Source organism: Aythya ferina (assembly GCF_964211825.1).
Source record: "Aythya ferina genome assembly, chromosome: 4".
Classification (NCBI taxonomy): Eukaryota; Metazoa; Chordata; class Aves; order Anseriformes; family Anatidae; genus Aythya; species Aythya ferina.
Window position 1 is genome coordinate 20450977 of NC_140300.1, and position 72089 is coordinate 20523065.

The 72089-nt window shown below is 42.3% G+C and overlaps 3 protein-coding genes across 3 annotated transcripts; all 3 read right to left on the minus strand.

Moving 5' to 3' along the window:
* Window positions 1-23077: 23077 nt before the first annotated feature.
* On the minus strand, window positions 23078-29556 carry LOC311436766 (maestro heat-like repeat-containing protein family member 2B; the record flags this gene model as incomplete). Its single annotated transcript, XM_084519229.1, has 13 exons — window positions 28677-29556; window positions 28345-28483; window positions 28155-28247; window positions 27702-27806; window positions 27356-27479; window positions 26884-26996; window positions 26643-26795; window positions 26244-26398; window positions 25323-26012; window positions 24944-25081; window positions 24635-24746; window positions 23534-24441; window positions 23078-23381 (listed from the first exon to the last, which is right to left on the minus strand). Exons 1-13 carry the CDS (start codon window positions 28742-28744, stop codon window positions 23078-23080), a joined length of 3102 nt encoding a protein of 1033 aa, XP_084375355.1. The 5' UTR covers window positions 28745-29556.
* Window positions 29557-29724: 168 nt separating this feature from the next.
* Window positions 29725-30953, minus strand: LOC311436767 (uncharacterized protein; the record flags this gene model as incomplete). The annotated part of the gene is made up of 3 exons (XM_084519230.1): window positions 29725-30039; window positions 30329-30436; window positions 30573-30953. 3 exons carry the CDS (start codon window positions 30951-30953, stop codon window positions 29725-29727), a joined length of 804 nt encoding a protein of 267 aa, XP_084375356.1.
* A 44-nt stretch (window positions 30954-30997) lies between these two features.
* Window positions 30998-33784, minus strand: LOC311436768 (maestro heat-like repeat-containing protein family member 2B; the record flags this gene model as incomplete). Its single annotated transcript, XM_084519231.1, has 10 exons — window positions 30998-31153; window positions 31360-31400; window positions 31523-31685; window positions 31874-31981; window positions 32123-32242; window positions 32476-32549; window positions 32636-32749; window positions 32861-32930; window positions 33218-33310; window positions 33665-33784. Coding segments are annotated over 10 exons (1059 nt in total), but the record flags the coding sequence as incomplete, so codon positions are not given.
* Window positions 33785-72089: the final 38305 nt, after the last annotated feature.

A 72089-nucleotide genomic window follows, 5' to 3' on the forward strand; every position in this document is an offset into this window, starting at 1 on the left:
ATACATATAAATGTATATGTCATTCTAAATAGTTTGACTTTTCAGAACATGATAACTTTTTGCATATGGATTTGTAAATAGAAAACCCTGTAAAACTGCTTCAGTCATGTTATTTCATTTGCATATGTTCCACCAGATAGTGTTAATAGACTAAAATGGAAAGTTTCAGCCAGGAAGTCTGTGCCTCTTTCATTGCTGTGATTTCAGTCTTCATCTTGCATCAGACAGTAAGTTGTGTGTTAACTGCTACACATACAGAGATGATTCGAGAGGTGTCTAGTCAGCCAACAAAGAGTTGGATGGTTGCCTGGAGACTAACTTTCAGTGTTCAGAATATGCCTCTTTAAATAGGAAAGACAAAAAATAATCCCATGAAGTTCACTCTAAAGAATGTACTAAGCAGCCAGACAGGCGCTTGTCAGTTTTGGATATTTTTCTTAACATTTTCTGCATCCTGAAATTACACACAAGCATAAGCCAGAGCATAAGAGTTTTCATATGTTCATGATATCTCTTACCTTGCTAAATCAGTTAACAGATTCAGAGCTGAAGCAAGATGTTTTGATGGCTTAGGCATATCTTATTTCAACCTTTGCTTCTCCAGCATTCCACTGACACCAGAAATCTCTGCCTCATCTCCTTTCTGTATGGATCATAGGATAATTTAGACTGGAAGAAACCTCAGATAGCCATGTACTGCAACTGTCTGTCCAAAACAGTGTTACATATGAAAACAGCATCAGCTTCAGTATAGGCACTTATTCCTTTTGTTTATCACATCACACAGGAAATCATCCTTCCTATGGGTCTGAATATCTGTTTCAAACCAAAATTCACACTCATTTCATACAATTCAGCAAATTTAGATTTTAAGGACTCTATATTGAAACATAATTTCATAGAGTATATTATTTGAAAAGATGTATTTTTACAGATATACTCTAAACCTATAGACAAACCACAGGTGAATTTTTCCAAACTACTTCATTAAATTAAGTTGAATTTCATTTATTTAATTGAATTTCCATTTGTCCTAAATTTCTATTAAGTCCTAAATGACCTCTTAAAGCAGAAGACATTTTGGTTATTTACACAAATACCACAAAATTTTTGAATGTGTAATAACTTAAATGATCAGCCATAACATCAAGCCCCACAACTAAAAACAACATAATTATTTTCAGTTTGTTGTGAAATGAAAAGCATGCTATGGTCACTTTTAAATATTTGAATGCAAATATCCTGTCTCAAAAGCTCTTTGCCCTTTACTTCAAAGAGGACCAAAGTCGTGTGGAATACCCAGTTGCAATCCTGGTCTTTGCATAAACGTATCTCTGTGGCCTTAGAGTGACCTAGTGATACCTGGACCTTTATTTAGACTTATCAGGCTGTGTGGCAGTGTCTTCTCAGACAACATGATGAAGATGTTTGAAGTCACTGTACAAAGACATTTCAGAAAGTGGGGAAATCCATTAGTGTCCTGGTTAGGGATATATTTGAGAGTGTATAAATGTGCAATAAGATTTGTTTGTTTTCCAGAGAATAGACAACCATGTCACAGTGCATTTCAAACAGCATTCTATATTTTTAAATAAACAGTCAAAAACCACAGCTGACATTCTTAAAGATACAATACTTCAGTAGGCACTAAAGGAGTTAGAGCTCATAAGATGGTACTAAATGTGCCATCATACATTTTTATGTCTCATTAATACAATTATTCTAAATGTCCTGTACAGTCATGCATTCATTATTTATTTAAAGAAATTATTGCACCCGTGTAAGAATGTTTCACTATACTTTGTTCTAACAGATACAAACCAGATGAATGTTGCAATAGAAAACAAAAATCAGGAGAGAAGCCTATAAAATCACTACTAATAATAATAACATCAATTATATATTTCATGTTTTCAGAAGTTTAAGACTTTTTTAATATGATTCTACTACTTGAAAAGCCATAGTCTTCTTATTGATCTGACATTTGTGGATCTTTCAGGGCCTGAGGTGGTTTTATCTGTTTTGCCTCTTTTTAACAGTTACCTAGTGGTCAAGCGACAATTGCCTAGTCTGACTAGCTGAAGCTCTGTAAATACAATGCATGCCAAAGATCTGATAAGCCTTTACATAATAAATAACAGTCTTTTACATCAATGGATGTTGGGAGAGGCTACAGCTTTCAAACTTCAACTGGAATTAGTGGGAAGGAAGCAAACTGTGATAAGGAAATGTAAAACTAGAAAGATCCAAGACTGAGGAGAAAGGAGCACCTGCCAACAGCTTCAAGTTTTTGTGTAGAACATGGCATACTGCTGACAGGCTGGACGCCCCACCAGTTCTCCTTATAGACGTGCTGCTGTCATCAAGGCCCAGAAGTGTGAGCCCAACACCAAAGAAAAGAGGCAGAAAAAATGAAATTACTTTGTATAAACATTTTGAGGGTTTTATTGATGGAACTTTTATGTATTTATTTGGGCCATTAGTGTTATTTTAACCAAACAAACTGTGGCATTTTGATAAGTGCACTAAACTTCTAAATTTTTTTTTTGTTTGTTTTGTTTTGTTTTAATTGGTGTGGTGGGGGCAGCAGTGTCTAGAAAGGATCAAGAATCTTTCAGAAGCTAATGTTTTTATTCGTCTAAGGGACATCAGATTTTAAAAGGACAGACCTATATATTCTTCCAAATTTCTAAACTTTGCAAATGATGTCTCAGTATTTTCACATAAATTTCTTTCATGAATAAAATTATGCAGCTTGATATACATCAATACATCTAGGCAGGAAATGTGTTTATAGAAAGACAGTTGTGTTTTGTTTTGTTTTGTTTTGTTTCTGTTTGTTTGTTTGCTTTTTATGAAACCATAGGGATCTGTTTGACATGGGAATTTGCAGTGCAGAAACTTACAAGCTAGAGAAATATAAAATGGTATTGCCTATGGATGAAGATTGTTCTTCCAGAGTATCTCATTTTTTTGCAGATGTGGGAAGTCATATGCTAAATAAGATAGCTACATAGAGAAAAGAAAAGACAGAGTCATGATTACAGCAGCTGAAATCCATCTGAAGACTTGGATTTCATCTGCTGGTTTCTTATACAATGGTTTCTTACCTTCAATTTTTATTTTATTTATTTTTATTATATATATATATATGGTGCTAGGCACTTAAAATTTTACCCCATTTTATAATACAGTAATAGTGAAATTTTTGACTGTTGAATCCGAGACCTTGAAATCTGACAATCAAAACTTTCTAGCTTTCCAACCTCTAATTGGAGTCAGTGGGAAACATATGCTTGAAACATATAGTTAATGGCACTACTCTAGGAAAGGAACTCCCAAGCATTTAAAGTTATGCACCCCAAATTAGTGTATGCTTTTCAACTTCATTTTGATGTACCTGATCTCTAAGCTGTGCCATGAGAATATTTATATTACCTTATTTTAGTAAAGTATTATGAAAATGGGAAATCATGGTTCTAGTGGATGGCATTCTGAGAAAAAATAAAATAAAAATCTGTATTCACAGCAGAATATGAATAGTTTATACAATGAAATCATGAAGCATGCCCCACGTGAGCATGACAGCTTAAGACAGCATCATCAGTCTTGTTGAATCAGTGATTTGTGGTTTTGATCAGCAAGGAAAAATTATCAAGTGCTCATGTAATAAGAAACCACGCCTTACTACTTTTGCACTATCTGCAGCAGCCGTACGTACTTCAAATAGTTTAAAAACATTTACATGAGGCTGGCAGGTAACTGGGGTCCAGAAACCTTGGATTTGTAGGGTAGACCCCTTCATGGGGAGAAGTTAAGGCTGAGTTCAGGCAGAGGCCTGCAGGGGGGCCTGAATCAGGCCCACCGCTGGTGGCTGAGGCAGGGCTAGGCTTCAGCATCGCTGGGGCCCTGAGAGGCTGACATGGGGACCTGGGGCCTGGGCAGGGTGGAAGGAGACCTCGAAAAGGAGTGCCAGGGCTTGTAGGGCCAGGTAGTGTCCTCGGAGCCCTGAAATGAAAGTAAGTTGATTAAAGACTTATATGCTGTGTTTTTTGTTTGTTTGTTTGTTTTGTTTTGTTTTTCTCATCTGAAAGCCTCATGTATCAAGCAGTATTATAACATCATGTTCTGTGTCATAAATCTGTGAAATTCTTATATAATAATACATATTGGTCACTTTTTTGATTATGTGGGCATCTTTGTTAGTCTGCACCAAGGCATACTTCGGAGAAATTGTGTCCTGTCCCAGCTGCCTGACCTTCTTTGAAATAAGGTTGCAGTTTGATTTTAACAATTCAAGTGAACCACTGGGAGTTAAAGTAATTTTACTTTTTGAACCTTCCTTTGTCATCATTCCTCCTCCCCCCCCCCCCCCCCCCACCTTCTTAAAAATCTCATTGTTTTCTTCTCGGAAATCCTGGAAATCTGCTTGTGTTTACTATCAGCACATATTCAGATTTCTAGCAGAAGTTTATCTTCTGTTTTATTTTCTGATATATTTTTGACAGTGCATCCTTTCATGTACGGTGATGTGCCAAACCTTTATGTTCTTTGCCTTTTATAAATCTTTCCATTTGCTCCTGTATATCCCATATATTTTTCCACAGTGTATTTTCAATCTCCAATTTCCTGAAACTTATTTCGGCTTCAATGTAGCTTAGTCCAGCTTTTTTTTTTTTTTTTTTTTTTTTCCTTTTTTCCTTTTTTTTTTTTTTTTTTAACTTCCATGTACTCTTCTCTTGCAAAACCATATTCAGAATGACATTAGTACCTCCTGAGTGTTTTTCAGTATTTTTATTCTGTACTTTCTGCTTTTATGTCATCGCATTTCAGAGAGATTCACAGTATGTTTTGCTTCTTCTGAATCTGTACTCTTATTCTCCTCAATTAAGTTACGTGTTTTTGTTTGTTTGTTTGTTTGTTTTTTTGTTTTTCCCTCAAATTGGCCATGTTTTCTCTTCTATGTTTCTTTCTGATTTTGATTGGAGATGAACTCCATAAGGTATTTTTCTGTTGTTGTTGATGTAGTAGTAGTGTTAGCAAAACCGTATAAGAGGAATATCTTCTTCAATGTAGGGTATTTGCTTCAACTTCTGTAAGAATTTCAAAATCCATACTATTTCTTGGGGCTTGGCTTTCTGGCAATATAGCCTTTGGTATGATAATAAATATGCCCTTTGGTATGATAATAAATTGTACATTGTTTTTCATGTGTTGACTCTGTATCTCCACCACTACCATAACTGATTTAGTGTTCAAAAATCTGTCGGCCATGAGTTCTGGCTTGCAGAGAGCTTCTCAGAACCTGGATAATAAGTAATGACACATGATTTACATTTTGATTGAAGGATCCAGCTCAATACATTCCCCTGTGCATGCCAATTGGTGTGATCTCTCAGGAAATCCAGTCAGCATTTCACCTCCTTTTGTCTGACTTGCCTGAAGACAAATGTTTCATAAACCATATTATTTCCTACAGAGAAAGGTCAGCCAGAATACTAAGGGCATTTTCAAGGACATCTTCATCTCCGCCACTTCTTATTGTTAGTCAGTGAATCATGTCTTCTACATCACTGCCCATGCAGTGCAGATGAAATGCAACTTGTAATGTCGTACTTCGATTTTTAGTGCATCCAACATTTATGTTCTCCTTTTCCAACATTGTTGAACAACATCTCTGTCCTACTGAGAACATCATGCTTGAAATAGAGTTACTGCAAATATCAGATGCTTTATAACTTTGTTCTGGTTCTGCCTTTAAATTTTTCTTCCTAAGCCATTATGTCACTGTGATGTGTTGAAAATTTGTTCTCACTGAATTGTTATGATTTTGTTACTAAAGATTTTATGACTTACTCTCTTTTACCTAGTGTTAAATGACTTGAATCTGTGTATTAATGACCACATGAAAGTGAACAGAAAATTTATACTATTAGATGTTTGCCCTTTGAAAAGGTGCCTCTGAAGAAGTGCCTCCTACCAGTTACAGTCTCACAACTGTAAGATAAAAGGTCTTGTAATCAGTCAGCTTGTTCTCTTGGGTGCCACAATGATGGTTACTTTGGGGTAATATTTCATTAAACTATATATATATATATTTAATTCTTTATTTTCTCTGATCCTTTTTTTTTTTTTTCTTGCACAAATGAAATTCAAAGTCATTGTACTAGTCAGAACAATTTATAGGGAAAAGTGCCTTTTGACACTCTGTAGCCTATGAATGAAAAATGTTGAGTCCAGCAAGGTATGTTTCTTGGGTATACTATTGCATGGTTTAAGAGATTTTAAGAAAGAAGATCACAGGCTTTTTGTCCTGTTAGGAAATACCTTGGCATAAGACTTTTGACACTATATCTTGACAGCAAAATATGTTTAAATGGGTTATTATTTTTCTTCTTCTGACATTACCATTTCAGTACAAATTTTCAGAAATAGTGCAAGCTGGTTGTTCAAGGGTCTTCGTACTGTTTTCTGAGCATATTAAGGAAAGTGAAACATAAATTGGGTCATTTCTTTCAGAATAAATGTGCCTTATCAGATCTCTCTCTTAAGTGTATCTTGAAGAAAATCTGCTGACTTCATTGACTATAAAATAGTCTCATAATACTTTTTACTTCTGTCTGAACAGCAGAGTCAGAAGATGTCAATCTGGTATGGTTGGATTCCATATCTTCTTGTGCATTGGCAACATAAGTGTTATGAATGAAAGCCACAAAAAGAAAGATGAGATAGCAGTGATAGCTGGTAAGTTAACTAAACTCACACTTTATTAGGTAATGATGATATTTTATCTGTCAGTGATTTCTCCAGAACTGAATGTATGCCTTTATTTCGTGCTGTTTGATAAAAGTATGTCATGTCCTTGCTCTACTTTTTTTGTCTATTGAATTCAGGAAAAAACTAATTCTCTTCATATTGCAACTGCTCTTGTGTCCTTAGGTTCTCTCTACTTTTCTGTAAAGAACTTATACTGTAGAAATATGTTATGCCTCCAGAAATGTGGCTAGCATGTTTACTCTGTACGATTCCTGACCCCATCTGAATAGTGGCCAAGTGGCCAGAACTGCAAGAGGAGTTTTTGTGTCCTAAGATATGGGGTTTGACTTTTCCTTTATACACCTAGCATCAAGAGTCCCAGTACAATTGTCACAGAGATAGTCTTTGCCACAAAACACTTTTGAATGAATCTATACAAGATAATTGCCACATTGGTACAAAAAAGTTTAGAAAACTTATGCCACCAACTCCCTTCAATGAAAAAATGAAATACATTTCCTCTTCAAAGATAATCTGAAAAGAATGGTAAAATTGTTTCAGAACCTAACATAAGACTAGCATGAATGCTATAGATAAAGCACCTGAAGACTGCATAGCTTTAGTCACAAAGGTGTTGAGGGCTTTGAGGAGAAGAAGAATGATGTTACAAAATGTGTTGGAAGAAAGACTTGGACCTACATTTCCTACAGGTGTCCTGAGTGACATGATGAGTCAGTTTTTCTCATGTCAGAACTTTTGAATTAGTTGTTGAAGAAAAGACACAGTGCAAAAATATCGTGGGAAGGGTACTAGTCCTCTGCATGGAAAATTGAGCACTTAGAATCTATAGTCAATTTCTTCACAGCATCAGGCAGAGAGATGATTTTGAACTAAGTTTCTTGAATCCTTACCAGAATATTAGACAAGGATCTCCAAGACTGGGAAACAAAAATGAAGAAACAGGTGCAGCTGGCCGTATATTAGTGCCTATCTCTATGTCAAATGGCATTTGCTCCATTTCTTCCTTGACATTTCAGTACTGTTCAACTTGGTTAAGTTCCTGCTTGAGTAGGGTATCACATTTTAAGCTTCCAAATCTTCTATGTATAGAAGCAACCTCTAAATAAATGAAGATTGTAGGAATGGAATGATTAAGAAAAATATCTTTCTATTTTGGGGGGAAGGGCAAGAGATTTTTTTATTTTATTTTATTTTATTTCATTTTATTTTATTTTATTTTATATTTTATTTTATTTTATTTTATTTTATTTTATTTTATTTTATTTTATTTTATTTTATTTTATTTTATTTTATTTTATTTTATTTTATTTTTTCCTGAGGCTTTGTAACAAGTGATAGAGCTTAAAAATAAAAATAATAAAATTGCAACTTACTATTTTCCTTTCGTCTTTTTTATTTTTTTCTTTAAGCTTTTTTTTTTTTTACACAAAAATACTGTACTAGTACTACTGTGCACCTAGTAAAAGTCTTAAATAATGTATACTGGCTATTCCTCACTAAGTTAAAATTAATATTTAAGACATTGAATATGAAATAAAGTTTTTAGTATCATCAGTATTAGCATGTGATTCTGGAATACATATATAGAGAAATTATGCCATTTCTCAGAGGAGAACTAGTAGGAATGGGAACCAGTAGACACGTGTTGAAAAATCAGCAGATAAGCCTGCTTCAATATCTAGTAGAATAATAGTAGCAATAATTCCATCTTTCACTTAAATTAGTTGCATATAGTGGTTATATATGATATATTTTAAAAGCTCTCAATTTTGAATGAGAACATAGTTTAGACAGTATGGTAAGTATGCATAAAGGCGTACACAGGAATTGAATTAGCTTATAATTTGTATTTTTTACCTTTTAAATTATCTGTATTAGTAAAATTATGCGTCCAACAAATCTACAAATGTGCAACCTTTAGGTTTGTTTCCATTTTTATAGCAAAAGATAAAGCTGTGGAGAACATCAGAGATCTCTTTTGGAATATTCTGTACATGCCCTTTATGTCCCATAAGGGAACATATTTTTGGAAATACATTTTGGAACACACAGATTAAAGTGAGATCTTTTTTTATAAACCACAAATATGCATATTTTTTCTATAAAGACTATTCAGTTTTATATCATTATTATGTTCATAATTTAGGAACACATATATATATAACAAGTGATACACAATGCAATTGCTTACCACCCACTGACCAATGCCTAGCCAGAGCCTGAGCAGAGAGCCCTTGACTCTCCCCCAGCCAACCCTCCCAGTTTTTATTATTCCATGTATGGAACAATTGTTCGTATTGTATGGCATATTCATATTTATACCATTGTTCATATGGTATGGGATATTTCTTTGACCAGTTTGGCTCAGCTGTTCTGACTGTGTCCCTCTGCCTTCTTACAGTCGGGGAAGTATAAGAAGCTGAAAAGTCCTTGACTCTGTGTAAGCACTGCTCTGCAACAGCTAAAACATCAGTGTGTTATTAGCATTATTTTTCTCCTAAATCGAAAACACAGCACATCCAGCAACTGTGAAGAAAATTAACTCTATCCCAGTCAAAGTCTGGACAGTACTATCAGATTTTTTCTTAATAACATTAAAAGCAAAAAAGATTCTTAGTTTTTGAGATAAAAACTCTTTTGGATTAGTTTTCTCAATAAGGTGACAAAATGAGCATAAACCGATCCAAATACAATGTTTAATTTAATGCTCTGTTCAGTCTTTAATGGACATTACAGCAAGGTAGCATTTAGGGATCTCGTAGTCTACTGCTAAAAATACACTTATCTTCACACATTTAAATGTGAATTGTAATATTTTGGCACAAAGGTTTGCTCTAAAAATGTATAGAAAGATTTGTTGGAAAAATTGTTTTCAAATGAAATAATGATCTAACAAATAGTCATATCCACTAGCTTGATAATAAATATTATCCTGCATTCTGTTGTACCTCAGTATCTAGAAAGTACCAAAGAATACATTGATCAGTAAATCAGTAAATATAGAGCAGAAAGGAGTCATATTTTTTTTTCTCCAAGCATATGTATTCAGATTCTATTTATTTGTCTATAGAGTTTGGGAGGGAGATCAGTATTTATAATTAATGTTTTATTGCATATATATGCAAGTCCAATTAGCAACAGACTATACTTTAAACTGAACAGGTTTAAACCTTTTCCCTAAAATAATGAATTCAGTGCAGTCTTGATCAGGCTCTTCTTTTTCTGTCATTTCCGTAGAGTAGTTAGATAAGTCAGGTGGGTGGAATTGTAGCAACATAAATCTTAACGTGTACCAGTGCCTCAGGGAAAACTATGAAGATTTTGATAATTATTCTGATTATTTTATCTTAATATATTTTGCTAACAGGCTGTATTCTGAACTGCTGAAGTGTTGGAAGGTGTTTTGATTTCTAGTCTATTAAATTGAATAGCATTTATTTTGACATTAATACCTTGTTTCTTTTGGTAGGAAACAGAAATAGATAGCACAAAAATGCGATCTCTTCACAGTTTCATTAAAGTAAATTCTCATTTACATCATCTGTTGTCTATTGCTACAGAAATTCATGCAAAAACACAGGCAGATAAATGTGTAGAAAGTAAAAGAACAAAAAGAAAGAGAGAATGATAATAAAAATTCCACTTCTGCTGGCAGACAGGTTTTTACATTCTCCATCTAACTCATCTTCCTTTTGGGTATTCCTGTAGGTGATAACTCTGACAGATATTGACAGAATTTGTAAGTCCAGGTAGTGCTTTGAATCTACTGCTGTAATTTTTATTTATTTATTTATTTATTTATTTGTTTATTTATTTTTAGCAGAAATTCTAGGCAATGATGAAAGTTACTCATAACATTTTATGAATAGCTCATTAAACATATTCCAGCAGAATTAATTTAAATATATTCTGTGGGATAAATTCACTTCACATCTAAGCCAATGCAGCCTCTTCGCATAAACCTTTTCCAGCGTAAGGGAATCCAACCCATTCCAGGTGTGTGGCAATGACCATCATCAATTTGATTCCTTAAGTCCAGACACAAAATATGTGAAGTTACGGTTTCAAGGAACCAGGTTCAAAGGATAATCTTCATAAATATGTATTTTTGAGAGATGCTACTACAATTTCTTTGTCAAGATGTAATGCTCACAATCTTGTTTATGGGAAAAGAGAAAAAGTATAGTGTAACTGAAAACTTAGCAGTCTAATAATTAGTCCATGTCTACTTATTAAAGAAAGAATACTTTTATGAAAAGAAAGGTTCATTACTTATAATAGAGTTAGAATTGCTATATGTGCATTTCTTAGTTTTTAGTTCTTTGTGTGGTGGTGTGCTCATCCTTCCACTGCACTTCCGTGTCTTAAGGCTGGTGGCTTCACTCATGTGGTAGTAGGGCTGTTATGGTGAGCTGTCAGCCTTTGGCATCCTTCACTGGAAATAATGAGATGCTGTTCCCCTATGCTACATCCTATGTCTCCACTTGTCAAGGCCTCTGCTGTTTTTCCATGTAGACTTGTAAAACCTTGGTTGAACAATACAAAGACAAACAAGTTAGCCATATCCACCTGGCCAGTTAGACGATTAGTTAGACGATTATATGTAAACCAAGTGGCCACAGTAGTTCAAAAAAAGTTAAGAATAAAACAAACCTGATAAGCCTTATTCCTGAGGTCTTGCAAGTTCAGTTCAGGCCTGTTACTAGCAATAGCAACATCAGGTAATGGGTCTACAAGGCAACAAAGAGAATATAACAATGCCTAAAATTTGAAGAGATCATGCAAGAGCATAGAAAGGAATTGATCAAGTAAAGGAGGATGCCATCAAAGTCCTTTAGGAAATTTAATACAACTCTCATAATTGCCAAGCGGATGATAACATTTGATGAATATATTAAACCCTTTGCCCTAGGAAATAAAGAAAATAATAAGTGTCACTTGTGATAGCAAAACAACTGAAATAGATTTTAAATAGTGGATGAGCAGACTGGATACATCCAGACATATTTGTTAATTATCCCTTGAATGTGAGGAGGTTTAAGAGCAGTTCTACTGCTGTCTGTGTCAGCTGATAGCCTTGCCAAATTAATCAGATATACCTTTTTTTTTTTTTTCCCTGATTAAGTTAATATTTGAAAAGTCAATATTTGAAAAATATTTTCTTAAAAAGCAGTGACAAGCTTTTTGCATAGTTCTTTACTGTGAGTTTTCTAATTCCCAAGGAAAAAAAAAAAAACATCTAGGAGAAGGGTGTTCTTTAATGTCCTCTACATTTGAAAGATACCTATCAATGGCTTTTGCAACAATATTTTTCTTTGATATGTTAATTGGTCATTAGACTTGTATCACAAAATATTTACTGTATTAAAAAAAAAAAAAAAAAAAAAAAAAAAAAAAGGAAGAAAAACATTTTAAATAAAAATGTGTGCACAGGATTTCAAACATGTTAGAATGTAAGCCCTGAATCTGAATGATACAGCTTCTCTCTGTGGTGCTGTTGTAGGTGGCATATTATTTGAACATTTGAAAAACCTTGTGGTTGAACTTACAAATCCCTAAGCTTGTTTCTTCTTGCAAGCTATTGAAAAAAATAATGTTTAGTGAATACTGAATATAAACTACTATATCTGTGACATGGTGGGGATGGAAAAAAACACCGCTCTCTTTGCCTGTTAAAGGGTGTGTCTCTCAGAGCTATGCAATTTACTTTCTCTTTTTCTTTGGGGGTCAGTTAGCTTTTAGTATTCCTTGCAAAATGATGTTATTTCTTAAAAGGGATATTAAAATGTTTCTAAAATACCTGCAACTTAATAGACAGGACACTATAATGGAGGAGGCAGATAGAAGTCCTCTGAGATGAAGAGACCTAGACATTCTTTTTAGACAAGCACCATACCCACAGACATAAAAAAGAACTAAAACTAAAAGTAAAATTAGTTATGTCTTCTCCTCTTTTGGACTAGTACAGGAGACCTCCTTGAATTTTGAAAGAAGATTATCACTTAACTGAAATCGGGGACAGAGCTGTGTGTCTTGAGGGTATAAAGAAGATCAGAGGTACATCCTCCCTGTCCCAAGATGTTCTATCTTCAATGTTTTCTCACTCACAAGTCCATCAGTTCCTTTCTCAATAAACTGGGTCCCACTCCTACCTCAGTATGTTTCTCTGTGTTTCTATAGGGAACCTGAATGAATAACTTGGTTTTCGCTGGAAACATGAATTATTAGTGGTATACTCAATAAAATGACAACAGTACTGTTCATAGACTGATAAATCCAACTTTACAATTCAGCCCAGAATATCATGCATCATATTTTATGATCTTCAGTCTGTTTGCACCATGCCAATTATGATAATTAACAGAAAAAGTCAATATCCTTATGAAAATAAATTGTCTTTTATAATATATACATATATTTTTTAATAAAAGCATCATTTGTCAGTATAAGACAACTGATTTTGTGAAAATATTTTTTTTAGAATAATCTAAAGCAAGAATTAAAAAATAATAAAATATCAAGGTTATATAGACTACCTTTAATTATCAGAGCTGTCATCTTCTCAAAGTGTTATTTTGTTTGTTTGTTTTTGTTTTTGTTTTTAATAGCATTTATTACAATGTTTCAGTGATACATAGTGAATTCTGCTTTAAGTGTAAATTGTATTAAACATATAATGGATTCCCAGAGATGCAGTCAATGGACTGAAAATCTAATCTGATTTTGTCTTCTATAATGGGGAAAGGTCTTTAACTGTTTTTAAGCTATTACAATGTGGTTTATATAAACTATGAAGGACCTGATCCAAGCACTCCTGCTTGTAAATTGATTTTGAACTAGTCAAAAAGTTTTTCAATTAGTCAGTTACACTATCTTTTTAGCTCTGTTAGGTTTTAAAACTAAAAGAAAAATATTTTGCCAAAGCAAGCAAGAGATAATGTATATATAATAGCTGAAAAGAAGAATTTTGAATTGGTACCACTCTATTCAATCTATGTTGCATTATTATCTCATTAAAATATTTAATAAGATCATCTTGTATGCATCCTGATTTATTATTTTTATTTTTTTTCTTATTTTTACATTTGGAATTTAGAAGGAAAAATAAATGATAATTTATTTAAATTAAACTAAATTGTAATAGCATTAATTTCACCAAAATTTCCCACATACAAACATGCATGCATACTAAATATAATTCTAGACAAAACAGATGGGTATGATATATATATATTTATATTTAAAATTAATAAATACTTAATGGTATCAGTTAACATGGTTGTTAAAGATAAGGAAGAGAAAAAAAAATCCACATAATTTCTTTTAGCTTTAAACAGTAGAGTGTAAAACAATCACAGTAAGGCTGAAGAAACATAGCTCAGTATGTATTCTCTAAACACATACTAGAAAACAAACAAACAAATAAACACACATACTATTTGACAAAATGAGCTGTATATCAATTAGGGACAACTACTGAAGTCAAGTTTTAACTAAAATGGCCAGAAGGAAGTATAGACAAACCAATGAAAATGTCAAACATCGAAATAAGATCAAGATCAACAGCACTATTTAAAAATATAGAATAGCCCTTTGTCAAAAAGTGGATCAAATTCTATACTACTCATGAATTCATTGACACATTGATGAATTCCCAATGAAGATTAATGGTAATTTAAGTCCAGGGAATTAAATGTGTTTTATACTGTTGTAATTGGGAGTAAAATGTAGTCCATTTTATATTGTCATTTCCAGCTATTTGGTTATACAGAGAAAAAAATCATCAGTCTATATTACTTGCTCAGCTACTCCATCTGTCATGACAGCTATCACTGCTTAAAGTGATAAAAGGCATGAAAAACAGTCTAAAGGACAAGTGACCAGTGAAGCTGAGAAGCTAAAGAGGAAAAAAGATTAAATGGACTCGGAAAATTATTTTGTGCAGCAGTGCTATGTCAGTGCTTTCTTGTTAAACAATAAGAACAAGGTAACCCCCTGGAGCTCCTAAATGGCATTCATAACGATGAGATTTGATGCTTCCCAGTGAAGTTTGATGTCTCAGTAGTTCCTTGGGCAATTTAGTATTGGTTTAAAAGCTGTCAGTCAATAGAAGATACTTTTAAGTACAATACTTGATTGACACTAAAGATTTTCATTACTAGAGAAAAAATCTAGCCTTGTCCAAAGTTGTGATGAAAACCCCTATCAATATAAAGCTCCACAGAAGAAAATATAGTTAATGTTTCTGTCATTCTCTGCAGTCCTGTAGCAAGTAGAATATACATTTTTTTTCATATGAAGCAAAGGTTGCTTTGGAATAGCCATCCATATCCACACACTCCAACTCCAGCCCCCCCTCCCCGCACCGCCACCCCACCCCCACCCCTCCTTCCCCTCTTCAGTTAACACATTTCCTGGAGTGGATTTCATTCTCACATCATTATCATTTCGATGAGCCATAACTTATAAAGAAATTGTTGCTGTCATTATAAGTCTTTTTATTTCTGGCACATTTGTACATATTTGCATTTTAAAATCTTTTGCTTTAAGCAACTATCCAAGTTTTTTAGATTTATTTCTCTTATAACCCTTCACCTTATTTATTTATTTATTTATTTATTTTTCTACAAGGTAAATGAGAGCCTGATTACTTAATAGCATTTAAAAAGTAAATTATTTTTATTTATTCCACTATATTTAGTCTGTACTTTGACATTTATACTCCTATATCTAATTGTGGTACAGAAATTGTTCTATATACGGTTCTAAAATGAAGATTGCTGGAACTCTGGGTTTTAAGACTTTATTAATAACAAAATGTTTTCATTCTCTTCTTTTCAAACTTTTATTTTGCTTCAGTAATTTCCTTTCCAAAATTTAGTTTTAGACATTTGTCCAATAATCTTATACTGTCCAAAAAAACTCACGTTGCAAGTATGATTCTTGCATTTCCATTTCAGAATATATCGTACCAGGTTGTTCGTACTATGTGTATAGACAAGGCCAAACCATTACCCAATTTTCACTTGGTAAGGCAAACATACTTTTCAAAGGAAAATTTTTAGTTCAAATGTTAAATTAATTTAAAGCTGTAAAGTCAGTCAGAATGAGGAATTAGAGACAAGAGGAATAGGTAAAGGAAGTGGCTCATTCCATTCTCCTGATTTTAGAAGTTATGTAACATCTATCTCATTACCTTACCTCTTTTAATATAGAAAAATGGTGACAGGCAGCTTTTGGATTGGCCTCTTGCTATCTCAGTGCTCATTGAGAGTTATCCCCTTACACACGGTTCACTGTTAAAATGCTGCTTTTTCAGTCTTTGTTGTTGCTAAAATTGATGCATATGAATGCACGATTGAGTGGTCCTTTTAAAATTGATAAGACTACATCCTCGAGCCAGTAAAACACATACACAATTCTTTGCAGGACCAGAGCTATAGTCAGTGAAGATTTCTAGTGGAGGAGCACAACCTAATCTCTGAGAAACATAATAGTTTGAGTGTATAAATAAGAGTATATGTGATGGCTTCTGAACCCAGTTTGATAAATTCCAAACAATTTACTTTTAATCAACACTGAAATACCGATGTGATGTGTTGCATGTGAATTATAATTTGATAAATTGGCATATTTTAGGTTCCGTATTGAGTCCAGATGGTTACACATTCTTTAATATATCTATCCATGTGGCATTTGCACATTTGTGTATCTCAGTCTTCCTCTCATTTATGTTTAATGATGGATTGAATCCAAACAATACAAGATGTTCTTCAGCATGCTAAGCTTCTGTTAAGTGGACTGATAGTCAGGTCCTTCTGCACAGGATTTTCTTTCTTTCAGTGTGCTTTATTTCAAGACGCTCAATCTTCATTTAAAACAGTTTTATTGATGACATTTCATACATAAGCAAATGATAACACAAAGAGCCTCCCAATCAAGCAGGAGTCTGATTTGATAAGTATATGCAACATGCATGCTAGGCTAACAATTCCATTAGACATCTGAACAGAAGTTACAGTTTTTTATACATTATCATTTGTAGAACTGTATTTAGTCCTAAAACAAATCTGCACTTTTCAATAAATTTGGAGTACACATTATTCAGAAACATCTCCTCTCCTCTCCTCTCCTCTCCTCTCCTCTCCTCTCCTCTCCTCTCCTCTCCTCTCCTCTCCTCTCCTCTCCTCTCCTCTCCTCTCCTCTCCTCTCCTCTCCTCTCCTCTCCTCTCCTCTCCTCTCCTCTCCTCTCCTCTCCTCTCCTCTCCTCTCCTCTCCTCTCCTCTCCTCTCCCTCTCCTTTCCTCTCCTTTCCTCTACCTCTCCTCTCCTCTCCTCTCCAACCCTTCCCCTCCCCTCCCCTCCCCACATGATTTTCACATTCTCTCGCCTTCATTGCCACTTATTTCTCATCCACTCACAGAAGAGCTGTTTTCCTTTTGCTGAGGAAATAGAAGAATAATTAGTTGGATTTCCACCAAAGAATTCAATTAACTGAAATAACAACTTCTTCCCTCAGGTCAGGAAGTCCTTTGAGACATCAGGTGAACTTTACTCTTCTAATGGAAAAAATATCAAGTTCACTTGCACTGAGTTCTGAATTTGTTGGTAACCATAAAAATGATAATTCACAAACAGTAGCTTTTTTGTGTGTTTTTTATTGTCTTTATAAATCAATGCTTCAGTACTGTGGGCTCACAATATGTTATCATTTTTACTGCTCAGTAGACTTGTGCTGTGCAAACACAAGTAGTCTCTATAACCTTAAGTGACAAGGGAATCATTCATTATGTAACCTCTTTAACTAGTTTTTTGAATTTAGAGAGTTCCTCTCTTCAAATGTGTCTTGGTATTGATTTCTTATTTGAGACATACTTCATTGCCATCCCACACATCTGTTATTACTGCTGTCAATATTCTATTATACGTATGAAAAAAGTTTATGAAACACTACTGAGGACAATTCAGCTTTATTAATAAAATGGGGGTATTTTGTTAAATATATTTTCAGAATATGTAATAATGTGTATATATATTTTTTCCCCTGGAAAAAATGTAGGTTTCATTGCCTTACCATCTCAGTTTCAGGTCAAAATATTCCAATATCAGATCGCGTAATTTTAAGTTCATTAACTTAGGAAGTTCAGTACACACATTTGCTGCTTTGGGGGAAGTTCAATGTGTATGATTTAACTAGTTTTTAAAAGATTTATATCTAAGACAATCTGTGAATCATCCTTTATTTCAAATACACAGCTACTTCTGGAAAACTAGTTGTATGTAATCAGAAAACCCAAGTTATTTTATTGGAAATTTCCATTAAATCAGAAATTATGTTAACTTCTACTAATTACAATAAAATTAGAACACAGAATGAAGTAAAATGAAGTAAATACTAATGAAAACTTGTTTCTTATAGTCTACAATAATTTATCTTCACAAAAATACTTGATAGTCTACACTCAGTGTTCCTAACAGCTATTATGATTTTTTTTTTTTTTTTTTTTTTTTTTTTTTCTGGTGTGAAATTAGCTTTATTAGGTAGTTTTTTCCTTAGTTCAGTAGGAATTTTCAAAATCTCACATTTTGCATTCAATGACATTTTAATGGATTTTTCTTGGTCAGAAATACGAAATGGATACTTCCACAGGATTAATTGAATTTTCCTTTAGCTCAACTTCAGGATGCTGTCTTCAATTGGATGCTTAAGACAAAGGTAAAGGTTACAAAGAATTTAAAAATCCTATCCAAGACCTAGCTTGGTCTAGGTTCTTATGGTAAACAGAGCACATTATCTCTCACCTTACAGAGAACAGAATACAAATATGTATCAAAATTTGGAGTCAACTTGATTTACAATTTATATTGCATATATATGGTTGTCTTTTTGGGCTGATTAGAATTATACATTTATTACAATCTGCCACTTCTTTGAGAAACAATTTCTGTATATTGTGCATCTTCAAAATTGCCTTTTTTTTTTTTTTTTTGTAATTCTTATATTTTTTCACATCATCTATTATTTGTGTTATAAATGAAGTCTCAACTCAATCTGAATTTAGTAATATTTATAAAAGGAATATTTATAAATGGTATAAAATGCAAGTAAACAGCGCTGGGTGTGCAGGGAGTCTATGCTCCACCAACACCCACACATGAACATCAAACTTTCTAAATATATAGAACATTGCTTTTACATACTAAACCTGAGTATGCCTATACATATGTACAATCAGAAAAGGTAACAAACAATCCTTTAAGTTCCATGACTTAACAGTCTCAATTTTCCGTTCATTTTCTTGATTACAAACAAATCTCCATTTTCCATTCCATTTGAACAATATGTCTTGCTTTAAGTTGTCAGGCAACTTGGTCTTCGGGCCTTACGTATCCCATTCTTCCCGGATAGAAGAAAAACATATCCATCTCCTTTTCAAGGCCAATAGGGCCTGGGTCAAAAGGCACGTCCAGGTCAGCAGGGGGCGTAACAGCAAAGGCCTTCGATGGCAGTAGCGGTGGGGGGGGCCGATGGCGTAGCAGTCGGATCAGCCCGCAGTTCCCTCAGTGTCTGGCAAACCACAGGTTTCTGATTGTGGCCCCACATGGCTCTTTAAGGCCTCAGAGACTGCTCACCAGGTGCCAAGCAATCCCACTGCAACCTTGTTGTTTTTAGTTGCAGAGCCCCACACCTTGACCTCAATTTGGTTCCATATTTCAGGCTCATAAACTGTCTGATTGTTAATAAGGAGAATTAGCTGTAAGGTGACCAGGACAGTCTTTGTTTCTAAGGACGTACATGTATGATTCACCACAATGCGCAGCTGCTTACCAGCGAGGGGCAGCTGTGTGCACGGGTCCGCTTCTCTCAGCTTGAGCTTCTTCCGAGCTCCAGTGCACCCATTTCCAGCGACTTTCTGTGTGAGCTTCTCTGAGCGGTTTGCTGACTTTGGCTGAACCTATCTTCATGAGGCGATCAATGTGCCTGTTCCCGTCCTGGTCTCCGTTCTGCTAGCCTATTCCTTTTCATTACTTCTTTCTACTTCTTTATTGATGACATAACTTCATTATATCGTGCTGCCTTTTTTTTTTATTTATTTTGAGGGCAGGCTCCCCTCTTCTACCCTTCTCCCCACAGCAGTCCTTTTCAAAAACAACTTTTCATTGGTCAAACAACTTTGCATATAACAGCAACAGCAAACACCCAGAAACTTCCATGCCTTAATGGCTGGAGAAGAAGGAACCCGAGACTGCATGGCATCTCCTGAATCACCCTTCTTTGTTCCCTCTAATCTCTTTTACATTCCTGATGGCCTTATCGTTAAGAGTCTGATGTTACCATCAAACATGGGGCTTTCCAACCCCCCGGCCACACTCCCAAATCTCCCCCTTCTTTATTAATATCAACCATTTTCTCGACACGAATTACCACTCCATATATAACAAAAGGACTGCCCAAAAAATCAGAGCCTGTGTCCAAGAGCATTGTCCAAACGCTTCTTGAACTCCAGCAGGCTTGGTGCTGTGACCACTGCCCTGGGGAGCCTTTTCCAGAGCCCGACCACCCTCTTGGTGCAGCACCTTTTCCTCACAGCCAGCCTGACCCACCCCTGTCCCAGAATCCCAGAATCACGGAACGGCTGAGGCTGGAAGGGACCTCCAGAGATCCTCTAGTCCAATCCGCCTGCTCAAGCTGGGTCACCTAGAGCATGTCACAGAGGATCGGATCGCATCCAGGCAGGTTTTGAATATCTCCAAAGGAAGAGACTCTACAAGCTCCCTGGGCAGCCTGTTCCAGTGCTCAGCTCCGTGCTGTTCCCTCAGGTCCTGTCGCTGTCCCCAGAGAGCAGAGCTCAGCGCCTGCCCCTCGTGCTTTTGACTAACCTCTGGGTCTGCTTGATTCTGTTTGATGAAAAACAGTGTTGAGAAATGCACGTATGTCCCAGATTTAGTTTGTGGTGAGGACCATGGTGAAGCAGGCTGCCCCCCTGCAGCCCGTGGAGTACCACGGTGGAGCAGGGTTCCACGCTGCAGCCCGTAGAGGATTCCCCAGTGGAGCAGGTGGCCCTGCACTGACAGAGGCTGTGGCCTGTGGAAGACCCCTGCCGGAGCAGATCCCAGGCTCGACCTGTAGCCCGTGGAGAGGAGCCCACGCAGGAAGGAGCAAGGGGTCTGTCAGGAGATGCTGCCCGTGGGGGACCCAGCTTAGAGCAGTTTGCTCCTGAGGCATGGACCCTGTGGTACGGACCCATACCTGGAGCAGTTCTGGAAGAGCTGCTGCCTGTGGGAAGCCCCCGCAGGATCAGTTTGGGAAGGATGGCATCCCATGGGAGCGACTCCACAGCACAGAGGACAAGAGTGACCAAGAAGGAGCAGTGAAGTGCCATAGACTGACCACAGCCCCCATTCCCCTGCACTGCTTGGGGGGAGGAGGTGGAAGAGGGTGGATGGAATTTTGGGTTTCTTTCCTTTGTTTCTCGCTTCTCTAGCTTGTTAGGAATAGGCAATAAATGTGACTATCTCCCTACTCTGTTTGGCCTGTCATGATCATTGTTGAGCAATCTCCCCGTCCTTATCTCAACCCTCAAGCCCTTTGCATCCTCTTTTCTCCCTGTTCTTCTTTGAGGAGGGGGAGTGAGAGAGCGGTTGTGGTGGAGCTCAGCTGCCCACCCGAGTAAAACCATCCCAGAAGCATATGTTGAGAATTGCTTTGGAGAGCAGTTTTCCAAAGATGCCCAAGATGAGTTCCTGTAACGTGCAAAGGGTGCAAAGGGCTCTTTAGTGAAACCTGGGGGAAAAAGTTAAGATCCAGGTTAGAGCAGTATACGTTCTCTGTGCTTCTCATGAAATGGACACGTTGGGAACAGGAGTGGCAAGCAGTTTCTTTTTAAGGGAAGTTTTAGAGAAACCAATTTGGAGGGGCAATGTTTGCTTTCTTCCGTTTGTCAGCAGCCTCTCCTGATCACAGTGACATTTGCTGGATAATCCTGGGAGGCCTCACAGTTAGGTCCACCAACTCCTTCAGAACCCATTTGTGCATCCTGCCAGGCTTTTCCCCACAGGCCCCAATGTGCCCCCGGCCCTACAAAAAAGACCCTTTGTCTGCAGAGGGGAGGCCACATTGAGTTGGATTTCCCCAAGGACACAGCGAGCGGTGAGACCACGTACATGTACAGAGTTTTATTGCCAAAGCGTGCCACAGTCACAGAGGGCCTTGTCTGCCTTCTCCGTACTCGGATGTCCTCAGTGCTGCTCAGGCCCCGGGAAGCTGCAACAAGACAGACAGAGCTGTGAGCAGCCAGCCCAGGCAGCTGTGCCCCCTGCCACCCTGGAGCTGCTCCCCCCTGGCTGGCCAGCCCCTGGTGCTGGGCATTTGCCGGGCTGCTTCTGGGCTCTGACCTCTGCCCAGACCCACGGATCTGGAGCTCAGCCCCATGTGAAGCAACCTGCTATCTGACGGAGCCTCATTTCCTTCTTCTCCTTGCCAGGATGGCAGCTACAGTACAGAGCAAAGAGGCAACCATCAGAGCACCGCTCCACAGCCCTGGCTTCCAGCCCTGCCCTCCAGCTGGGACACATGCTTGGGGAGCTACTGTGCAAGGCTCTCCAGATCACTCCTTGATGGTTGCTCAAGCTTTTGAAGGAACTCGAAGGCAGGTTGCAAGGCAAAGCCCTGCGTCCCTGTCTACCCCGTCTTCAGCCCATGGGACACAGCACAGTGTCTGCCCTGTTCTGCAAAGGCAGGGCCCAGAGGAAAGAGGAAAGAGAGAGCAGAGGCCCCTACAGCTCTCTGGTCAGGAAAGGGAGTGGTAAGTTCCAATGCGGGCTCTCACCAAGGGTTTCGAAGGTCAATGGGTGCAGCCTTTGCCCGTTCTCTAGGCAGCCTCTCCTGGCTACGGTACGGAGCCTCTCCAACATGGGGGGGGCGTTTCTGGCCTAGGGCAAGACAGGAAGGCACAAGTTCACGGGGGTCCAAAAAGATGCCTTCTGTTGCCCCTCAGCCAGCTGGGGCAGGGGGAAGGGGAGAGGCAGTGGGTGGCCAGGAGGGATGGCCATGTCCCAGTCCCAGCCAGCCCCACGTGCATCACCGCACACTCCCCTGAGGGAGCCAGGGCAGGGCCACAGGGCCCTGACGTCTCGCTGGAGCACAGTTTACTTACCAGGTAACTGCAGAGCGCATCCTGCAGCTCTCGTGCACCCAGCCTCTCGGAGAGAGAGATGATCTCCTGTGGCTGCCTCAGCCCCATAAATGGAACACAGAGACTGAAGGTGATCTTGCACATCTGAAAAAGGGAGTTGTGCCGTCATTCCTCCTCCAGCAGCATCTGGGACCCGCCCAGGGAGCTCAGCCAGCCATGTGCTGCTGAGCTCCACCTGGCGGGGTCTGCCCGAGGGGCACTCGCTGGCACTGGTGGCAGCAGAGGGGACCTGCTCCATCCCTTAGGCCGGCACCCGACCCAGTCCCGATGCCTGGCGGCCGAATCCGTGGGCTTGCTCCCCACTGCCCGCTCCCAGGGGAGCAGCAGCTCCGGGAAGCAAAGGCAGGCACGAAGGCGCGTGGCCAGCAAAAGGGCCCAGAGGCCTGAGATGCTCGCTGGTAAGACTGCCCTGGGCAGCACAGCGGAAGGCTCGCTGGAACACTTTTAGGGGGGATCTGCAGAGACGCCCGGCAGCCGCTGAGCAGGCAGGAGTGGCAGAACGCCTCGGCCGTGGCCACGCAGCTTTCTGGGGCTTTGGGAGCAAGCTCCAAGGGCACTTACGCTGGCAACTGCAAAGTCGGGATCCTGGAGGTGCAGGAAAAGGCTGACCCATGTTTCCGCCACTTCTCCGGCAAAGAACGACCGCTTGGTCGAGGCTGAGGAGGCCAGGACTGAATAGAGGCGCAAGGCCGAGTAGCAAAGGCACTCTTCTTCCTGCAACCAGAAAGCCGTTTGTCAGCTGGGTAATGAGGCCGAAGCAGACACTCAGCCAGCAGAGGCTGTCCAGGCGGCGCGTGCAGGCCCCTGCCCACCCCACGATTCTCAGAGCAGCGGCAGGAAGAGCTGGGTTCACTCACAGACTCGAAGAACATCTTGGTGGACCTGGCGATGTCTTCAAAGGCCAATCCCAAGTTCACCGCCTGCAGCACCCTCACGAGCTCAGCTAGCGCCAGCATGCTTTCTGCAACCACCTCGGGACAGGCAGTGTCCGCCAGGCTCTGTTGCAGCACCTGGACAACTTGTCTCCCGTGCTTCCGCACCTGCAAAGCCACAGACGTGCACAGACTTAGGGCTCTCCCTGCCTCCAAGGGCTGCTCTTTCTTTCCGTGGCTGACAGCTCTGTTCCAAAGCACTCTTCCTCTGACATTTGGCACCCAATTTTCCCTTGGCAGCCCTGCTGGCATCAGGGAAAGGAGCGCGGCCTTAGGAAGGAGCCCTGCTTTTGCCTTTGCCACTCTGTCCAGGCCCTTGAAGCAGCTCTCCCCGGGGGTCTTGCTAGGGAGGGGAATATCCCTGCAGTCAGAGCGCAGGGAAATCCGTCTCACCTCCACGGGCGTGCTGCTGGCTGCGTTGCCCAGAGCTCTCACTGCCAGCTGCCTTATGGTGCTGCTTTGGTGGTGTGCTTTCTCAGCCAAGACACGCAGAGTCTTCAGGACGTTCCTCTTCTCAAGAGGCGGCTCCTTCATCAGCTGCAACAGAGCAACACAGCCACGAGAGTCAGGATACAACCTCAGCCCAGGCACAGCACACAAGCAGGCTTCGGACAAAGGAGTCTCGATGGTGACGCTTGCTTCTCATCTCTCCCCACAGCTAGAGGCAGCCCAAGCAGCAATCTCTTTCAGAAAAGCCCTGGGGAGCCCCCCTGCCCTCCTACTGCCTCACCTCAGCAAAGAAAGCCATGGCCGTCAGCTGCAGGTTTGCTGACGGGCAGCGCAGCCACTGGGAGAAGATCTCAATCAGCTCCCGGGAGACGAGCTGGGCACGGACCAGGACACTGCACAAAGAGCACAAGGGGCAACGCCCGGTCAAGTGGGAAGGCTGCAGGCTGCCACCGCGGACTTCCCCTCCTCCAGCACAGGCGCTGCTCTGCCCTGCACAGAGCTCCCCGAGCACGCAGGAAAGGGCCCCGGCAGCCGTTCCCCTGGGCGCAGCCACCGAGAGGAAGGCGAGATGCTGCCCTGGGGCTCTCACCTTGTCAGGAGGCACATGCCCTCGGCATAAGTGCGGGGGCTCTCCAGCAGCGCCGACATTTTCTGCCTCCAGAACGGGGTCAGCCAGTTCTTCTCAGCGCATTTGCTCAGCACTGACATGAGAGTCTCGCAAAAAGGCCTGGGGAAAGAGCAAGAGCCACAGAAGTCTCAGATCAGAGCAGTGTTCCGCAGGGGAAGACTTAGCAGAGCAAGAATGCTCAGCAGCTTTACGAGCCGCTTCTTCACTCATCCCAAGCTCCAGCGAGGGAGAGAGAGGCAAAGAAGCCTCCACCCCCAAACAAACAGGGGTGGGAGGAAAAAAGCAAATCTGCAGCCTCGAGTGGCCTCCCGCCTAGGAAGCAGGACAGGAAACAACCAACCATGCTTGGCTAGGCAATTCAAGCCTCCCTTGCCCTGCCCCTCCTGCTCCTGACCTGCACACGTTGCCCTCTTGCCGCTGATCCTCAGCGTGCCCTCTCCAGGGGCTGAGGGGCGCAAACAGCATCTCTTCCCCCAGTGCCTTGCTGAGCTGCAGCAGGAGCCCAGGGAGGAGGGAGGGAAGCAAGCTCTGGACCCCCTCCTTGGACTGCACGGACACCATTTCGGAGATGGCACAGGTGACCTGCAGGGAAATGAGACCACCCGAGAAGCACCCGTTAAACAAGAGCTTTGCCACCAGCCCCGGCCCGCTGGCTGCCTGGGGCACTTCTACTGCCTGCACGCCCCGTCTCCAGGACAGCCTTGCAGCCCAGGAGCAGCGGCTGTCCCGGCTGTCCCGAGCTGCTACCACTGAGACACTGCAGCAGTGTCCTGGCAGTGTCCAGAGATTCTTGCAAAGGGCACCCAACGCCTTGCCCTCGGACTGGGAGTGGGGGAGCAGACACAAAGCCTCCGCCACCGAACGTACAGTCAAGGACTCTGGAGAAGGCTGCTGGGCGTGCAAGCTCTGACTGGACGAGCTGGGCTGGGAGCTGTCGTCTCCCACTCTCCTCAGCTTCCTCGCTAAGCGCTTCAGCACACCGATGCCAATGCTGTCTCTCCCCAGAGTCCTCCACAGCTCCAGTGTGTTTCTGCCAAGAGACGTGCAACCGTGAGCCCGTATGCTCTGTGACCTGGGATGCCTTCACCTCACGCTTCTTCAGCAGCCGGGCTGAAGATGCCTGGTTCCTCCCAGCGGTACCAGCACACCTCCGACATTTGGGTGGAGGAGAAGGAGCTGCTGCTCCCCTTGGATCGCCCTAGGGGAGGGGAGGCAAGCTACGACTCTCTGAGCCCAGCAGGAAAGGGAGGAGCGCATGTACCTGTCCATAGGCACAAACTTCTGGAGGATGATGTTCATTGTGAGCTCCTGGTGATGGCGGGCCAGGATCAGCACCGCATGGTGCACGAAGTACATGAATGAGGGCTCCAGCATGGACTCTGTGCAGGTGTGCAGAGTGGAGAGGATTCCTTGCACCTGAAAGAAGCAGGGGAGAAAGAACGTCTTGGCACGTCCTCGCTTCTCCGGGAACATGGACATTCAGCCCATGAGCCACGCCTGCTCCCTTGCCACGCTTTCACTCTCTAAGGCGAAGTTTCACCCCTAGCACCCTGCCCGAGCCCTGACTCTGCACCGAGAGCTTCTTCAGCACACAAATGGCAAGATGTGTGGTGCGACAGCCAAAGCGAGAAAGTCCAAGGCATGGCAAAATGTCTCTTACGTCTGGACCAATGTCCTTGCCACACGTTTCCAGAAAGGTGAGCATCCAGTTGCCTGCAGCATGCACGCGGCTTCCTCTGGCATGCCGGAAGGGCTCCTGGATGACATTCATGAAGTGTGCGGCCTGCTCTTTGGGGAAGTTTCTGCAAACGACCTGGAAAGATGCAAGAACCAGGAGAGATCCCGTCACGGCTCCGCTCCAGCTCTTCAGAACATAAGGCAAGCTTGAGGGCACTCTTTACCTCTGCGATTTGGATGGAGGTCTGGAGATGCTGAGAGGTGTCGTTGCGAGCACTCAGCCCCTCACACAAGCTCACAGGGTCGTCTGTCTCCAACACCCTGTTCGTGGCCTTGGCTGGAACGAGCATGGGGAGAAAAGGGGAGTCCCACTTAGGGCAACTGAACTTCCCTTCCCAGCCTTTGCTGAAGGGGCCAGGGGAGTCAGTCTTGAACTCGGTGCAGCAGGATGGCCCTTGCCAGGTTCTGAGTGCCCCCGGCTGCAGGAAACACTGCTGGCAGGTGGCACTGGGTGGCCCTCTGCCAGGATCCCTCCCCAGGTGGCTGGGGAGGTGGAGGACGAACAGGGTGGGGACAGGACAGCAGCCGAGCACCGTCCCTCTCCTCTCCCTCCTGGCGGCAGGGCCCAGCCCCCAGGATCCCGGTAGGGCCAGGCGGGGCAGAGGGCCGGCAGGTGCCTGCTCTACTCACACTCACCTTGGATGTGGAGAAGGGAGCTGAGGCAGGCAGCGGCCAGCTGGCGGGAGCTGGTCGTGGGCTCACAGGTCAGAGGCCCCAGCAAGCCCGCCAAGGCGCCAAACGGCAGGTAGGCACCTCTTGTCTGCAGGGGCGAGAGGAAGAACAAGGGCTGGAGGTGGCCCCAGCACTCCCTTGCGTCTCCCACCCGCGCCCTGCTCAGGCCAGGACTGGGCAGAGGGGCCACCCCAGAGCGCTGCACTGGGGGACCCCACAGCCCGTGCACAGCTGGGCAGAGCTGCCCTGCCAGGCCCTTGCAGGTGGCTGGGGAGGGAGCAGGGGGCACACGGTGGGCATCCTTCCTCACCTGAAAAGCGACTCCATCTCTGCAGTCCTCCAGCAGCTGGGCGCAGACCTGCAGGGCCCTCTTGCACACCCACGGATTGTCCGAGGAGAGCCAGAACCACAGGACCTGGGGCAGAGCAGCTCTGTCTGCCAAGGGGCATCTTTCCCTGCCCGCCATCCCTCTCCATTTCCCTCCCTTCCTGGCACTTTCCCTGAGGGCCTGCCCTGCGGCACTGCCCCACTCTCTTCAGACGCACCTGCTCCCACCCAGGAGCTTTTCCCTGCAGCCAGCTCCCTGCTGCAGCCAGCCAGGGGCTGCCTCTTGGCTTTGCCCCCTGCAGGGCCCACTTCTTGGCCTCCCCGAGCTCACAAAAACCTGGCGTGGCAGCAGGAGGTTCCTGCTCCTCTGCTAACTCCCCAGGGTCCCCACTGGTGGCAGGAGGGATGCTTGCCCCATCACCCCGTGGATACTCACCTCGGCGATGTCTACGAAGTGGACAGGGCTCGGCTTTGTCTTGAGCAGGACTGCCATGAGCCGGCCCAGAGCCTTCGTGGCCATGTGCAGAGACTGAAAGCAGAGGAGAGGGACGGAGATGCAGGATCACAGCTGCTGCCAGCACACAGCTTGTGCTGGGGAGGTGGGCAGGGAAGGGACAGCAAGTTACCTGGAGCTGCAGCACTGCCTCCTCTGCGTTCCCGATCTCCCCAATCTGCTCAGCCGCTGAAGGAAGTGGCAGGATGGCCCGGCAGCAGTCAGACAGCAGGCTGCAAATTTCCTTGCTGCTGAACGAGATCTCCAGCTTGCTGGCAAGGGGAAGCCAAAAAAGAGGAGTTCCTAGCGCTCTCCAGAGAGGGTCGCATGGCATATGGGCTTGTCCTCATCGACAGCCCCAAATCCAACCAGCCTAGGCTGTGGCAGGGAGTGCTGCTCTTCGGGAGCTCCCCAACAGGAGGAACGTCATCCCGCCTCACAGCCCCCGCAGCTCCTCGCTCTTACCTCCACTGCTCCAGGGCCAGAATCACCTTCAGGTGCAGGGACGCTGCCGGGAAGTCCCAGAGAGTCATCTTCAGCAAGTTCTGCAAGAGAAATTTGCCAAGTGGGCATTGGGCACAGGAGAGCTCTCGCACACTGCCCGGGGACGGGCACTACTGCCAGACACTGGCTGCAGCGCTCCCGCAGCTCCCACAGGGGCGCTGCAGGATGGAGCAGCTCCCCAGCAGCTGCCCAGCCACGGCCACTGCCTGCCAGCACCCAAGGGCCCCCCCCACCAGCTGGGGACACGGCTCTAGGAGCTCAGGAGGGAGACCTTCCTGCCTCCTGGCATGGCCCCAAACTCCCCTGCAAGACAGCCCTGGCTCTGGGCACTCACCTGCAGGATCAGCAGCAGCTTGTGCTTCAGGACAGGATGGAAGCTGCCCAAGTTCCCCACAGTTTGGATGGCACAGCCGACCTCAAGGATGCTCTGCACCAGAGTAAGATTGGTCTGCAAGTTCTGGGGCCCAAGAGAGAAGAAAACCCTTTGAAATGGAGGAAGGGCCACGGGCTGCGAGAGGAACATGTGCACACGGGGGAAATCTAGGGGAAGGGCTTGGATCTTCCTGCAGGGACAAACCATTCCTCGGGGGACCTTTAGAAAGAGACGGCCCGGCTCAGGATGCCCTAGCACGGAGGGCTTGGAGCTGGGGCACCCAGCAGCCCTGCCCCTGCACTCCCCGAGCTCTCACCTGGCTGCTGGAGATGGAGAGCAGCAGGATGTTGCCCGCGATGTCTGCCTCCACGTGGGCGAGCAGTTGTTCCTTGGAGGCATGCAGTGCCATGCTGCTGTGGGCGAGCATGACAGCACTGCAAGTGGCCTCAGCTCTCCTGCTGGCCTGGGTCATCTGCGTTGCGAGAGATGCTGTGAGACATCCACCCGATGGCCCCCCACAGCCCACGATGAAAAGCAGGTGGAAGAAAGCCAGGGAGTGAAACCCCAAACACCTCACCTTCCTGTGTCTGGAAACCCTCAAGCCCCAGACACTGCACGAGGTGGCAGCAAATGTTGTCAGTGTCTCCAAGACCAGTCCAAAGTGGCTGTCGGTGGCTTGGCAGACGAGAGAAATGATTCCCTGCAACAAAAGAGTGAGGGGCAGTTGGCACAGGCCCAGCCGTTCAGACATGGCCAGCCACAGTGGCGGGCAGCAATGAGGAGCTGGAAAAGGCCTGGAGCAGGGCCCAGGGACAGAGCAGGGAAGCTCACCTGGGCCTCAGATGGCTCCTCAGGTTGTGCTCTCGTCAGATGTTGCAGCAGGTTCTCTTGGACGTGTGGGAGTTCCTGACAAGCTCCCAGTGTTGTCCCAAGAGCCTTGTACAGGAAAGCCTGCAAGGGAAAAAGCCGAGCCCGAGATGCAGCAACAGCCTGGCGTGCTGCAACGGGGCCAGAGCAGGACAGGCACCAGTGCACGGGGAGCAGCCGAGCCCGGACGCAGGGATGGGCTTTCGCCAGCCCCGCTCAGCACGGAGGGAAAGGCCGCGGGGGGCAAGGGCCGGGGAAGCAGCGCAGACAGCCCTCGTGGGCAGAGCACCGCCTGCAGCCCCAGCCCCAGCCCCGCACGTGGGCAGGGGCCCCGTGGCTGCGCTGCCAGGGGAGAGCCGGGCAGGGAACCGACCTTCTCCCCAGAGCTGCTGGGAGAGCTGTCCAGCCGCTGGCTCAGCACACAGCTCAGGCGCTTGGTCCAGGCGTCATCCCCGATGGTTTCCAGGGATGCCCTCAGGAACTGCAGGAGAGAACAGGAGAGGAAGCGAATGGTTCTTGGCCGTTGACAAGCAGGAAGAGGCAGTGCCAAGGCACACAGCCACGCCAGAGTGGCCTTCCACGAGAGCTGTGGCCCGTGTGAGGAGAGCAGGCAGTACCTGAAGCAGACGGCGCTCCCACTCAGCAGCGTCTGGGATGTTCCCCTTTCCTCCTAGAAAGAAGACAAAAAACCTTGCTTGGGACCAAGCCACAACAGAAGAGCTGCTGCAAAGCTGGCCTGGCCCAGGGAAGCTGGTGGCTGCACCCGCTCCAGAGGCAGCCGTCCGTCCCTCCCCACAAGCACCGCCCCAGCAGGGCCATGGAGGTGCCACCAGGACCAGCACGCTGTCCAAGGGGACAGGAAGGGCCCCATCCATGCGCCGGGATGAATGGATCGCTGTGGGACCACTCCCCCCAGCTTCAGTGCTGGCTCCCCGGAAGGGAAATGAAACGGCAGCAGAACAAGCACTGGGCACCAGGCGGGGATTCCCCTTAGCCATGCTGGGAAGCTGACTTGCCATGCCTTCCCTCCCCCTCCCTCTCCCACCAGCACTTTACCTTGGAGGTACTGCAGCAGCAGGGGAATCTCGGTGTTCCACGTGGCCCCCACAGCTCCGTGGATCCTGCTGTGGAGGCTCTGCATCACCAGCAAGGCAGCAGCTTGGAGTTCACTGCCCGCAAAAGGAGACCCCGCCACCACCTGAGTACAGAGAGCAGAGAAACAGGGTCGCTTCTGCCGCACGAGCCGCGACTTCTCCCCTGAAGGAAGCAGCTCGGCGCTCCCCCAGCTGCTCCCTCCCCAGGGCTCTTGGCACCAGCCTCGAAAGCATCGCTGCCCCGGCCTCTCTGGACGTCACTGCCCTGTCCTGTCCTGAAAAAAAAACCCTTTTTTGCCCCACTACTCACCAGCAGGCGAGCCAGCAAGTTGTGCGGAGTCAGCGTTGTCTCTGCGGGGAGAAAGAAATGCTGGGTGAGATGCCGAGCTACACCGTGCCCTGCCACGCTGCCGTCCCTGCAGGACGCAGACACAGAGGTCAGCAGAGCTCATTGGGGGAGTTGCTACTCCTACCTTGCAACAGGGAGCTGAGGACATCGGGATCCAGCTCGTGATGCTCGTGCCCTGCTGTCAGCTCATTTCTCTCAGCCAGGGCATGTAGACAGCGTGAGAGAGGGATCAGCATGCCCGTGTACTTGGCTGGCATCACATAGATCAGCAGCCTCGGCCACAGGAGCTGTAGGCAATGAGACAACTCAGCCCGTCAGCATTTCTGCCTCAGCTCAGAGATGGGGAGGATGGTGTGCATCTCCCGGAGCACTTCAGAGCATGCCAGGGGGAGCTTTCAGGTGTGCAAAGGGGGCTAGGAACAAATGGCCTGAAGAGAGGAGAGGAGCAGCAGCAGCAGGACAGAGGAGGACTTACTTTGGCCATCCCTCTCACAGAGATGTCCAGTGACCCTAGAACATCCATGCACAGCCCTTGGAGACCTCCTTCTTCCTGGGCTTCCCGGGCAGACAGGAGTCCCGCAGCCTGCAAGACAACATTGGGAACCCCCCGTCCCAGTTGCTCTCAGTTCCTGACCCAGAAGGCTCAGGCGTGGCCCCAGCAGGCTCCCATGCCAGCCTCCTGGCAGCAGATCTCCCCAGGGAAGATGTTGCACGCTGTCCTTACCCTTCTGCTCAAGCTCTGGCTGAACTCGCTGAAGATGTAGCCCACAACATCCCACACTGAGCAGCTCTGGGCATTGGCACTGAGCAGCTCCCTGATGAAGTGAAGAACTGCCCTTCTCACCTGCCAGGGGTCAAGTGTGGTTAGCACAGGGGCACGGGGACCTGCCCATGCTGGCAGCGGCCTCACCTCTTGCCGTCAGCCCTCCCTCCGGTAAACACGAAGGAGCGGGGAAATGGCTGGCTAGGTCAGAGCCCTTCTAGTCCAGCCTTGCCAGGCTCTGCTTCTGCCCTGAGGGAAAAGGTTTGTCTCCCACCCCGACCCCAATGGCACAGTCCCTTCCCAAAACAGCTCACCCGGATGCTGGGGTCCCTGCACACACACTTGACAGCCTCCACGACCTGGGGCAGCTTCTCTGCCATCGCGGGCTCTGCAAGAGATCCAGTGAGGCATGCGTGGAGGCACAGCCCAGAGGGCGGAAGAGAGCCCTCCAAGCCCTGACCCCGCAGTACTGACCGTCACAGCGTGCCAGAGCACCGAGCAGACCCAGGGCTGCCACGCGCACGGCCTCCCTCTCGTGGCCCAGCTGGGACTCCAGGAACAGGATCGTCTCCTCTGGGCAGATCCGAGCTGTGGGGAGGAAATCCCATCCTGCAATAGCAAGCAGCTTACCCCCATTTCTGAGCTTTGGGAGAGAGCTGCCGGGACACCACGGGGCATCGCCACAGCTCCTCTCCTTACCTTGCAGCAGGATGCACTGGCTCAGCTCTGCCTTATGGTCCTGGCTGTGCTCTTTGGTGTCGTCAGTGAGCTGTGGGAACAAGGTCCATTGGAGAAAGTCCCAGCAGCATTGAGAGGGACCGAAAAGAAACGGCGCTGCCAGCTCTCATCTCCCTGGGCACTCGTGGCAAGAGGACTCCCAGCCAAAACCCAGCCCACCCCACAGCATCCCCAGGGACACACGCACAGGTCTGGAGCACCCAGGAGCCACCCAGGAGCCAAGGCCGAGCAGCATTCAAAGACTCGGGGCTCTGGAGTCCTCCCGAGACTCAGCCAAGAGGGAATTGCTATGGCTGTGTGGGTGCAGGCTCCCCTTACCTCGCTGTACACGACACTGCTGATGGCAAGACACTTGCCCTTGGGGACGGGGATCTGAACTTGCTCCAGGGCCTCCAGGAAATAAAGGAGGCTCTACAAGAGAACAGGAGAGGAAGAAAGGGCCAAAGCCATGTCAAGCCACTTGCGAATGGAGAAACTGTGCACAGCAACAGTGCTCCCCGTGCAAACAGCCCCCAGGGAGGTGGGAGCAAAGTCTTCCATCTCCCAGAGGTGGGTCCCACTGCCTCTTGGCTCCCTCCTGGCCCCATCACGGTTGCTCTTCCCTTGCCTGAAGAGCCGAGGGAGCCTCACATCTCCACTGACCTCCCTGTTGCACGTTTTTCTAAGGGGAGCTCCCTGGCTCCTCCCTGCATGCCACAGATCCCTGAGCCCTCGTGCCACTTGCACAGACCCCACGGCCGTGCCAGGCCCTGCGCCACACCTCACCTTGGTCACCCTGGAGGCGTCTTGGACCACCCGGTTCTGGTGCAGGAGCCAGAGGAGCTGCTCCCAGACATGCTCCCGGTGCTCCTCCTTGTGCAGGAGGACACGCATCAAGGGAGTCATGGCCCCGATGACAGCTTGCTTGTCCTGGAGACGAACCGGGGAGGCCCAGCGTCAAAGGCTGAAGGTCTGCCCTGCCCACAGAGAGGCCTTCCCCTTGCCCTTTTTCCCTCCCTCTCCCTCTCCCTCTCCCTCTCCCTCTCCCTCTCCCTCTCCCTCTCCCTCTCCCTCTCCCTCTCCCTCTCCCTCTCCCTCTCCCTCTCCCTCTCCCTCTCCCTCTCCCTCTCCCTCTCCCTCTCCCTCTCCCTCTCCCTCTCCCTCTCCCTCTCCCTCTCTCTCTCCCTCTCCCTCTCCCGCTCCCGCTCCCGCTCCCACTCCCTCCCCCTTCCCATTCCCCTTGCCCTTCTGCCCTGCAGGAGATGGGCTTGCTCTGGAGGGCAGAGAGGTTTTCCCCACCCCTCACCCCCTGCCCTGCCTGCCCAAATGCCCTGGGCTTCAGCTGCTTCCCCGCAGGGAGGCCCCAGCCCCAGGCACAGAGCCAGTCTGGGGCCTTTTGCAGCCAGAGACAGAGGCACAGGCACAGGGGACATCCCTACTGCCTGTCCCCAGCTGGGAAAGCAGCACTTCTCACCTCTTCCTCCTGGCAGTCCAGCCAGTTGCTTGCCACAGAGCAGAACACCTGGGAAAGGTTTTCATAGAGCTGCTCCTTCTCCGTAGCAGGCAAGGAGCATCCTTTCCAGGTGCAGATGTAAACGTTGACCACTTTGGCCCACTGCTCCAGAGCTGCACCAAGAGAAGAGAAAAAGGAGCCTGGAGCAGGGAAGGGAGCGGCACCCCCTGCCAGCCTGCTGGAAGCACAGTTCATTCAGCTCAGGAGCAGATCTAGGTTCGAGGGCAAGTTGTGTGCTCGAGGTGTCTCAATGACAATGCCACACCGTTTCTGTCCTCCACATGACACCTTCTCCTCGCAGGCTCCAGCATTTTCCTCTGCAGCCTTCCCCTGCCCTTCCCTTCCCTAAGTTTTGCCCATCAGGGCACATTCACCCGGTAGGAAAGCCCAGGAAGGCAGCAAAGGGACCCAGGAGTTCCCCAGCACCTTCACCTCCAGCCCACAGAAACCTTCACCCACCCTTTCCAGGCGCCCCCGACGCTTTGGGATGGCCCAGAGCTGGCAGCACCGTGGGCTCAGGCCCGCCATGCCCGCTCTGAGACCAGAGCGAGGTGCCAGGGGCTGCCCTGCCCCTGCCCCTGCCCCTCCCCAGGGTCCACTCACCACCGCAGGCAGCACGCAGGATCCGGCCGCTCCCTAACTGGCCCACCACGGTGCGCAGCCCCAACAGCACCACGCGCATGAAGGGGATGCACTGCAGGGCTGCAAAGAGAACGGAGAGTGGCCACGGTCAGAGCCCCCAGCCGGCACTGGCAGCGAGGGAGGAGGCGCTGCAGCCACGGTGCCCCCCAGCTCAGCACGGATTGCGTTGTGAGGAATGTTTTAACAATTCGTGTCAATAAAGAACAGCCCTGTCTGCCTCTGGGTCCTGCACTGGCAATTTAATTCTTGAACCACAGATGCAGTGTGTCCCAGTCTCCCCCTAATTCTAGTCAATTTATCAAGCCTTCAGAAAATACTCCTCAAATTTATGAACCTGTTTGCCTTTGTTATTCCGGACTTCTATTTCTAACAGTTACAGCCTTTTTTTTGTCTTCTTCAAGATTAACTTAATACTGCTACAGGTGTGACTGTCCCTGTGAATGGCTGGTGAGGAATGTTTTAATTACCCGTGAAGTGTCAATAAGAAAGCTATTTGTGTTTGTATGAAGTCTTTGATGTCTGGGGGTTTCAGAACAACTGATAACAACTAGTGGCTGTTATGGGATACTATGCAAGCCTCTGATATCTGGCCAGGTGGCCAACAGATTAAGAAGAAGAAAAAAAAGAAGCTGAAGGACAGCTAGGAGACAAGACCTGCAGGGGATGCTGTATAAACTTGACACGGTGCCAAGGAGTACAAAGGGGAAGGACAAGAAAAAAACTTGGAGAGGAAGACTACGAGCCTTCAGCATGAAAGACCCCTAGAGACCCCCAGAGGGACCACCGGAGACTGATGCGCATGCTCCAGTAGGAGGGACTGGACCCCGGAAGCTAATTATAATAACCTATTTTTTTTAGAAGTAATAATGAATATGTATTAGTCTAGGAGCATAAAAATCAGGTACTTGATGTAACTGGTGTGCGTCCTGGTGGAGTGGAGACTCCTGGTGCACCCAGCGCTGTTTGCTTACCTCTATTCTTTTAATAAATCCTATTTTTTTTTTATTTAATCCTATTTTGAAGACTGAGCCATTTCTAACAGCGTGGAGAGGGGAAGGATCCCTTTCTATCCCAGCTCTCCCAGCCTGGCCCAAAGCGGGAGGGAGGATGGCAGTGCTGGACCGTACCATTGGTGCTGAGGAGTTTGCCCACAGTGATGAGCACTAACTCCTTGGAGATCTTCCCTGGGGCATTCAGCTGGGCCAGGAGCTCGGCTAGCACAAAGCTGAAGTGGGAGCGGGCCAGAGCCACCAGGACGTCACTGGCAGCCACCTTCATGTCTTCCGACATGCCCTGAAAAAGAGGCTCAGGTGAATTGCCCCCGGGAGACAGGCTGAGTGGGGCACTTGTACGGGCTGAACAGCTGCAAGTGCCGGAGCACTGGCACAGAAACACTGTGGGGGCTCCTCCTTGGAGATCTTCAGAAGCCGCCTGGACACGGTCTTAGGCAGCCTGCTCTGGGTGGCCCTGCTGGAGCAGGGCTTGGAGCAGGTGGACCCAGAGGGCCCTGCCAGCCTCAGCCATCCTGCGATCCCCTGATCTGCGAACCAGCCAGCCCTGGCTACGGGGGTTCATCTCAAATGGACTTTGCGTGCTGGAGGCACTGGGGAGATGGCCCCTACTCCCCCACAACACCCCTTGGGGACAGCTGTGCCTGGGGCTGGGCGGCTGCCACCTCTGGTCCCCTGGGGAAGGAAGGCAAGCAGCTCCCCAGCTGTTGCTCCCCGCCTAGCCCAGGCAGGCTTCTCCCCAGCCGCTTGATCCTTCAGGGCCACTGGGGAGCCTCTGTGGGGCCCCAAGGCCAGAAAAACCTGTCTGTGCTGCTCCGCATTGCCCTCCAATGCCTGGCAGGCTGCTCCCATTGCCTTCCAAGAGCACCATCTCACCTGGTCAGCTGTCAGGTCCCAGGACACCTCTGCTAGCAGCCGGTTGACGACACCGCACTGCAGGCAGCTGTCATCTCCCCACAAGACATTCTCCAGCTCGCAGTAAGTCTGCGCTCTGTCGCCCTGGGGACAGACCACCATAGGGATCAGTTGCACTTGCTTTGCTCCTCTTCCCAGCGAGCCGCCAGCTGCCCGCCCTCGCTCTGCAGAGCCTAGGGATGTGCTGCTGGGGCTGGGAAGCTGCAATAGGGACACAAAGCCCCTGGCCTCTGGGCTAGGGCAGCCATGGGACCTTGGGATGGGGCCCGGGCAAATGATTGCTCCTTGAGAAGCTCCAGGCTGGGCACTGCTCTGTGCCGGGGCTTCTGGACGAGAAAACCAGGAGGGCAGAGGTGCCGCCGGGCACAATCTCCCCCTGCTCCCCCCGCTGCATCATGGTGGGGAGCCCCCAGCTCACCTCCTCGTCTTGCAGGTGCTCTAGCAAAGTCTCAACAGTGGCAGAGGTCGGGAACACTTCAGGGACAGGCCCTGGCACCCTGCCTCTGCCCTGGTGATGTCTATGTCTGGGCCAGCAGCCCACACCTGGAAGGAAGGAAAGAACTGAGCAGGTGGCATCGGTGCTGCTGGCTGCAGGGGGCTGGAGCTGGTAGGGACGAGGATCTTGGCCAGTTGGGAGAGAAATCTCCGCAGGAGACGCAGCCCCGAGCAGCCTGCTGGGAAGGGTCCTGCTTCAGCCCCGAACCACCCTCCCTCTGCCCCTCACCGCTAAGGGCTCTCAGCCTCTCCATCGCAGCAGGATGTCCCCAGATAGGCACAATGCTCTCTCTGGGTCCTCCTCCTACAGGCCCCACAAGCAACTGGGCCACAGCTGGCACCCACGGCAGAGGGATGTAGGAGGGATACAGGAGGGATACGCTGTGACATCACCACCAGGGCCTGTTACCACACAGAGGGCCATCCCTAGCTCATGGCTGAAGTAGACTTGAGGAGGAAACTTCTGCACTGAAATACATCCTGGCAAACCTACCGTATCTTGGTCTGGTTGTCACCTTTCACCACTTCTCCCCTGGGGTCATAGAATCACAGAATGTCCTGAGTTGGAAGGGACCCACGAGGGTCGCTGAGTCCGACTCCTGAGTCTCCAAAGTGTTATAAATGAGGTCTCAACTCAATCTGAATTTTGTAATATTTATAAAACAAATATTTCTAAAAGGTATAAAAGGCAAGTTAACAGCGCTGGGTGTGCGGGGAGTCTACGCTCCACCAACACGCACACACAAACATCAAACATTCTAAATATACAGAACATTGCTTTACATACTAAACCCGTAGCAGCAGAGGGGCCCATAGCGTAGCAGAAGGATCAGTAAAGGAGCCCGCAGCTCCCTCAGTGTCTGGCAAACCACACGTTTCTGACTGTGGTCCCACATGGCTCTTTAAGGCCTCAGAGACTGCTCACCAGGTGCCAAGCAATCCCACTGCAACCTTGTTGTTTTTAGTTCCAGAGCCCCACACCTTGACCTCAATTTGGTTCCATATTTCAGGCTCATAAATTGTCTGATTGTCAATAAGGAGAATAAGTTGCAAGGTTACCAAGACAGTCTTTGTTTCTAAGGATGTGCATGTATGATTCCCCATAATGTGCAACTGCTTACCAGCGAGGGGCAGCTGTGTGCGCGGGTCCGCTTCTCTCAGCTTGAGCTTCTTTCCAGCTCCAGAAAGAAGCTGGAAAGCTTCTTTATTAATATCAACCATTTTCTCGACACGAATTACCACTCCATATATAATATTTATAAGTTGTTTTTTTTTTTTTTTTTGTTTGTTTGTTTTGTTAACTCCATGTTTCTTTTCCTGTTGACTTTTTACTTACAGACAATATATTAGTCACAAAACAGAAATAATAAAGTTGACTTTCTGATCTTATTTATTTATTTATTTATTTATTTAGTTAGTTAGTTTACTGGGACAGGAAGCCAAATCAGGAGTGATAGAAGGATAATTATTTCTAAACAAAAGCATTCAGTGTTTCTAATGCAGGTAATGTTGATACTGATTAGTTACCTCTTACGTCATTAAGAAACCAGCTGAGCAGCAGCCTCCTCCCTATCCCTTTCTCACTGATGGAATACCATTTTAGATATGATTTACAGTTTTGTAGTGGCTATTCCTACCTTCTTTTCTTTCTTTCTTTCCTATTCTTTCTTTCCTGTGCATGGAAATTTCCTCATCAATCCTTATCCAAAGTCAGCTAATCTCTTAGACTTTTTAAACAATTCTGCAGGAAGTTGTGGAATTGTGGCTACAATACTAACGAACTCAGACTTGTAGTCCCTGTCATCTGAAAACAGAGGCAGAAACTTGAAGGTTTTTCATGTCTTCAGCAACTGTTGTCAAGTCTGTTTGAAGATGGCGTTAGCAAAGAAATATGGATGAAAATTTGGCTCTATTGAAACAAATGGACAAATTCTGATCTGTTGTATGGAGCAAAAGGTATGCTGGAAATTTGTTGGACAGTCTCCAGAATCTCCAGGAATTACTCTGTAAAGGTGAAAAGGGGCCAATATTTTGAGTTGTAATATTTTGATTTTGTGGCAATGAGCCTGGTATCTGTCTGATAATAATAATAATTGTGGAATACAATTAAGTATAAAAGTCCATTAATTATATTATGAAATTCATGACAATGTACTTGCATATCTCAGTTTATTAGAAGTTATTAAATATACACTTATATATGGTATACACATATATTTTTATGTGTATATGGTCAAGATCCACAGAGCCTAGCAACTCAGGACAGATTGGAAAGAAAAAACGATTATCTCTGAGATAATTTTGCATGAAGAAATAAAGCTTAGGATACTTTGTGTAGAGGAGGAATTGGAGGAATCATCTTAGAATGGAAGAAGATAGATCTTACTTGATTTCAGCAAGTTGTTTACTCCAACTTCAATAACATGTAGTCTGACCCAGCAACATTCAGAAATTTTCAGTGCAAACCTCTTTAAGGTTTAAGGCCTTCAAATTATCTTTCTGGCAGAGCAAGAACTAACACAGGGAAAATTAAGAGTTTCCATAGCAACTACATGAAATCTTAAGGGTTGAGACATTATCTAAATTGTACATAAAGGTATCTTACTATCCCAAAAGAAGAAAGTTATTATTGTTTAAAAAACAAACAAACAAACAAACAAGAATCAAAAAGCACTCTAAGAAAAATGGCCTAAGAACATTAGAAAACTGGTTTAGTAAACTAAATGCTTAAAAGCACAAAATGCTTTTTTTCAAAGAATAAGATTCAGATATATTCTTTATGTCGTGGTTGTTTTCTAGTATTTATATTAGCTAAATTTGTTTGCTTGTTTTTATTATATTTTTGTGTCCTTTCAAATTTCACTTTTGATCTCATATAAGCTTGGGGTCAACTGAAACAACTTCAACTTCAACTTCAACTGGTCTGAAGTTGAAGAAATTCTCCAAAGAAAGCAAAGCCCTCTAAGGAATATGAAGAAAGATACAGGACATATTGAGCACTCCCTCATCTAAAGTTGCCATTCAAAGGGCAAAAATAGAAGGATTTCTGTCCCCAGATTGTCATGCTGAAGGCTGTGTCAAATGGTAATACAGCAAATATCCCATAGGAATCGAGAAGGCATGAGTTTTGTAGGAAAGATGACCACATGATTAATTGTATCTCCATAATATGTATTCTCATTAGGATGAGTACATCCTAATAGCTAACAAATTATTTTATACTAGTGAATAGCCACAAATTTGAGAAATATGTTAGCCATACACATTTTTAGGCTATCGGGTAAAATTTGTTATTAAAAAAAATATCATTCCCAATCAGTGGAGAGCTACCTTGAATCAGCAACTGAATAGTTTTTGAAAACCTACTGGGACTAGCAATAATGAGATAATTAGTTAGTAGTATATAAATATTTCCACATTCCTGGATAATCCAGGCAATAACTTTTTTTTTTAGTTATACCTGGGAAGAATCTCCTTCTATGACAAAGTGACGCGCTGGGTGGACAAGGGAAAGGCTGTGGATGTGGTCTACCTTGACTTCAGCAAGGCTTTTTACACCGTTTCCCACAGCATTCTCCTCAAGAAACTGACTGCTCTTGGATTGGACTGGCGCACGCTTCGTTGGGTTAGAAACTGGCTGGATAGCCGGGCCCAAAGAGTCGTGGTGAATGGAGTCAAGTCCAGTTGGAGGCCAGTCACTAGTGGCGTCCCCCAGGGCTTGGTGCTGGGGCCAGTCCTCTTTAATATCTTCATCGATGATCTGGATGAGGGCATCGAGTGCACCCTTAGTAAGTTCGCAGATGACACCAAGTTAGGTGCGTGTGTCAATCTGCTTGAGGGTAGGAAAGCTCTGCAGGAGGATCTGGATAGGCTGCACTGATGGGCTGAGGTCAACTGCATGAAGTTCAACAAGGCCAAGTGCCGGGTCCTCCACCTGGGGCGCAATAACCCCAAGCAGAGCTACAGGCTGGGAGAGGAATGGTTGGAGAGCTGCCAGGCAGAGAAGGACCTGGGAGTGATGGTGGATAGTCGGCTGAATATGAGCCAGCAGTGTGCTCAGGTGGCCAAGAAGGCCAACAGCATCCTGGCTTGCATAAGAAACAGTGTGGCCAGCAGGGCTAGGGAGGTGATCGTCCCCCTGTACTCAGCTCTGGTGAGGCCGCACCTCGAGTACTGTGTTCAGTTCTGGGCCCCTCGCTGCAAGAAGGACATCGAGGTACTTGAGCGGGTCCAGAGAAGGGCGACGAAGCTGGTGAGGGGTCTGGAGAACAAGTCCTACAAGGAGCGGCTGAGGGAGCTGGGCTTGTTCAGCCTGGAGAAGAGGAGGCTCAGGGGCGACCTTATCGCTCTCTATAGGTACCTCAAGGGAGGCTGTAGCGAGGTGGGGGTTGGTCTATTCTCCCACGTGCCTGGTGACAGGACGAGGGGGAATGGGCTTAAGTTGAGCCAGGGGAGTTTTAGGTTAGATGTTAGGAAGAACTTCTTTACTGAAAGGGTTGTTAGACATTGGAAAGGGCTGCCCAGGGAAGTGGTGGAGTCACCATTCCTGGAAGTCTTCAAAAGAAGTTTAGATGTAGAGCTTAGGGATATGGTTTGGTGGGGACTGCTAGCATTAGGTCAGAGGTTGGACTCGATGATCTTGAGGTCTCTTCCAACCTAGAAATTCTGTGATTCTGTAATATTTCCTAAACTTCTGATTAACCTAATGGTCCCATTCATAACACTTCTCTAACATAACAATTCTCTAAGTTTTTCCAAAATGTATTTATGTCCTTAAACTATGCAAAGATTTTTTTTTTTTCCAAACTAATATATATTTTTTTTGTTCATACAATTAACCTTTTCTTCAGGACATTACTTATTGTCAATCTATAGGTGTGTTTGTTCATTAATATGAGTTTTACTAGAAAGGCTATACAATATCAATCAAAGGATTTTTCTTTGTTACTAAGAGATCAAGTCAAACTCATGTGCTCATAAAGATTAGTCAAGTCCATCTGTAGACTAGCAAGGTAGAAGAATCTGAAGGGAAACATTTTGCTTTTAGAGCCTCTGTCTGTGATACTAGAATTATTATTATTATATTATATATATTTTTTTCTCTAATTCCTTTAGGAACTGTCAGCTATGAAAAGTGGTCTGATTGACACAAAATCTGTAAGTATCTTTCAGTTCTACATAGAGAACTTTGTTTCACTGTTATACAAGGTCTTTTATGCCGTCAATCTATGACATTAGATTTTATTCTTTTTTGTACAGACTGACACCCTATCTACACATATTCTCCCACTCAGCTGGAAGTTGCCTGTGTCTTATCACTTAATATAGAATGATAACTTCATAGAGTTGTGTCTGTTTTACAAGGATAATTTTTCCTGCTATTTAAACTTGTATCATAGGTTGAGACAGAAAGTTTGTTTTGTGGATAATTCAGGAAAAGGAGAAAATTAAGTAAACAGACTGTTTGGTAGCTTTCAGTGTTATTTACACAAATAGGAGTGCTAATGTTTTCTCATAGTATAAAACAGCAAATGTAATTGAAACCAACATATAATTATACTTTTGGCATTGAAATTACAGAATTCAAATGTTTTACAGAATTCAAAGGTGTGCAAAACATATTTTGTTCAGTATGCTCAGACAATGAATTGTGTCTACCTAGAAGTAGTTTTCTCTCTGATGTCAGTTCTCATATTAACAAGAACAAAATGATGCTATAAATAGACATCATTAAAGATGGCATCTCAAATAACTCTATCAGGGCGTTTCTGGTTACTAGAGCACAAGAATGTACCAGGTCAGCCCAAGTCTGTTAGAGTGATAGCCTGTCTCTGGCAAGGAGCATCACTGTATTTCCAGAGAAATTTGACTGACTAGGTAAAACCAAAAATTTGTATTTTCCCAATATACAGTTATCATCATCTAAATCTAGAAAAATAGGCATTTGAGAGAGTTATTCTTCTGACCTATTTCAGCCATTTTTTGGAGACCAACAAAAGCACTGCTTTTGAAAAACAAAGTCAAGCCAGGAGTCAAGAATGAACTCAGCACATGCAGTGCAGCACTCTCCCCAGCTGGGCACAGTCCTGCAGCCTCTAAGCAGGGTGAATATAGCAGGGATGGTGAGAGCTGCCAGTTCAGTAATCGTCAAACAAATAGAAGATGATAAGTCAGGTCTGAGATTAATTTAGGAAAGGCCCTTTCAGCAGAAGGGACTGGGTACTCTTCAGCAAAGCAGTAGGGCATGTAGGGGGGACAGTTTCAGGTGAGGCTGGCTGGGACCACTAAGCCATATGTTTCAGTCAGAGTTCAGACACTAATTTAGAATATCATTTTTGCCCTGAAAACATATATTTCTTCCTTCTGATTGTTAAGCAATCCTAGCTGACTAGTTCAAATATAGGTGTCTAATTTTGTGCTGTTATGTTTAATAGGGCTTCATGGTCTTTTTGTACTATTTTTTCAATTTTCTTTGAACTCATAGCCTTTATGCCACGTGACAGAGTTCAACAGTTAAACTATGTTTGTCTTTCTTTACATGTTTTCAACATGACACCTGCTAGTATATTTTAGTCACCTTATTCTTTAGTTTGAAGAAACAATGAACAATCATTCCATATTCATCTTCTTTATTCACACAACACATGATTTTATACTTAAAAGTATCACTTGACAGTCATGTCTTTTTCAGTCTAAAAGATTCTTGTCTATTTAATTATTCCCAGTAGAGAAGCCAATCAAAGCTTTGATCTTCTCTGTTACCCTTCTCATGATCCTTTCTAGTTCTTACTGTTTCTGAGATGAAAATTTCAGAACTGGGCTTATTGAGAAAATAAGGATGTTCATCATATCTGTCAGTCGTTGTTAATTGTCTATTGCAAACTTAGAAGTTTATCAGCTGGCACCTAGGCACCTGTATCCCTTATAAAGCAAGGTAGTGCTACAGTGCTACCTTAGATCAGGAAAAAGGAAAAAACAAACAGATACATCAACATTCTTGAACAAACGTATTTGGAAGAAATAAAAAAAGAAATAAAAAAAAAAAAAAAACCTTTTCTGGTTTTAGGATTATTATTTTTTATGGTTATTTGGTTGTTTGGTGGTGTTTTCTTTATTTGTTCATGAAGTTTGCAAGAAAATTGTTAATGAAGTTTGCAAAAACCTCACTGCTATACTCTCCAGGCAATAAAATACCTTGAGCATCTAGGAGGAAGGCAGCCTTTTCCTGCAATTTTCCTACTGTATGTTGCACTTGACTGGTGTCAGCCACCAGAATGTTATCAAATAAAAATCTCAGGTAGGTGAACAAGTGCATCTTGGCTACTTTAGTTGCAGCTAAGGAGACAAGACAAATTGTTTATCTGCCATTGCACATTTTGCCATGGCTACATTATCTATTTCAAGGCAAGCAACAAAGTCTAAATTAGTACAGAAGAAAAAAATGTTTTGCTATCAATCACTGTGACATTTGAGGTAACTAGGGGAAGGACGGAAATAATAGGACCTTACTCATTTCTCAGTAGACAACAGAGGTTTTCATAATTCCACTCACTAAAGATCTGTATTTGCTTAAAATACTGTACATCAAAAATCCCTTGTAATTTAAAGATAAGTCACTACTTTTAACTCTTTGGCAGCCAGGACCATTCCATTGCATAACTGACATATATTCTGATATCTAATTTTTGCAGCAGCTACTGGGACTCAAATTGTGCTTTTTGATGGAATTTATTGAAAGGAATGCAGGGAGGTAAAATGCAGAAGCTAGTGTTGTAATCTAGAAATCTTTTTTTTCATTATCCACTAGGTTCAGACTTCCAAAAGGCCACAAAAAAAGTTTACGCATCTGTCTTTAATTCACCTAGTACATCTGATGAAAATAAAAGTATCATTATTCTTATCATTAGAGAATTATAATGTCTGGATCTCATCAGTTCCTGGCTGAACTCTTTGCAATGGTCTGATGTGTGTGATAAAGGAGACATGTTTTGTACCAGATCCTAAATGGACACAAATTGAAAAAAACAAACTGCTTTTCTTAGAGAAAAAGGACTTTTCACACTGAAAACTATTCTGAAACTATGAAGTTCCTCTTACTGAACTGTAAGTATTCAAGTGAATATTCATGCTGGAATGTATAAAAATATATTAAAGTGCATTCTTAGCATTTATTTATATAGATTTAGATGTGCATTTGTTATGTATTTATATAGATTTAGACCAAAGAATAATGATTTAAAAAAAGTTTTCATTGCCATTGAAAAATATTTTGTCTTGCTTGAGATTAGTTTAATTATTAACTCATTTTCAATACAATTCCTACTAGTCGTCAATTATTTCCCATTTTTAAATATTCAAAGATGCAGTAAACAAAGTTCTGCTGAAGAAATTATTCACACGCTATCTTAGTTTCACAGAAGTACTCATGCAACAACTCAGATATCAGAATCTCTCTCAAAGATAATACTAACATTCATCATTACTTTTCTAAGAAAATATTCACACTTCTAGTAGTCTAAACTTCATTGCAGCTTCTGTCACAAACTATTTGGAAGGAAATAGAGAAGAAATCAGCAGTGTTATTTTGCTGATTCATTAGAGATTTTCAGTAAATATATAAGGAAGTAAATATCTAATCAACATGTAATTATAATTTGAGTGCTGAAAGATGAATATATGTTCAAGACATTTTTTCAAATATAAAGATTTCATTTAGATGTAGAATAATTTTCCTGAAATTGTATTAATAAAATTTGCATTGAATAAACATATTGCAGTTTGAAGCAATACATCTGGAAAAATGTTTTGTCTTAAGATTTAAGTACTTTGAGGTTATTTTTTTTCCCACAGAGGAATAAGAAATTTATTTTGTGCAAAGTTAACATTGTTTCCCAGGATTTTAAGGTACTTTAAGGTACTTTAAGGTACTTTGTCTCAGGCTTCATAGCACACCTTTGCCATGGTGTTATCAGTCTAGCACATGATATGTAACATTTTCTAACTTAAGTGATATGATTGAGGAAAACATATGCGAAATAGTTTTCAAAAATCAGTTATACAGTAGTGTAATACTGGGTTTGTAAAAGACAGCTCAGTTAATTTCACTCCAAATATAGTAAATTTATCCTCATGTATTATAAATTGTTTAAATTTGTGCCATACAAATAATAAATAAATTATTAGCCAGTATGTATAAGAAATGTAATTTCATTTTCTTTTGTAGTTTTAAACCACATATTTTTATGTACTTCAGTGATGCCAATTAGCTATGCTTGTTAAGTATAATAAGTAATATGTGCAACATATAAAACTTATTTTGAGCAAGCTTTAAGATTTTTCATAGATATTAACAATCATAGTGTTTTATTTAATCAGAAGACCAATGGATTTTTATGTCATTTTAGACTTAGATTCTGAATTCACCTCTGGAGTCTTTACATCCCCAGTTAAAATAAATGTACACACGTGTTCACACACATCATTCGGCCAATCACACATACAAACAAAAAATTCATCTCAATATGATGAAATGGAGGAGCTTGGAAAGGAACTCAAGCTACCTTTGGTAAAGTATTTTGTTTTAGGATGTTGTCAGAGCATTAAACAAAGTGTTTATGAATGGATGAATTTCCAGAAATATGAGGTCCTGTTTGACTAAATTAACCTGTTTATTTAAATCTTTTTGTACTCATCTATATTGATCTTTGGTTTGTAAACTGTAACATAAATCTTACAAACTCAATTATTATATTATGAGATTTTTTTGTGTCCTGGTTTAATTACCAGGACATGTAAAAATAACTTTTAAAGTGGTATTTTACCAAATGTGCTTCCATTTATGGACAAAAATAAGTTTCTATAAGATATGTATATAATGATAATTTTATATAACAAGGCTAAGAATAGTATACATATAGGCATATTTGTTCCATTTCTGTTTTTTGCTAGATTTATTGGCATTCCATGACCATGTATAGAATTTTGCCACAATACTATTATAAATTCTATATAGAAAAAAAAAAGAATTTGGAATATTTTATCGATAGACTACAACTAAAGTAGAAGAGTTGAGGTTTTAAGCAGGTCTTAGAGCAAGTGAATGTTAAAGGAAATACGATAAAAAACCCAGTGAGGATACCCTTATCATTATCAATGAATTAGAGCACTTCACTCTTACGTACTGTTATGAACTGTCTGCAGTTCATAAACAAATCTGTGACTTTCAGAAAAAGCTCTGTTCTTTTTCTGATACTTCCAAGTGTATCTTTACCATTGTTGAATACAGCCTTTATATTAACCATTCATGAAAGCAGAAGAAAATGGAGTAAAGCAGAAATAACCATCACTGTAATACAAATCCTGAAAAGAGTGAGAATATTTGGAGAGGAACATTACCTGTGCTTGTGATAAGATTCACAGTTAAAAAAATAAAAATAAATAAATAAATAAAATCTGGATTAATAATGTAATAAAAGTTCAGAAAGAATCTTCATCCCTTATTGCTTTGTCATCCATTAAAAATGATGGTTCAGTATGTCCTTTAGAAGGATGAAAAACAGAAGATGTGTAATTCCATATGCTTTTTTTTTTTTAGTTAGTTAGTTGTGTCGTTTGTCTTTGTTTTGTTTTGTTTTGTTTGTTTTGTTTTTGTTTGTTTGTTTGTTTGTTTTTTCTTTAAGTGTTTTGCCTTTTTATTTCCAGTGTACCAGATGTTGCTTGTTTTAGACCTTATAATCAACCTTAAATCCCTCACAATCACCAGTTTAACAAATACATTTTAGTAACAGAAAAAAAAGCAAGCACAGATGTTCAATATAGGTCCCATTTGCCTTCAGAATCTTTTTGCCTACAGCCACATTTCATATGTCTTTCTTACAAATAACACAAATATGGTCAAAACATCAGTCTTCATTGACATCATCTGTTTCTTAGTTTAACCTCATTGAAGCAATACTTTAATAGCTTCTCAGCTTTACAATGTGGCAGCTAGAGAACATGCATTATATTCTCCAAATGTGTATGAGTAAATCTTCCACTTTCAAATTCCAACAACATTTCTTTCAGCACTATAAGACAATTACAACATAATGCACAAAACCGAAATGCTAATGCATGCATTTCATACATGCATGAAACAACTGGGGTATCTGGCTGCATTCTCATAAACTATTTTTCACAGATAGCAGGGGAAAAAGACATTGTTATTAGAGGTACTACGATGAAGCATGGAATAAGAAAAGAATTAGAGGATTAAGTATAATTTTAGCTGCTACTTGAAGTCTGACTACGACAGCCATCAGTCTTAAAACTTGACAAAATTTTGTTAATTATTTATGATGATAGTGATTTAGTGGTAGATTTAGTGGTAGATATAGCTGATTGACAACTTTTCTTCTTCTAAACTTTTTTTTTTTTTTTTTTTTTTAAGCAGGAAAAGTATGTTTTTTCTTTAAAAAAATAGTTGTAAGAAGTACAGTTTCACTTTTCCTTCTAAAATGTTATAAATAGAGCACTTGTTGACACAGTTGAAAGAGACACAGTTGAAAGAGAGAGCAATTATTCTGGTAGTATTCTGTGTAAATTACAAGGCAGTTTGTGTCTGGAATTATATGTATATGAGAGAAGAGAGATTGTGCAAAGAAACTTTAGTTTTATGTTATGCAGACAGATGAAGTCCATAGCCTAAAGGTTAGCTGGAGAACATGAGAAATTACTGAATATAACAACAGGGTAAGAAGCTCACAAAATAGCTTACAATGTAAGGATAGTACCATTAGGTTGAAGAAAGTCTGATTTCAGAGACAGTTAGGGAAGTGTTGGCCAAATATCACATGAAGTTGGAGGACAATATTTTGGAATCCCACGGCATCTAGGTAACCCTATTAGAAATACTGTCTAGGTCTGAGGTTACCTATTTCACTTTATTAGAAATAACAAATCTGTGTACAGAGGGAACAATATTGGGACCAATAGGAAGAAAATAGTTAGGGTTGTGTTGTTCATCTAGGAGGAGATGAGGACAAAGAAAAGAAAGGAGAAAGGTGGATGAGAAAAGAGCAAGCACTAGAAAATGGAGAGAGGAGGGGAATAAAAGGTACTATTTGGTCATAAGCAGGCTGCCAGTCTGTACAATTTCCTGACTGAACCCTAACCTGATCACTGCAAGTTATCCTACATGCTTATTAAACTCTATTCCTAACTGTCTGTGTGTGCATGTGCATGTACATGTGCATGTGCATGTGCATGTGAGAGAATGAATTATAGTGCACTTCTGTGTACCTGAAACTGAAGTAGGGGCTTTAGACTCTAGATCAGCACTATAGAGATCTGAAGGATTTTGATAAACCAAGGGCTGGAGGCTCTATAGGAACAATTATTGGAGGTGTGTGTGTCTGTGTGTGTGTCTGTGTGTCTGTGTGTGTCTATGTGTGTGTGTAACCATGAGCAAGCTCCAGTCCTGAGTAGCCAAACAGAAAAAACGGTATGGCCCTGTCCTACATGTATAGTTCATGTCAATGCTGTTTCTGTTTCTGTGAATGCTGATAAAGGATTGCTCCCTGTGTCAATCTATGCATATGGCTGGTCATGTTAGTCAAGGAGTGTGTAACTGTATTTTTTTAATTAGTGCTAGGCCTAATTACAAAGATACAAAGTATCATGGCCTCATATCTAGAGACTGGTAATCACAGCAGCCACATCTATGTGACAGAGACTGGAGAAACTCCCCTGGGTATGAGGAAGCCGGGGGTGAACAAGCAGCTGGGAGGGAACACAACCAAAAAAAGCTAACCCAAACTGACCAAGGAAATATTTCATACCATATAATGTTGTGCTGAGCAATAAAATGGGGGGAGAGTTATATTTGGGGGCTGCTGGGACAGGCTGGGCATTGGTGGGTGGTAAACAATTGTGTTGTGCATCACTGTTTTTTTTATTCTGTCTTTCTCAAAGGTACTTATCTCAACCAAGTTCTCACATTTCTACCTTTTTCAATTCTCTCCCACATCCTGCTGCAAGGGAGCAAGTGAGCAGCTGTGTGGTGTTTAGCTCTCTGCCAGGTTAAACCACAACAAATACCAATGAGCACAGAATTAGAAAAGAAGATAAAGACATTAGGAAGAAACAGCCCAAACTGCCTTTTCTAGCTGTCAAATCATAAACATCACAAATTCTGGGACACAACCTTCTGCAGTTCTGCAGTACAAGTTTTCAGAGTTCAGTATTCTCTCAAAAAACATAACCCACTCAGACTTCTACATTACATATATAGTTATATAGTATATAAAATAATTGAGGATGAAAGTATATAGTATTTTATATAGTATATAAAATAATTGAGGATGAAAAAGAAAACTTGTGGGAAGGAAGAGATAAAGAGACTATTTCTCAGTGGTTATGTCTTACATAAGTCTGCTTTTACAAGTTGTTGTCATTCAATAATTTTAACCATAACCATCCCTGTCACTTTACATAGTCTGTGCTTTGGTATCTCTGTGTCTTCATTCTGACAACATGTGCCAGTCTCTCTTTGTCCCTCTCTCTCTGTCATCTTTTTCATGTAAGTCAGTACTCCAAGATGCTTCAAAAATAGCTGTGCTTCCCAGTCTATTCAGAGTAGGAGTGCACATGGAAGACAAAGGGAGAGTATTATGGGCTCAGGAAAACTTGTTTATTTAAGGGATCTAGACGAGAAATAGTGGGGAAAAAAGTCTCAGGTAGGAAATCCCTCCTTTATTTCCCTGAGATATCCAAAGATTGTAAAAGAATGGTGGAACTGCTAGAGAGTCCCCTAACAGGACAAATGATTTAGAAATCTCTAATGTCTGAAGCTCATATTTTATTCATGATCATCAGCTACAGAGTACCATGTTATTGTATTTATAAATAAGGACAAATTGAAATGCTCTATTTTTCATAGTGCCTTGAAATGAAATATCCATGCTAGAAAAATATGGACTGAAATAGTTTTGGGAAATATAATCTTAGTGCAGCACAAAGCAAACAAACAAAAAACAAAAGACAGAAAGAACTGCAGAAAACCTTGTTCATCTGTGTGGTTGTACAAACATACATCTTAACTGTATATTTGTGGTTTTTTTTTCATCAATCATTGAGCACTTCAGAGGTAGACAATCAAGTAATAAACTATCTAAGCAACTGTAGTTTCTTATGAATCCTGAAATATCCTTTTTATTTTTGAGGTGCTTCCGTGTGTTTTTTTTTTGTTGTTGTTGGTTAGTTTGTTTGTTTTTTATATATATATACAGACACTGCTTTGTTTTGTTTTGTTTTCGTGTCTGCATTTGTGATGCTGCCTTTATCTTTTATGATTTCAAAACAGCTTTTTTTTTTTTTTTCTTTTTGTGTGTGTGTGTGTGTGTGTGTGTGTGTGTGTAAGGTAAAGACCAGTATTGGTTATGTGGTGTACTTTACCTTCCAGTTCTAAAGTAGACTTCCTGTAGGACCACATAATGCACTTAAACTAATTATATCTCAATTTCCTACTGATAAAATAAGCATACCAATGTTTCTTTTTCTCTCTCTTTTGTCTATTCAGAATAAAACTTGTTTTAATGTCACAATGAAACAGGTTTCAGTTGCAACTTTCATTTTTATATATAAAAAATAAATAGTAAAAGCAATAGTTACTTTATGACCTGAATCTAGTTCCAGAGAACTCAGCTGGAATACAGCTAATTTTTTTCAAGTAAGAATAGACTGCAACTTTGCATTTCAATGCAAAGCTTTCTGTTTATTTGCCTAACCCTGAAATATTTTTAAAGTTTTATTTTTTGCAATTACACAACTTTTCAGATAAAATTACCAAACAACAAATACCTTTTTCATCTTGGTAGACTTTTTATAATAAATCACAGGAGAAAGCTCAACTGCTAGTGCTGCGTTCATATGAAGGGTAGAAGGAGGACAGACAATTGAAGGTGAAGTCACTGAAATTTTCAGCACAAACACATGAATTAAATATTACAAGGACAAGAAATGTTAGAATAGACTTGTGAGGAAAAAGAACCTAATTTTGCTTCTTCATTACTTTACAAGTATAAAAACTTCAGATATTTTGTACTGCTTTTTTTTTTTTTTTTTTTTGTAGTTGGTTACATATCTTAAATTTTGCACTTTTTTCTGTATATATTTGGTTCTTTTACATTTTTAAGTATACTTTCTATATATCGGTTTTATACTGCTTATTCTTTGCTACAGTTCAGTTTATTTCTGTAGTGTTCTGAATTCAGTCATCTTTATTTCTCTAAAATCAACTACCAACTGGATTTTACTTCTGGAGATGGTAACTAAAATAATAAATAATAAATCAGAAATTAAAGCATAAAAATAAACAATCAAAAAAAATAGGGAATCTGCTATGAACATATTGTGGACCATATGTAAATGTTACTGCTTACTCTGCATAACTAGAAACATTCAGCTCTTATGGCAATGCCCAGTTTCTAAAAGGAATAGGAAACATGTATTTTTCATCCTCATTATCTTATTCATTCATGTCTGAGGCCAAATAGTCCTTGTGTATAATAAATATTCCAACTAAAGTCACAGTTCTCCCAAGCTTTACTTGAGAAACTAACAGAATGTGGACTTTTCATAGGATTTTTCTTTTGCTGCATTCTTGGGACAACCTGGTAGAAAGAATTCATCTAATGATTTTGCTGATTATCAGATGGATTGGCATAGACGGTAAGGATTAGAATCAGTCCTTGTTTCTAAATGCAGTTGCAAATCTGTGTCACAGTTAACACAATCCCACAAAATCACAGAATCACTGAGGAGACTGTGGAGATCACCTGGTTCAACCTGCTTGCTATAAAGCAGTCACCTTGTGCAGATTGCTCATAAGACATGGGTCCAGTCAGGTTTTGAATATTTCCATAGATGGAGACTCCACAATCTCTCTGCACAACACCTTCCAGTGTTCAGTCACCCTCACAGTAAATAAGCATTTTATTGTGTGCAGATCAAATTTCCTGTGTTTGAGTGTTTTCCCATTACTTTTTGTCCTGTCACTACACATCTTTCTTACTCTCACAAATCAGATATTTCTACACATTGGTAAAATACTCCCCCTCCCCACCCAAACCATTTCTTCTCTGTGTTGAATGGTTTATGCTGGAATAAGTTACTCATCATCCTCAGTTTATCTTGCTTTCTTGCATTTATATGAATTTATATAATTATGGAATTTTAAAATTTGTTCACAAAAAGGAACATTTGCAGATTTTTTTTTTTTTTCCTTTTGTTGACAGTTGAACTGTTAAAAATTATGTAGTGTTTAGGTTGAGGATGTCTCCAAACTGTCTTTGCATAATCATTTTTGCTGTGCTGACTATAACACGTTAAAGAGATAGGGGCATGCTGAGAAATGAAACTTCTTTCTCAGATCATACATAGACAATATGTTTTAGTTAAAACGTATTTTCTGTAATGTACACCAGTTCATTAAATTACCTTTTTCTTCTTCATATCTCTGACTGCCAAATCAGAGACTTTTGCAATGTAATCTATATTTTAATGTTACTTTTTACTTTCCTAGAATTCTGCTTTCACATCAGCTTTGAGCCTTTTCCCATATGGAGTGGCTTATACTATCTTATCTTGAAAACTATATAACTCTAGCCTCATCATTTTTCATTATAAGCTGTTCCTCTAACAAGCACTTAACTTCCCAAGGACTGTTTCAGTGTTTCATATTTTCACCAGCATTTTTCTGTCAAAACACTAAATTTCTATTAAAATTATTTACAACATAGAGATTTCTGAGTCCACTAGCCCAAGTAGATATGAAGGTGGTGCAGCTCCATTTCCTCAGGTCCAACAGATATTCCAGACAGGAGCACATACACACTACTCACACAAGACCAACCGTATTAATCAATACAGACAGAAAATATGCAACCATCACACAGACATGAAGGGCATGGATAGCCTAATCCTGTTACTTCTCTACATCTGATCAGGACTGAAGTCCAGTATTTGACACCAACTGGTATCTCCAGTAGCTAGTCCAGACCTACGGTACTCCATATCTTCAGTAGTAGTTTTGGATCCTCCAGTAGCCACTTTTCAGACCCTTTCTCACTCCAGGATCCATCCCTCAGACCTATAATCTCTCTGGTACCTGGCTCGTAGACCTCTTTCTCCATTGCTGGTTACTCCAGTTTAAAGGTTACAGACATGCACAAAAGGAGAAACTTCACCAAGGAAAGTAGCTAGGAACTGAGTTCAATATGAAGGTAGAACAGACTGTGGAGATTAGAAGCAGGAGTTGGCCAGTTGAGCCACCTGTTTATTCTTGACCAGTCCCTTTATTCCCTTTTGTTCTGCTTTCCCACACCCATTTCTTCCTAATCCAGCTTTATCTCTCCTTTCTCTGGCTTTGGTCTTTTCCCTATACATCCCATAAAAGGTTTCCTACATTCCTTCAACATCCTTAAAAAATCCCATATTAAGTTTTACATAGTCCTCAGATATCTCCCCACATGCTTTCCATAATGAATCTCTGTAAAGTTTAACCATTGAAAGATCCTGCTGGAAGAACTTCTTTGATTGTCTCAGCTCTGTGGGTTTCACTGCAGGGACAACAGAAAAAAATTTGCCTCAGCCATTTGCTGAGGCGATCGGCTCCGGGGCAGACGTGTTCTGCAGCGGAGCAGGGGACCGAGGTGGGCAGGGCTTTTTGTCCGGCATCGAGGCCACTCGGGGGAGCCGCCGGGACCCGGCTGTCCTCGCGAGGGAGGCTGACGAGGCGAGGGCGGAGCCAGCGACGTCAGTGGCGGGCTATTTAAATCAGGCGTTGCCACCGTTTTAGAGCCATTTGCTGAGGCGATCGGCTCCGGGGCAGACGTGTTCTGCAGCGGAGCAGGGGACCGAGGCGGGCAGGGCTTTTTGTCCGGCATCGAGGCCACTCGGGGGAGCCGCCGGGACCCGGCTGTCCTCGCGAGGGAGGCTGACGAGGCGAGGGCGGAGCCAGCAGCGCCCCCTCCCAGGCTGTTTAAAAGCTGCCCCTAAGGAGTGCGAGCGACCAGGAGCGCGGCGAACAGGACGGGCAAACAGGGCGTGGCACGTCGAAGGGCGTGGCAGTTTGCGCGGCAGTTCGCGTGGGCAGGGAGAGCGGGGGGGCTCATCGTCGCTCTTTTGCAGCTGCCTCTCCCTTCGGTGCTTGTAACCTGCTTGCGTAGAACCTGACCATGGTATCGACCAGGCAGAAAACCGTGGCCTCCGCATCTCGTGAGGCATCTCCAGCCACGGTCGCCAGTGTGGCTACTCAGACGGAGGGCTCGGGGAAACACGCAGCCGTCCAGGTCCTGGGCTGCAGAGTGTGCCCCAGCCTTCTGTCGGTCTCTGACAGCAGTGGTGGGTATGCCTGTGGGAGGTGTGCCCAGGTTGAAGAACTGCTCAGCCAGGTAGCGGAGCTCCGGGAGGAGGTGAACAGGCTCAGGAGCATCAGGGAATCAGAGAGGGAAATTGACTGGTGGAGGTGCGCTCTACCCTCTCTGAGGCAGGCTCACGAGACTGCCACGGCACAGGCGTCTCCTGTTACGCAGAAGACGGAGGTTCACTCTTCCAGCCAGGCAGCGGGAGGAGACCTAGATCAAGGGGGGGAATGGAGGCAGGTGCCTATTCGGGGTGGTAGGCGAGCCCTCTCTCTGCCCACCTCACCTTCTCATCTACCCTTAAATAATCGATATGAAGGACTAGAGCAAGACAATCTAAATGACAAAGTAGACAAACACCCGTCCCAGTTGGAGGGGGCGCCTAAGACAATGCGACCTACATGTCGCATTGCCACATCATCCTTCAAAAAAGAAAGAAGGGCTATTGTTATGGGGGGCTCCCTCCTGAAAGGGACAGAGGGACCGATATGCCGACCGGACCCAACCCGCAGAGAAGTCTGTTGCCTCCCTGGGGCTCGGGTGAGAGACTTTGCCAAGAAAGTCAAGCGCCTGGTACGGCCCACTGACTACTACCCGCTACTGGTCTTTCAGGCTGGTAGCGATGAAGTAGCAACGAGAAGTCCGAAGGCGATCAAAAGAGACTTTAGGGATTTGGGGCGACTACTTAGAGGATCAGGGGCACAGGTGGTGTTTGCCTCTGTCCTTCCGATAGGGGGGATCGAAGCTGAAAGACGTACTGTTCACATAAACTCGTGGCTTCGAGACTGGTGTGACCGGCAGAATTTTGGTTTCTTTGATAATGGGAAGGTCTATGCTACACCGGGCCTGATGGCACCGGATGGGATGCGCCTCTCTCGGAGAGGGGTAAGGATCTTAGGTCAGGAGTTGGCAGGGCTGATAGATAGGGCTTTAAACTAGAGTCGAAGGGGGAAGGGGCTAAAACCAGGCGAGCCGGTGAAGACCTAAGGGATGGTACGCTAGAATCAGAGGGGCTGTGTGCCAGTGGGGTCCTTTGGTCAGATCCACAAGGTGCTGAGTGTAAGGAGACACACCTGAAGTGCTTTTACACAAATGCACGCAGTATGAGGAATAAAATAGATGAGCTAGAAGTCCTGGCCCAGTCCCGCAACTACGACATCATCGGCATAAGCGAAACCTGGTGGGATGAGTCCTGTGACTGGGGTGTTGTGATAGATGGTTACAGGCTCTTCAGGAGGGACAGGCAGGGTAGGCGAGGTGGTGGGGTGGCGATGTATGTGAAGCAGGGGCTGGACTGTGTGGAACTTCAGGTCGGCGATGGCAAAGTTGAGAGCCTCTGGGTAAGGATCAAGGGACGAACGAATAAAGGGGATGTAGTTGTGGGAGTCTATTACAGACCGCCTGGCCAGGATGATAGCACCGATAAATTATTCTTTACAGAACTAAGAGAGGCCTCGAGATTAACTCCCCTTGTCCTTATGGGGGACTTCAACTTGCCAGACGTTTACTGGGAGTGCCACACGGCTGACACGAGCAAGTCCAGGAGGTTCATGAAGCACCTAGATGATAACTTCTTGGTACAGGTGCTAACGGAGCCAACTAGGAAAGGTGCCCTCCTAGACCTGTTGCTAGAAAACAGAGAGGGTCTGGTGGGAGATGTGGTGATTGGTGGCCGCCTCGGTCATAGCGACCATGAAGTGGTTGAGTTCAAAATTTATGGTGACAGAAGGAAAAGTGCCACCAAAACCTCATCCCTAGATATGGGGAAAGCGGACTTCAGGCTGCTCAGGGAACTAGTCAGTAAGGTCCCCTGGGAAACTGCTCTTGAAGGCCTCGATGTCCACCAGTGCTGGTCACTCTTTAAGCGATGCCTCCTAGAAGCACAAGATAAGGCAATTCCAAAATATCGCAAGTCAGGCAGGCGGGGCAGGAGGCCGGCGTGGCTGACCAGGAACGTTCTAATGGAGATTAGGCGGAAACAGAGAGTGTTTCGCTACTGGAAGGAGGGCCAGGCGTCATGGAAAGAATACAGGGATGCTGTTCGTGTTTGTAGGGAGAAAGTTCGAGTAGCCAAAGCACAGCTAGAGTTGAAGCTGGCTGTGTCTGTGAGAGAAAATAAAAAGGGTTTTTTTAGATATGTAAATGGAAAAAGGAGAACTAAAGAAAACATAGGGCCGCTCCTTGATAGGGAAGGTCTCCTCACAGACGATGACGTAGGCAAAGCAGAGACGCTTAACGCCTTCTTTGCCTCTGTCTTCAATGCCGATGATGGGCTTCGGGACCCAGGGTGCCCTGAGCTGGAGGACCGGGACGGTGGGGATGACAAACTCCCAACTGACCCTGAACGTGTGCGGGATTTGCTACTCCACCTGGATCCCTACAAGTCCATGGGTCCGGATGGGATTCATCCCCAGGTGCTGAAAGAGCTGGCGGATGTCATCGCGGAACCTCTATCAATTATTTTTCAACGATCCTGGGAATTTGGAGAGGTCCCAGTAGACTGGAAGCTGGCAAATGTTGTGCCAATTTTCAAGAAGGGTCAGAAAGAAGACCCTAGCAATTACAGGCCTGTCAGTCTCACGTCAGTGCCTGGTAAAATCATGGAGAAGTTGGTTCTCGGACTTATTGAGGCGCACCTGGGGGACAAAGCAGTCATTGGTCCCAGCCAGCATGGGTTTGTGAAGGGTAGGTCCTGCCTAACTAACCTGATTTCCTTTTATGATAAGATCACCCGTATGGTGGACCAAGGGAAACCAGCTGATGTGATTTTTTTGGACTTCAGCAAGGCTTTTGACACGGTTTCCCATAGGATCCTACTGGACAAAATGTCCACCATACAGCTAAATAAAAACATCATACGATGGGTGAGCAATTGGCTAACGGGCAGGGCCCAAAGGGTTATGGTAAATGGGGCTGTGTCAGGCTGGCGGGCGGTCACCAGTGGGGTCCCTCAAGGCTCCATTTTAGGGCCGGTACTTTTCAATATTTTTATAAACGATCTGGATGTAGGAATAGAGGGTATTTTGAGCAAGTTTGCTGATGACACCAAACTTGGAGGAGTTGTGGACTCAAATGAGGGCGTAAAGGCCTTGCAGAGGGATCTGGACAGGTTGGAGAGCTGGGCGATCACCAACCGCATGAAGTTCAATAAGAGCAAGTGCCGGGTCCTGCACCTGGGACGGGGAAACCCTGGCTGCATGTACAGACTGGGCGATGAGACGCTGGAGAGCAGCCTAGAAGAGAGGGATCTGGGGGTCGTGATAGACAGCAAGTTGAATATGAGCCAGCAGTGTGCCCTGGCAGCCAGGAGGGCCAATCGTATCCTGGGGTGCATCAAGCACGGCATCGCTAGTAGGTCAAGGGAGGTGATTGTCCCGCTCTACTCTGCGCTGGTGCGGCCTCACCTCGAGTACTGTGTGCAGTTCTGGGCACCACAGTATAAAAAGGACATGAAACTGTTGGAAAGTGTCCAGAGGAGGGCTACGAAGATGGTGAAAGGCCTGGAGGGGAAGACGTACGAGGAACGGCTGAGGTCACTGGGCCTGTTCAGCCTGGAGAAGAGGAGGCTGAGGGGAGACCTCATCGCAGTCTACAACTTCCTCGTAAGGGGTTGTCAAGAGGCAGGAGACCTTTTCTCCATTAACACTAGTGACAGGACCCACGGGAACGGGGTTAAGCTGAGGCAGGGGAAATTTAGGCTGGACGTCAGGAGGGGGTTCTTCACAGAGAGGGTGGTTGCACACTGGAACAGGCTCCCCAGGGAAGTGGTCACTGCACCGAGCCTGTCTGAATTTAAGAAGAGATTGGACTGTGAACTTAGGCACATGGTCTGAACTTTTGGGTAGACCTGTGCGGTGTCGAGAGTTGGACTTGATGATCCTTAAGGGTCCCTTCCAACTCAGGATATTCTATGATTCTATGATTCTATGAAATATTTTGAAGAATGATTTAAAAATCATGTCCTAGGAGTAGCCAATTCAGTGAACTCCCTCAGTAATCAGGTTACTTGAGGTTCTGGGCCTGAAACTGCTCTGCTTATTCTTGATGGGACATAGTTTTTATGGTGATTAACCTCTAGACTAATTTCAATTTCAATAACTTCAAACAAAACAAATACACTAAGAAACTAGGAACTAATAAAATGTATATTCAGTGAAAGTACATATACTACAGGATGCTAGAATGATTTATGCATGAATAATTTCTGTTTAAAAATAGCCCTGCAAGGCAGAATGCTGCAGTGATAGCTCTTTGGTGAAGCTAGTGACACTGTTACAATAAAATAACGGCTTGATAGGATAGTCTGTATAGGAAGTCATTGCTCTCTTCATTCATTTGTTATTACTCATACAGTATTTGGAACTGTAGCATCTAGATAATCAAAATGATACCTAGATGGGATGATAAAATTATACCTGTGAAGTATTATTCATAGTTTTCAGGCAGAAAATTAAAAGAGGAATAAAAGAGGAAACAGACTAAGCCCATATCTGTAAATTCTGTAGACCATGTGTGCTAGCAGAAACTGTCTTCATTTCCACTTCCATCTTTCCTGAAACTATGCCTAGAAGTAAATTAACAGTTGTGAATAATTTGAAGACTGGGATTCTGAAGGAAAATAGAGTTGAATCAGACTTACAGTGTAGAAAAATATAACTTGGGCACAAAAGAAATCCAAGATGAAGCAAAGAACATACTTTTCTTGATAGACCTTACAGTGATATAGTCTCAGGAAAAATAAATAAATAAATAAATAGAAATCCAATTCCTCTCTTCTAAGGAAAGACAGGAAAAAAATGTAGATCTGTTTGCCTTTTCACAGCAGGATATCTGTGAAGTACTAAAGACATCCTTGTAACTTTTCTCATGTGTACACACTTGAATGCACAAACATACCCTACTTGGAGGCCATTGTTATAGCTTTTCAGAGATTTTAGCCACATTTTTAGTTATTTATCATAGAAAAATGAGTTAGCTGTTATCAGTGGGACAAATAAAACAAACTCAAAAATTTAATGCAGATTACATTCTGGAAATACAAACCTCATACTCTGTATAGTTGGCTTTTTCTCTGTAAGTGAATCCCTATATAACTATTATTTTATATATATATATATATATTTAATAATAAGATCACTTTTCTTATTCTAAATATTGTATCATAGTTTAGGACACATTTAACACTGTGTTGTGGTGCATTTCCAGTGAAGCATTATTAACCACATATTTTGCATAATCCTATTACTTCATGTAATGTAACTGACAAGACTTAGTTTTTTCTTACATTTTCCTGATTTGAAATTCATGGATGTTCTACTATCATTGCACTCTTTCAGATTCTTTTATTCTATGCTTCCCACTGTGCCATGTGAGCTTCATACACCATTACTCAATTAAAAGTTGCCATAAAGGAAACATATATATATATATATTTAGCCTTCTATCACTTAGATGGAGGTTGGGAACCCACGCATTTCAAGAAGAGAATGGATGGTTTCTTCTTTAGCAAAAGATTTATTAAAAAAAAAATAAATAAATCAGAAAACCAGTGAAACCCAGTATCACAGTATATATATATATGCACCAGCAGCATATATTTTAACCAAAGAATGTAGATAGATGCTTGCTGCTCTAATAAAACGTTTCTGAAGAAGGGTTTCCTGAGACAAAATAAGACAACAAAGGAAACTATCTTAAAGAAGGCAGGCGCAAAGAAATACAGAAGCTATAACAGCAAAATCACTTTATTACACCTGATTTGTATTGTAAATATGATACAGCAGCAGTGATCTCCCATTCTCTGCAGTGCTGTCACATGTGTCAAGGACATAGAAATATATAAGGATAAAATTATATTATCCTTTTCATCTCCAGTTAAAAGCAAAGAACTGAGATGAAGAACGTCTCATATTAGCTGCAATGTTTTTACACATAGTTGAGATTTGGATCTACATAAATTAGGAAAACTGTGATTAAAAAAATATGCAGATGAGCTTTTTTCTTTTTTCATGGGAATAATTTAGTTTTCCATTACTCCAATTCAAGCATAACTGCTAATTTTGTGTAAGAGGTATAACTGAGTTTTCAGTGCCATACTTGCCGGAAACCAAAACTATAAGGCAAGTGGGGTGCCTTGTGAAAGAAAGTACTATCAAAAGAAGGAAGACTCTAATATTTTTTTTCCCTAGTACTTTTGGTATAAAGTATGCAATTATTCTTTGCATGCAGTAAAACTACAAATCAAATGAATCAGCAGGGAGAGAAAATTGGAGGTGTAAACATGAAAAAAAAAAAAAAAAAAAAAAGATTTCAGCTAAGTTTTAAAATGAAATTAAATGGAAAGGTAGAGGTTTGTAGTTTCAGATGCCAAAATCATCAGAACAGAACGATTATGCACCAGATTGTGAAGAAAGTGAGGGAGATCAGAACTGTATGAGTTGTGGGTAAGAGAAGTTCATAGAATCATAGAATCACAGAATATCCCAAGCTGGAAGGGACCCAGAAGGATCATCAAGTACAACCCCTGGCACCACAGAGGCTCCCCAAAAATTCATACCTTATGATTAAGTCCAAATGCTTCTTAAACTCTGACAGTCTTGGTGCCATGACTACATCCCTACAGGGCCTGTTCCAGTGCATGACCACCCTCTCAGAGCAGAACCTTTTCCTGAAAAGAAAAGTATTTTTTTCAGTATTAGATAACATTTGTCAGTAAGTAGAATAGCATGGTTTCGTACAAATGTTTCCCCTTTGCACAGAGTTATTTCAAAGGCTTACAAAGTAGAAGCTATTAAAAATAAAAAATGCTCCAAACATTTACACCAGTTTAAAAAACCAGAAAAGAACAAAACAAAACAAAACAAAACAAAACAGAACAAAGGAAAGACCTTTGAATAGTAGCACAATGGTTTTATATTTCATTTTTCCCACTGAAAATGCCCATACCACGAAACAGTATGTCAACAAAATATGCTAAAGAAAATAGAAGCCTCAGCATTTCTTGTGAACAGGAATTCATACACCAGACTTTGGTTGGATATTTATGTCATACTTATGAAAGGTAAATCCACAAAACAGATATACTGCTCAAGGAATCATAGAAAAATAAAATAGTAGAATGGTTTGGGTTGGAAGGGACCTTAAAAATAATCTAGTTCCAATCCCCTTGCCATGAACAGGGATGCTACACACTAGATCAGGCTGCCCAGGTCCTCATCCAACCTAGTCTTGAACACCTCCAGGGATGGGGCATCCACAACTTCTCTGGGCAACCCATTCCAGTGCCTCACCACCAAGATTCTTCACTCTTGTGAATTTCTTCTTAATGTCTAGTCTAAATCTCCCCTTTTTTAATTTAAGGTCATTCTCCTTGTCCTATCATTATCTATACAAGTAAAGAGTCCTTCTCCATCATTTTGTAAGACCCTTTATATACTGAAAGGTCACAATGAGGTCTCCCTAGAACCTTCTCTTCTCCAGGCTGAACATGCCCACTTCTCTCACCTTTTCTTCATAGGAGAGGTGTTCCAGACCTCTAATTAACTTTGTTGCCCTCCTCTGGATTCCTTTTAATACATCTATGTCTTTCTTGTGCTGGGGGCCACAAACCTGTATGCAGTACTCTAGGTCAGGCCTCACAAGGGCAGAGTAGAGGGGGACAATCATCTCCCTCAACCTGCTGATCACTCTTTTGATACTCTTTTGATGCAGCCCAGAATGCAGTTTGCCTACTTGTCTGCAAGTGCACACTGCTGGCTCATGTAAAGCTTTTCATCGAGCAGAACCCCAAAGTCCTTCTCTGCAGGATTGCTCTCAAATGAGTCCACTCTCTGGACTTGGAACCTTTTAGATAAATTCCCATTGACTTTTTTTTTTTTTTTTTTCCTGCCAGAACTGAGATCCAGAACCCAGACTTCATTTCCAAAATATTTTTGATTCACGTAGTTATTTTTTTAAGGACAGCTAACAAAACAGAATGCTGACTTTCAGACTACCTCAGCATTGCTGTCTGCACTGTGTCTAGGACTAGTGGTTAATAGCTGGATCAATTACTGACAGCAAAATGGTAATTTTCAAAGTGTCATCCTCACTATGGTAAAATATGTTTTTGTGGTTTTTTTTTGTTTGTTTGATTTTATCTGGTGCCTTATTGCTTGTTAACCCATACTGTTAAGTATTATCACATGCTATCATAAAAGCAACATGTGTAGATGTTTTGTTCATTAATACCCAATCAGTCCTGAGAACCAAGAGACTAACAGAAGTGTTCTGTGTATTGTTTTAGAAAAGGATAACATTTATTCACAACTTGTCTGGAAACAGATAGAAGGTATACAAGATTTTTGAACCCTTTTCTCTGGATTTCTCCTCTTTTTCCTACACTCATAGTTTTGGTATTCCCCAGACTCCTTTTTATAGTCATTACAGCAACTCGGTTTTCAAATTTTATATAGTTTTGTTATGAAATATGATAAATTTTCTCAATTTGTCTTTGTAGCCTAGGACAACACTTTCATAACAAAAAATCATTTTAAGCACATCTTATTTGTGTGCTTATTCACACAATAATAGAGGACTTCTTTACATTAAAAAGAAGAAAACTGCCCCGAAACAGCAAACACCAAGCAGAAAAATGGAAAGAGGGAACACATATAAAAATGAGTCTGTGTCATTCTTGTTAATTGATATTTATTTAGTAGAATTTGATAAAAGAAACACAAATGCCATTTTAATTGGTTCTGAGGAAGAACTTTCACATTTGTTTGTTTGTGTTTTTTTGTTTGTTTGTTTTTTGTTTGTTTGTTTTTTGTTTTTTTTTTATCCCCATGAGAAAATTGAAAGAAGTGATGAAAAGTTTTAGACCAGAGAACTGTGGTCTGAATATAAGCAAAATTTTGTTGAAAGGAGAAATAAAATATACCCATCATAGTGTCAAAAGAATCTTCTTTGATATAACTAGTTTAATTGTTTTCTATGTCTAAGAACAATACATAATTTCTACCATTTTATCTTGCACTGTTTTCCAAATTTTGCTTTCATCTTTATTGATAAGCTTGCATTTAAAAGAACAATACTTTTAGTCAATACTTGATAACCAATAATTACTTTTAAGAAAAAAATGTGAAGGTATATGAGTTAGATGAAAAATTGGCTGCACCACAAGGCTTGGAAGGTGTGAAGAGAGGTTTGAAGCTTTGAATGGAGTTCCCCAAGGGTCAACACTACGGACAATGTGTTTAAACACATTTCTAGTGACCTAGAAAATGGGATACAAAATCCATTGTCTTTGTCAGTTGCCAATAGCAGGAACCGCAGGGGCATTTATGAGGAGAGGTTGGGCCTCCCCATGATGGACGCATCTGGTTCTAGCTGGCTGTAACAACTACACTTTAGGGCAAAGCTGAGCCTGCCAGCCAAGTCAGAGACCTTCTGTTGTGTCCTCATGGAATATGCACTTAGCTTTTCCATTTCAAATTTTAAAAGATTTATCCGTATTTTGAGACCTCTGTTACAGGCCTGTTTGAGTATCTGTTGCAGTATACTTGCTTGGAGCTCAAAAACAATCACAGGCTAGTTTGTGGCTAAATACAGTTATTAGGTCTGCAAATAATTTGTGCCATTGATTTCTCTCAAACATGACTTACATTTTTTCCCTTGTTTATGCCACTGTCCATAGCAACTTGTCAGTGCTGTTTGTGAAATGCAACACTGATATTCACAGATTATTCTTATATCTATTGAAATCAAACTGAGTGTATCCATTACTTTGTATAAATGACAAGTGCTTTTTATGAAAGATAATATTTGTAGCTTTAGCTGTAGTCTGTAGCTTGATTACTGTGGGAAGAAACATTTCATCCCCATATCTCTCTTGTATTTTCTTGCTGTCTTCCCTGTAAGAACACCAAAATAATCTTGATCCAAGCCTTCTTATAATTTGACAGTAACTGCTCCTCTCTCATCGTCACATCTGCAAAGAGTTATAATTTGAAACCCCATCCTGCAAGACTGACTTTTCTTGCCAGCCATTATATAAATGCAATAGGCATTATATATAGGCAGACTGACATGGTCAGTAGAAAGCATCCTAGTGAGAGGTTGGGTAGGACACTACTTTATACAGAAGCTACTTTATCTTAATTGCATTAGCAAACTAGTCATAGAAAGATTTTTGTCCACAGATTATACATGAATTAAATCAGGACATCATAAGAGAAGGAACAGGTGAAGCTTTAAGATCATAGAAGAACTTGAGAGAAAGAAGAAGAGGAGAAGAGGTCTCTAGGAAAAAGAACACCAAAAGGTGTATTTTCTGCTGGTGGTGCTGTGGGGGACTGTGGCAATGTATGGTAGTCTTGGTAGAAGCCATATCCCAACTGTCCCAACTGTCCCTACACATACCTCTTTCATTAGCAAAACAGTTTAGTTTTCTAAGCAGCTGACACTAGTAGAGCAGGCAGCAAAAGCATGGCTGTTTGTCACACTATTTTCTCACCATGCACACCTGTAATATGTTTATTTTTCTGATATGTAGTGCCAAACCTTACCTGATAGCATAGGAATCAAAAATGGAAAACAAATAAACAACATCAAGAAAATAACTCATCAGAAAGGGAGGTTGATACTTCGCCAACTCTACTGGTACAAATATCAGAGTTATCACATTCCATATACATATATATATGTTATATATATATATACATATATAGTGTGTGCAACATGTTTTAAAAGATTTTTAAAATTTCTTAATTTTTTAATGTGAACCAAGTACTTTTAATGTGAGCCAAGTACTGCAACTTCACATTTAGTATCTGTATATTTATTTTTTTGAGATCTACTTCTAGAAAACAGTTGAAAATATCATAGCTTTTCTTTATGGAAAAAAAAAAATCATATATTTGTCAAATGAAAGAGAATTCATACCCAAATGTCACAAATTGAAAGGATAAAAGTTAAGAACCTGAAGAATTTGTAAAACACTTTAAGACAGAAAGCAAAATAATGAAATGGACCTGAAAAAGCCCAAATCAGATTAAAGAGGTACACATAATGATGAATAAAAAGTCTTGTGGAAGCTTACAGGTAATGCATAGTTCTTCTGTAAGTATGTTCATGATTAAAGCTTCCAAAATCATTTAGCACTTCAAGCCAGTGAGTGACACTGGCTATAGTAATTTTAAAATTATAAGTGTCTTAGATAAAGCAACCATTGTTTCTTCAAATTATTGTTGTTATCATTTTTCTTATTATTATTACTATTATTTTCACTAGATTCTTGCCAGGTTTCTTGGTTTAGTAATTCTCATAAATAAAATGAAAATATTCAGATTTTGAATAATGAAATAATGATGTAAACATTGAAAAAGTACTGGTAGAGGGATGATCTCCCTCTGTTTTATACATTTAAGGAGAATTATATTATTAATATAAATACAAATCTGTGAATCTTTATGTACAAGAGTGCCTTGAAAAACTGCCACACACACATCTATCACACTATCTCTTCTCTCCATAAAATAAGCTCACAATAATGCTGTGTCTTTTCCCCTAGGCCCTTAACCTTCATTTTTAAATGACGTGTGCAGGAGCTTTGATTTTTACCACGGGGAACCCATGTTCTGTGGCTGCTGGAGCATCAAGAAATTACAAGGTCTTTTGCACCTTTTGCAGATGGCTGAAAAAATAGAAGTCTTATCTCTAAAAGAACATTTTTAAAAGCTGATGGTCTAGTATCTGCCACCATAATTGGCGCAATCTAACAGCCTATACATATGCATCTCTGGGAAAGAGAAAATATACAAGACAACTATGGAACTGAGACATAGTCAAGAAGGAGTGGAAAAGATAATATTCATAATTAACATAATCCATTAAATCTTGTAAATTGTATAAAAATTATTTCACTTTGGACTAGAAACTGATGGCCCAACTTGCAAAAATAAAGGTAGTCTCATTTATGAAATTTGGAAAATGCCAGGTTTACAGAGAAAAGGAATTGAAAATCCATTGATACAAATACCTGATTTCAAAATGGTACTCTTGTAGAGGAGGAATTTCAGTGTCTTTCTCATACTTTCATCAGGCACCTTGCATACATCAATTTGCTCATTTCAAATTTACTGAAAATCTAATAAGGAATGTCCTCTTGGTTGAAAGAATGTTTGAATGGACACTAGACTGGGTGATAAACTGGAATTCTAAGAATTATACAATAAAATAGCACCCCTTTTTAAAACTGGAGAAGAGGTGTTGTACTGGTCAAAAGAAGCAGTAATATACAGATCCACTTTCTGAGTAAGATGATACCACATTTTAAATATTGTAAGTATCTCTGATTATTACAATATGTAAGGAAGTTACAATCTACTTCTTACGGTCTGAACAGTCTCCTTCAACTCCAGTGCGTTATATGATTTTCGTTGTTGTTGTTGTTAAAAAAATGATCTCCCCTAACTTAAATACCTTAGTCACAGAAATTGTTTCAAAATGTCTTCAAGTGAACATCTAGTTCAGCAAACTTTCCTTAAGAAAACTTTTGTATTCTTTTGTATCTCATTTCCTGATTTAAATGAAAGGAAAAAAAGAGTAAGAAGAATGCCCATTCATCTGATTGTTAATTCATTAGAATGTAAGAATGGCCAGAATGGGTAAAATTGGAAGTACAACTAGTTCCAAATCCTAAGTTGGTCAGAACCAAAAAACACATGCTTTGGGAACAAATAAGAACATGGAAAGTATGCATGATCCACTTTAATATTTTCCTAGAGTCTTACTTACTAGTTAAGGCTCTGGAATTTCCTGATTTGGACTGGGTCATTATGTATTTAGTAACTGACAGTGGGTTTCTCATCCATGGGTTTATGCGATATCTCGTTTGCAGTATCCTTCAGGTACAAATTCTTTTCTTTTATTCACAGACAGTATGGATGATTTCTGAACCTGGCATTCAGTTTCATTTGTTAATGAAGGGTTAATTTACCCTGGAACTGCTCATTAATGGTAATTTGTGACCAATAAATTGTATACAGTAGAGGGCAAGACATCCTGCAAAACAGGTTAAACTGGCTGGAATCAGGAATGCCAGGGACAGAACAGGCCCCTTTAAGGGAAGTGCAGAAAGACTCCTTTTATGATTAAAAATAAAAATAATAAAAAATGCCACAATATTGCTTTATAACATTCCCTTGCTTCCTACTTCTAGTGCTCAAAGGCCACCTTCGGTCAGCAGATATTGCTGTGGGGGATGAACCAAACATTGGGTTAAGGCAGCCAATGCAGATGTTCATATGATTGTTGTTTGTGTTGCACCTTTTCAGACTCCTTCTAGAACTACTTATGTTAGTAAGACTCTATCCAAAACATTTTTCATTAAATCTTTTAATAAACAGAAATGCATTTAATGTGTCTTAAGGGGTATGATAAAAATTCCCAGCAGTATGCTTTAGTTCATATACCTGAAGAAGCAGTTCCAGTCTGTTCCTGTGGAATTTTACTGAGCTGTTATCAATCTGTAAATTTTTAACATATTTCTCTTGTTTCACTCTTTACAGCCTACACTTCCCAGCTTATTGATCATTCCCGGTATGGAAGACATTCCATAACTTTGATCATTACATGTTTTGTAATGTTTGTGAAGAATTCAGCACTGTAGATGATTGATACATATATATGTGTGTGTATAAAAGCTATGAAGAAATAGATAATTTTGTCTTCAGGGCAGAATTTGAATAATCTTTGGTGAATAAATCTGGGTACAGACTATTAAACAAGATGAATGCAAAGAAAAAGGAAAACTGATCATTAATGAGGACTATCTGCCTCTAAACTGAATGAGGCAAGGATTTGGAAGCATGTCATAAACCTAAAAATTGTAATATGGCATTCACAAAAAGGGATACAGAAAATCTAGATTCTGTTATTTCTAAGCTACTGTGTGGCATTATGAGCTATGTAATGGTCTTAAAACATTGTTTCTCTATATTTGAAAGAGTAAAAAAGAAAAGTATGTTGCAGCTTTGGCAGAGACAAACAAGGGAACACATGAAAGCAGTGAGCTTCATCTGATTGTATTACAGAACAACTGCCCTTTATGGTAGTCATCAAAAGTCTGATATGATATATTACAGTTTACGATAATGTTTAGAGAATGGCAAGAAAAGAATGGTCTTTCTCACTGACCAATCTTCTTTCCTTCCTGCTTTGTACCCCATTACTTATATATTTTAGTTTAACAGTAACAAGAGAGCCAAGAGAAAAGGATGAGAATGCTGTGTGTGCTTTTGGCTGGGGAAGTGTCATTAGAAGCAAAGAAATATCAGAGATATGTGCTAAAAACTGGATTAGGGCCTCAAAAGTATGTATAAAGGGTATGAAAATGACTGCCAGGAGAAGAGTATATTCTATAATTAGAATCTAACTATTCTATGATTCTGTATTCCTATGATAATTTTAGAGGCAAATATGAAAAAATAAAAATATAAAAGCACTAATTGAAGGACAGGTTCTTGATGTCAGTGGAAGTCTTTTCATTATGTCGTGGGAATTCAGTTCAGGTCTATATCAGGTTGACCAATAATGTGCATGTATCTGTATGTCTGCAATTCTTAAATTTAATGATATCTTGATTTATAGCTACATTTTCAAACTTGGGTATCATGGTTAAATTGCTACATTAACATAATTTTTTTCTAGACTTACACTTCTGTATTGACATTTTGATAATCAAATAGTTTACTAGTTATGTACATGGATTATATCTTTAATGTGTCCAGGAAAGAATAATCATGGTGATTCAAGGCACAAACCTGCCAGGTTTTGAAAAAAGGGGAAAATTACATATTTATTTCTTACTGGGAATCTTAGATTTTTCAAAGTATGCCATTAAAGATTTCATCAAATAAACAAAAATTCAAGGCCTTCAATGTTTTATTTTTGTTTTTTTTTTTTTTTTTTTTTTTTTTTCTTGATATTTCCTTTCTTTGCATTCTTCACTGTGGCAGTTTTTTTTTTTCTTTTTTTTTTTTCTTTGTGACGGTCATTAAACGTATGTTTGTTTGTTTGTTTATTCTTGTGTTGGTTGTTTTGTCTTGTTATGTTTTGTTTTCTCCCAGAAGATGTAGATATGATTTCACAGTCTGGATATGTTCTGTGATTAGAATAGACAAGTATCTAATTTTTGCTTAATGCTGTTTGTTTAATAATAATGGTTTTGTTTTGTTTTGTTTTTGAGTATTTATACATCATATAAATAATGAGGAATTCCAGAAAGATTTCACAAAACTTAGTGAACTTAGTGGCAGACAAGCTTCAGCTTGGATAAATATAAAGTAATGTATTTATATAAATTGAGGGAAATATAAACTAAGCCACATTCATATAAAGATGAATATGTCACTGGCCTTTACATCTCAGGAAAGAGATCCTGAAGACATTTCTGACATTTTTCCGGAATCATCAACAAAATTTTCAGTGACAACACAAAAGCAAATAGTGTTAGAGATGCTGAGCAAGGGTATTGAGAATGCACAGTTGTCCCCTACTCCATTTCGTACTCCATTTCTTCTATATCACAGAATCACAGAATGATTAAGGTTGGAAGGAACCTCTGGAAGTCCTTGCACAGGCACAGACAAGTGAGCAGGTTGCCCAGGACCATTTCCAAGCAGCTTTTGAAGGTCTCTAAGAAGGAAGACTCATTGTGATCTGCAGGCAAGCTATTCCAGTGCTTCATCACCCACACAATAAAGTGCTACCTGATTTTCAAATAGAAACTCTTGAGTTCCAATCTGTGTCCATTGTTTTTTGTCCTGGTACTGGTCACCACCGGAAAGAACCTGGTTCTGGAGAAGATAAAACTATTACTCACCAGATTCCATTGAATCAGACCTTTTGAATTTTACTGCCCCATAAATTTGTGGAGGTAGACAGTATCAGTGAACTTAATAAACAGATTACACACTTTCATGAACAGCATGTTCATAAATGGATAAAAATGGGAGTGGGTATCTGGCATCCATAGACCAAGTGGCTGCACATACTGGGAAAAGAACAAGGGGAATGTCCTGCAGGATATTGGCAAGGCTTGTGTGCTTTCCTTCAACAACATCTCTTGGCTGGAGGCACAGTCACAGGCTAGAGGGACCACTGATCTGACACAGTGTGACATTTCTCATGTTATCATTTTACAAAAACACATTCCAAATTGATCCCAACATAAGTACTCATTGAAAGCCTTT